Here is a 72089-nt window from a genome sequence, read left to right as displayed (position 1 = left end):
CCATTCTGTTGACTTGGGCCCACTCTCAGGCAGCCCTGACCCTCCCCCCTTAAGAACAAAATGAAAACTATACAATAAAACAGTAGAAACCAGTGATTTCTTTTTTAAAAAAAACGTTTAGGGGGTCCTCTCATTTTCCTACTCATATTGAAATACTGCCCTTCAAAGAGGCCAAACTTAGATTCACAAAATGTTTAGCGGTATGCATGTTAGTTTCTGTTCTTATCACTGTGCAGCTGCTGCAAAGTCACAGGACTGTCCAGGCTGTTGGAAGTCTCACGGGAAAGGGAGACGGGATGTGACGTTACTGGTTTCCTGTTTCCTTTCTTCTTTCGTTTTCTTTGTTCAGTTGCTCTCTGCTTCTCATAGAGAGGAGATGTATATTTCTTTGCTCTCTGCATTGCTTAATAATAAAGCATAGCAATGTAGCCCATACTATCTCATCCTTCCGCTGTGGTGTTGTTTTGATGCTCTGCTGGGTGGGCTTGAAGGAAGATGAGGCTTATCAGCTCGGACGACCGGAGCTGAAATCCCAATAATGCATACCCCTGCGTCCTCCCAGAAAAAAAGCCCTAGTAGAAACTAATTTTTAAAAAGTTACATTTATACCATAATTAAACTAATCCCCAGCCCCAACTAAACATTTACCCCATCCCCAACAGAGCAAAATAAAAACAACAAAACAACAAGCATTTAAAACATCACAGATTAAAAACTATTTAAAAACATTTAAAAGCATTTTCGGCAGCAGCAATTTCCCCGTGGCCTCTCAGGAGCCTTCCAGCAGTTCCGGGTAAGTGTGGGCCCTGCCCCCGAGGCCAGGGGGAGATGGGCCTTGCAGCAGCAGCAGGGAGCAGGTCTTCCCTCCTTGTTATTATTCATTGTTTTTATTTGATTCCCAAACTTCTAGGACTGCTTGGCTGGGCCTTCTGAATTGCTTCCCCAAACTGAGATCAAGTATGAATTACAATTTCTTGTTGCTTAGACTAATTTGTGCAATTTATATTGTGCCAGAATATATATTGATAAAAGGCAATGTTTCTTTTTCCCATTTCTGGTATTCTGCTCCCCAGTCTGTACACAAATGGGTTGTGATCCAGAGGAGATCCTGCACATATTGCCTGCATGTTACAAATTCCATTCTATGGTCCTGCCAGACCCAGCGAGGCGGGGATAGGTAGGGCATCAGAGAGTAACCAAGTGAGAATGAGATTTATTTATTCTAAGATATTTGTTGTTCATGCTTCATTGCCACATACCATGCTTGACGGCTGCTTTATTGCTATAGGCTACCAAACTTAAAATGAAACAATGATAAAACACAGCTGAAAATATATTAGCCATTTAACCCACCAGTACACCTTTTAGAGCAGAAAAAAGAAAAAAAGAAAAAGGGCAAGAGCCAGCCGGTGTAGTATTATTATTACTACTACTACTACTACTACTATTATTATTATTATTATTATTATTATTATTATTATTATTATTATCTACAAAACAAGGACAAATATCTGCATAAAATGTGAAAATCTAAATCTATATGTGTAGATGCAAATTCAGAAATGATTACTATAATTTAAATAGAAATACAATACATCTCACTGTAGCAGGGAAAACTGTGATAAGGTGACCTTTGCGGCTGCTCAGGTTGCTGTTGAGGTGCTAACTCTTCATGCGCAATTTCAGGGCCCCTGTTTGCCTGTCCTACTATTCCTGATCTCTAAATGGGAAGTCTTTTCAGAGTGAGGACATACTTTCCAGCGGGAGCAGCAGTCAGCTCTGTCCCTTTCCTCAGAAAGCAGATGACAGCAACAGTAGTTGAAGATGGACGCTGCCAGATGTAAGAGGAGGGCAAGGTTGCTGCTCTGCCTGATCCTTTCTCTCCTTCGTTCTGCAAGCAGTTGAGTCTAACAGTAAAATTCATAAGGCACAATCAAGAACAGCATAACTGTGACCACCCTGCTTGTGTGGAGAAGAAAGGCCACTATTAATAATACAGGAAGTATGAAACAAATTAATACAGTGATGGCAATGTGCATTTCATTAAATTAATGTGATTCAGCTTTTTTTAAATCTAGCTGTAGTATTTGTTCTATGGAAATAAAGGATCCATCTTTCATTCTCAGAGTCTTTCCAGATTATCTTTGTGTGAGCACAATAAATCCACACAGGATGCCAACATATTCTTAACTTAAAAATGGCTTTTCTTGGAGGCATATTGCATTGTCTCTGACTCACACTACTATTTTAATGTCAGGAAAATGTGATTCTTTCCCTAACTGCCCTCCTGGCTGCTACTGTGAACACTGTCTAAATTTCACAGGTTCATTAGCGAAACTCATTGGATAATCCCTGCGTGTTTTTGACACTAAGCAGTAGTAACAGAACTCCTCCCAACTCATCTCTTCCCCATTCTTTTAGAATTTTTATCCCATTTCCTTTATATTCTTTTATTCCTTTTCTAACATTCTCTTTTCATAGAATCATAGAATCGTAGAGTTTGAACATGTAAAATACTGAGCTGGAAGGTTTTCTCTATTTGAGTTGTGTGTTCCCCCACCCACTGGCAACAGTTCATTGCCCACATAGAGTGGAGTGGTTTTTTTCTTTAACTCATGACATAAATCTCCCCAACCCTACAGTATATAGGATATCCACTATGAAATAACCAGCATGCTTAGGCTAATAATTAATGCATGAAGGGGTTAAGACCATAGTGTAAGTTGTCCTGCCAGTCTTAGCTAGGTCACGCCCCTTCACCTTAGGAGAAAGGGTTATCAAGCCTTTGTTCTTCTACCATGTGAACTTTACCAGTAGGTAGGTCAAAGCTGGATGCTCCATGCTTAGACCTCATGGCTTCAACAAGTCATCTTTAAGTTATACTGCCATACTTTTCATGCTGCTGTATGGAAAAGCACATGGATCTGACATTTGAAGGGTTTGTGAGTAAACCAAACATGTGGTCTCTTTCAATGTAAGGGAAGGGGGAAACTTTGGAAGCAACTTAGAAGCTGATATTTTAACAGTCTAACAGCCAGTATTCCCATGCTTTACTTTGCTGTATGTTTTTGTGATTTTAATTCCACGCTGGGGCTTTCTCACCAACAGTACTTGCCCCAAACCTGGATCTAGGCATCCAGGGAATTCTTTTATTTTACATAGTATTTATATTTAACTAAATTGACCAGCAGAGTTCACATCTAGGACATTAGAGCTCTTTTTCCCTTCCTCTAGTTTCCTTCTCTCTCTTTCAGGTGACACATCCAGCACCCCATGGTAAGTCTGCCCTCAGTCGTATACAACATTTGTGGAGTCACTTAATCTGCCCAACTTTTGCCCCCTTGTTTTCCTCCATGAGGGGGAAATTGAGAGCTTCCCACAACCAAGGGACAGAACCAGGAGTTTAGTGCAGCTATAATGTGGTAGCAGTTTCCCACATGCCGCTAAAATGAGTTTTTGCCTTTGGCATCCCAGTAATTTGTGAATCCAAGAATTCACTCTCCAGACTGTGGAAAAGGCAAAATACTAGAGATCATTAGAAAAGGAATGGAAAATAAAATTGCCAATATCACAATGCTGTTACACAAATCTATGGAATGGCAGTGGAACGGTCTCCCTCAGGAGGTTATGGACTCTCCTTCCTTGGAAGTTTTTAAGCAGAGGGTGGATGACCACCTGTCCTGGATGCTTTAGTTGAGATACCTGCATAGCAGGGGGTTGGACTAGGTGACCCCTGGAGTCCAACTCTACAATTCTATGATTCTGTGTCTGCAGTTGGAATACTGTGTACAGCATGTGTTGCCTCTCCTCAAAAAGGATACTGTAGAGCTGGAAAAGGTTCTGAAGAGGCCAATCAAAATGATCACGGGAATTGAGTGACTCCCTTATGAGCAAAAGCTGCAGTAAGGGGACACAAGAGTCACGAAGCTGAGATTGAACAAACGCATGGAGAATAAGGCTGAGTTTACATTACTCCCTTAAAACACAGCTAGGTCAATCTTCACAATTTGTATTGAAGCTGGTTTGGGGGAAAACACATCAAAATGTAGTATTTCCTAAGAAACAATAGGATAGATAAAGGACAAATATAGATTGTGGCTCACATCCCATGTACATTGCTTCCCAAAACACTGGGAACACACAGAATGCAGAGTACGCAGAAGTGCATAGACAGCTAGAGGCTATCAACGGCTACAAGCCATGATGCGTATAGTCCACCTCCACTGGCAAAAGAAGCATGTCTCTGACTCCCAGTTGCCAAAGACTGAAGTATCAGTCCGTTCTCTTCTCCCAGTTTCTCATTTTCACAGTCTTTAATTCAGTTCTTCCCAGGGCTTTTTCTTAGCCAGAACTCACTGGAATTCAGTTCCGGCCCCTCTCAGGTGGGCACCATTGCCATTCTAAGAGAATGAGGAAGGCGTTCATGGTGAGTTCTGGCACCTCTCTTTCTAGAAAAATAGCTGTTTTTCAGCCAATAGTATTGGCATGGTGCAGAGATGAGGTTGTGCACTACAGGAACTCCAAGAGGAGAGTGGCTGAAGCTGGAGGAAGGAAGCCGTGGCTCTACTGTAACTTTGAAAAGGAAACACAACAGTCTAGCAACAAAACCATGCATTACATTCTGATCTACTTGTGAAAAAATTGCTTGTGAAAGCCAGTCTGCTTTCCTGAGGATTAGAAGTAGGTCAGATGAGAAAGGTTTCTTCTTGCTATGGCACTCCGCTGGAATCTCCTGATCAGTTTGCACCCCCTTGCTTTGAACAGCTTTTTAAAACCAATGCACATTCCAGCCCTATTGTTGTTCTCTCCCCTGTTTTCGATAAAATAAAGGGGAGGGGGGAACTGGTTTGGATAAATCTAAACAATCTTTCTTAATTCACTTTGTAAACTAAATTAATTTGCTTGTATAACTATATCAAAGCAATTAGGCATTGCCCTTACCGTACATATCATATTAGTTCCATATATATGCGCTGGCTTGAGGAAGTGTGCTGAATAAAACAAAAGAGAATGAACAGATTGGTTGCAGATAATCCAAACATTTTTGATTAAAATGTATAAGAATTTGAATAAGAATGCATTGTTTGGAATACATATAACCCAGTTTCCAAAAGACTATCTGGTTGCAAGTATATGTGGCTTTAATTAACTGCCCAAAAACTTTTAAAAGACATTGGCTAGAACTAATTTTTATAGTGGTATTTATATATTTGTAAATGTGTAATTATTATTTGCAGTTGTGAATTTAATTGGAAGATTGCCTATTTGTGGGAGGATTCAACAAATCTAAAAACTTTTAAGTCACATTCATTTCTGTGGGGGAATTAGCAGATGTGGAGACTAATTTTTTAACAAGACTGTGAATTAATGGCACAATTATTTATATTTGGAACCTATTTTAATTCTGGTGTACTACTGCAATAGAAGCAATCATATTAAGATACGGCCATTACCAGTACTTCTAACAATAAGTGATAGATTCCCCTCCTCCAATGATCCACCGGGCTCTGATGTTCACCCACTCACACTATGTTAGAGTTCACACACTGAGTTCAGAGGAGCTTACTCCTATGAAATTGTGTATAGGCTTGTTGTCTTTACTTTTCTCTGGGTTGTAGACCCTACACTAGAAAGAGCAAAAGGCGCAGGAAGTACAAAGGCAGTTGCTTTAGCAACATCTCCAAATATATTGATATTTCTTAATATGAATTAAGAAATGTGCTAGACATTGATCAGTTCATAAATTCTATTTGTTGCTCCAACTAGTCCAGATTATCTATCATGATTTTGCACAGAATGAGGAAAAGGCTGTTCTGTGAATCCTTTAAAGGACTACATGAGCCAATTCTCTTTTCCAGTGATGCCAACAATACATTTGCAGTTGATATCACTTGAAGCAAGAGCAAACCTCTGAAATCTAGCAGTGGAAAATACCTGTATTATTCATTCATTCCCCCTGTGGTGGATGGCCCAGTCAGAACTGGCCCGCAGAGACTGTTCCCATGGCATTGCCTGGGCTAAGTGTGAATCATGCCTCTGACAGCAAGACTGCTACTTCACTGGAAGTGCTGCTCCACATTTTAGCTGACCTTAAAATTAGGAAATTGCTCATAAAATTAGGAAACTTGGAAGTAAGGAAGGAATTCAAGTTGAGAGAAATGGCACATGTGGAAACAGTTACAATAGGAAAACCAACAGAGAGGATTACAAACGAACACCCAGATCTCTTGCTAGAAAAAGGAAGCAGATAAGAAGGTGGGATGATAGGCAAAAACATGTTGGGTTATGGCAGGGAGGGGGAACCACTGGCTCTCTAGATGTTGGACTGTGTCTCATATCAGCCCCCGTTTGCATGGCCAGTGCTCTGGGAAGATGGGAGTTCAGTGAGTTGGGATTCCTCAGCAAAATATTGCGCCTGAAGTAGCCCCTTCAGAAGAAGGAAAATGAACCTTTTGAAACCAGCTCTTCATTTTCCCTCTTACTTTTATTTACTCATCAAAACTAGTGTGGCTTTTGCATGGGACTTCCATTTCCATTTCTGTTCTAAATGTGAAGGAACAGGTTTTTGTGGAAGAGTCACCTGCCTTTGTGCATTTTGACCTGTTCCGCTTGAAAGAGCAATATTGAGATCAATGCTTTCATTTGCTCACTTCAGTGTTATATGTCTCAATTTCTTTCTTTCTTTCTTTTTTGGAGGCAGGGCAGAATGCCTCATGGGATATATAGTATTAGAGATGCATTTAAAGAGCAAATATGTACAGAAGAAGAAGAAAAGGTCAGAATCCAAAGAACCATATTTGTGCTACTGTTTCATGCTGTTATTGTTGCAACCACTTTGAGTTCCTAAAATTGAATCAGGATATCAGTTTTAAAACAAACAAGTAAAGTTTCCCTGCAGGCTTTAGGCTGCTTCTCTTGCACAGCAGTTCCCCTGCAAGATGACAAACAGCTTTTATGTCTGAAGGAAGTTCCAATAGCAGTTTGTGCTATGGTATAGCTGTCAAAGAAAAATAACTGCACTGGACTAGTGAAAACCCTTTATGTGAGCCAGAGCAGTTCTTTGGACCATAGCCAAGAAGTTATTGCAGTGCTGTTGCCATCCGAAATCCCCCAAATCCTGGATACGGGTTAAAATGTCAGTGGGCTGGGCAGATAATGAAGTGGGATGATTGTGAGCAGCATAAATAAAGACCCCTGTCTTTAATTACTAAATTTTGTTCTCTAGAATGATTTTGCTAGTTGTAGATTGTAAGTTCCACAGGGGGCGGGTACAGTTACCTGTCTTGAGAAGGTTATCTTAATATGTATGAACCATTTCAAATGCTTAGAAGCCTCTCTGAATTTCCTAGCTAAATAAAATCATAAACATTAAATAGCTCCAAAAGTAATGCCAAGAATAATAGTCCCTAAGTGTTAAAATAATGTTGTTACAGCTCCTGGTTGAATATCCTTTGTTAAACTGATTTCTTACTAATAGTGGGATGATCTCTTTCTTCACTTGGAGTTAGTTACTAGATTTATAGAAACATTCAAAAATTCCATGCATTTCATTTCAACATCAAATTTGCTTTTGTTAAAATATCAGCGCAAAAAATCATATGGCATTTCAGAAAGAGAAAACCCCAATATTTCAAACACAGGAACGTCTCTTTTTTCTGAGGGAAGGTGTCATCTCATCAGCGGCGTAGCGTGGGTTGTCAGCACCCGGGGCAAGGCAAGTAATTTGCGCCCCCTAACCCCTAACCTGCCGCCGCTGCCAGCTTCTTCTTGCTGCTGCCTGGGCTGGTCTGGTGTGGTTCTCTCCCGCGCTCAGCGCTGCGCTGGGCGGCCGCTGCACTGTCCCTCCCCCAGATAGTCCCTCGCTCTCTCTCTGCACCGCACGCCTGGCACCCACCCCCTCCACAGTGGGCGGCGACCCAGCGGCTCGGATCGGATTCACACAGCCAGCACTGCAGTGAGAGAGAGTGAGTGAGCCAGGTAGGGGCAGAGAGCTGCGAGTGCGAGCGCCCCCCCAGATGTTGCGCCCGGTGCGGCCGGCCCCCCTGCACCCCCCACGCTACGCCACTGCATCTCATTGCCAATTACTTTGCTTAAAAAAACTGAAGAAAACTATCACAAGCAATTAATCTTCTCTGATTCTCTTCCACTAAATGCCAGGGAAGACCACCCACTTGTTTATTTTCATTTATTTCTTATTTTACAACATTTATATGTCACTTTGATTATAGCCAAAGTCTAAGTGATATACATTTTTTTAAAACATTACAGCTATAAAGAAAAACCCCCTCTAGGTATTTAAAAACACTAAAAAACCCCCACTTCTGCTGTTGAGATACTGGACCTCTCTTGTTTCTGGGAGAGTGAAGGGAAATGAAAGGGAAACCAACCCTTTCCCCCTTCCCCAGCCAGAAGGGGCAGTGCATATAATTATTTGAGGGAAATAATATATATGAACATATTTCTATGAATGTAAAGCAAGAGTTGTGTCCAGATTTTCTCTTAAAATTTCTAAACGAAATGATGCCAGAAATAGCTAGATAGCTTAGTCTAGCACTGACTGTTTTTATAATTAAGAAATTATGTATCTTAGCTCTCTGCAGACATGTGCACATGCATCACCAAGAAGTAATCAGTGTGATCAAAGCCAACAGTGCTTGTGTGGCTGTGCAACTGGTGGATCATTCTGGGTGCAACTCCATGTGCCACCCCCTTCCACCTCTCTGTTGTTTAAATGGGTTGAGGGCCAACACATTCTTGTTTTTCCTCACTAGATCATGCCTTGGGATAGAAGGATGAGTGAGATGACCCAAAGTGTTCTAGCCCAGTCTAAGAAGATCTTGTGATTTATATGATTTCATCATTCAACATGATACGTTCAAGTTTGGCAATATAAATATATGGGTCTGGGACCCTCAGGTTCTTCCAGCATTCCATCCTAAAGCCCAAGGAACAGAGGTTGTTAATAAAGGCCATTTATAACTTCTGCTGTTAGGAAATGCAGGAACTTTCATTAAAGTGCCATTTAACTGAAATTATGAATGTAAAGTTCAAACGGTTTCCTGTTATGTCAAATATTTCATTCAGTTAGTCAGATGCCCTCCTTAAGTGAAAAAGTTGATTCACTATTTTCTGCCATAATTCTTAAATAGTAAGAGTGAAAGACTTGTTGCAGGGGATGGGGTGAGATGGACTTGAAAATCAGCACACTTCAGGGACTTGAAAATCAGGAATTATTTTTGAGGATAAAATCCAGAAATATATATCTATATTTATATTTCTATATTTTGCTATATCTATATCTATATCTACATCTATATCTAATCGGTTCAGTTGAATATGGATATACTGTAAGCTGCCTAGATTGCCTGGGGAAACCCAGCCAGATGGGCAGGGCATAAATAATATTGTTGTTGTTGTTGTTGTTAAATATCTGGGTTGCTTGCAAGGTTCCTGAGAGTGAACAGTTGTGGGGAACAGTAACCTGCCAGCTAAAGTCTCATTCGCTCTCTGTGAGGTTCTGTGTATTGTTTCTGTATAGGAATCCTGTAGCTGTAGATGACACTACTCAGTGTCACTGGTGGAGAATGAAGTCTGCTTTCACTGAAGCTCATTCTCATGTGGAGCAGAGTCTTTTTCTCTATAGCCATGAATGGCTACTAATCATTTACAAAGGAAGTGAATAGGGCACTATGAGTGAACATCACTGAGGTGGTGATTAAACCTGAAGCTGGTGAAATAGTCTATTTCCTGACTATATTGACCAAGATATGGACTATACTAGGTCCTCAGTTTTAAAAAAATATCCATTTTTTTAAGATGTTTCATGGGGCTGAAAATATATTTTCTCCCTAGGGCAGGAGTGGTGGCTGCAGCTCGTGGTAGAACATCTGCTTTGCATGCAGAAGATCCCAGGTTCAATCCTCAGCATCTCTAGGTAGGGATGGGACTTCTTGCAGGCCTCAAGAATCACTGCCAGTCAGGGCACAGAATATTGAATTAGACAGACCAATGGTCTGCCTTAGTGTAAGGGAGGTACAATTCCCAGAATCTTTAACAAACTATAGTCCACAGGATTCTAGGGGCAGGGTGTTATATGTATGGTGTGTACACACAGAAAGGAATTCATGGAAGTTTAAGTGGCTGAGTGGAAAGTTGGTGATTTGTATTAGTATTTACTACTGTAATATCTGACATTTTAAAGTGTTTTAAGTAAATGGTCAAAACCTCTTTGATCAAACAGTAAATTATACTGATGCTGAAAGATTCTACCATTTTGCTATTGTTATTATTATTTTGTTTGTACCCTGCCCAACTGACTGGACAGCTTTTGTAGTTCCATTGGAAATTGTTTCCCAAATCTTATTTTACTGTAAGCCCATTCACCTTCTTCAGTGCCTGGTGGGCACTGCAACCCAAACCTCTTTTGTGCTGGGCAGGGGGTTGTATTGGGTGAAGGTGTTGCTCTGCTAGTGCAGATCTTCCTGTTCTGTCTCCCTATTGCGGGAAACCTGCAGAAAGCTCTGCTAGCCTGGGATTTGCTGGATCCTGATCGGCCCCACTGTCATCACATGGCAGCTTTGGGCACAATGCCAGCTCCAGGTCAGCAGAGTGATTTGCCTGCCCCTGCCTTCTGCCCCAGCCAGCGGGAGCAACAGGGCTGTGCATGTGTTAAGAAGGGCTCTTCTCTGTTAAGAAGGGCATTGATGCACCCTAAGGCTTCTTTCGTCATCCTGTATTACTCACATGGGTACATCAGTGCCAGTCCGGGATCATGTAAGGAAAAAGATGTCATCATTATGTAACTACATAGCCAATCAGATTTGGCTCTGTGCCCATGTCACCAAGGACAAATCAATTTTGTGTGTGGGTAATGCTTCGTGAATGGGTTATTGGTTTTGAGGTAATTATCAAAAATTAACTAAAAGGGAAGCTGCTTTTCAGTGTTGCCAAAAATAAGCATTTCTGAGAATATTTGGCTTGCTTTAGTCTAGGCTAAACTTATTCCCTGCACTTGGAGACTGTAAGACTCAGTCATGCTCCTATCTGCATGCTCTAATTTTGGCTCTCATACTTGGTCACACTATTTATAAAGCCTAATGAAATTTTGGCAGAGTATTGCAGAATGTTGGAAATTGGATTCACAAATCTATGCATATTCCTGATGAAAGCAGCACTATTCAAGAATAGATGTTACTCAACGTACCAAACTTTTTACTGGGAAAACGTGTTCACATTTTAAATGATTGACTTTATGCACAGTTCATGAAATAGCTGAGCATCCATTTAATCAAGGGTGATTTATTTTTGTGCACAACAGTTATTAATTGATTGGAATGTAAATTTCACAAATTTAGAAACTGCCCCCAGACCAAAAAATGAAAAATGTGGCATGCATATTATATTATTATTATAATATATAAAAAACCAGAAACACACACGGGATCTGATTGTTTAATACAAAGCATCAGTTATTGGCTGTGGTTCAACACAGAGAGATAGGCGTGATTAAGCCCCTTGAAATCAGTGGACTAAACGTGCCCAGCTCTGTGTTGGATTTTGGCCATTCAGTGTGTAATGTAAAGTTTATATACTAGATTCACTGGGGGGAAAACATGTGGCTGCCTTTGCCATCTACGTAAGTTGAATTTGCAGAAACATGTTTTTAAAGGGAGCCCCAAGCAGTCACTGAAATGGTGCAAGACATGATTTTATTAGAGTTTAGATAAAAAGATTTAATGTTTTTAGTTTTGGAGAGCACTAGAGGTTAAAGTCACCATCTGAAGTTAGTTTGTGTTTTCATAAACCATTTTTTAAAAAACAGATCTGCTCATTTAAAATTTTTCAGAGGTCATCAAAGCCCACTCAATAAAGTATTTGATTTGCCTTCATTTGGTTTCGAAGGAAAGGTCTCTTAAGAAACGGGAGCTGTACAATTTAAAAAAAACAACATTTCCTGGACTTTTAACTGTTGCTATTCCCAAATACGAAGTTCATCTCAAAGACTGACTGGACAAGCTTTCGAAGGCCATCTTTCAGAAGTGGGTTCATTTGCCTGTGTTCCAATAGTATTTTATAAAGTTGTCAGCCCCTGGCTGCTTTATTACAGCAAAGATGAAATGACGGTTACTGGAATTCCCTTTTCCCATAAATTACACAACCCATAGACATTTCTGTGTTCATTAGAACAGGACGAGTAGGCAGCAGTCAAAGCATTTTCCTGCAGGATTCTTGATGAACTGAGTCTGAAGAGGTAACATGCTAGCAAAGAGACCAGGGCACTATGTCAAAGTTTTAAACTCACTTATCCTACCTCTTTAGCCAAGACAGTCAGGGGAGTATCAAAGGGTGCATAATAACTTGCAGGCTATGCATCTAAGTCAGTACAGACTTTATTAAGGGCCTCAAGAAGGCCAATCAATATTTTATCTCTAAGGCCAGCTTACTAGAAATGCAAACTTAATTGAAAAGAGGAGCAAATGGAAGTTGCCCCCCGTGTGGCTTTGTTGAAGACAACAAACGTTCAACGCTGTCTTCTTCTCCCATCCTTTCCCAAAAGCAAAGTTGGATTTCCCCCTCTTTGTTGATAAATAATAGTGGCCAAGCACATGCAGATGAGTAAGTGACCTCATTTCCTTAACAACAAAATGCCTATATAGTGGCACTTGACTTTCCAAATAGACTGAAAGGATGGACAATTTTGTTTGTTTCTGTATTCTGTTAAATTTGTATCCTGCACTTCCTCTCAAAGGAGCGCAGGGGGGCAGTGCGTCTTTCCTATAACGCACGTCTAACTTCTCTGGACTGAGTGTCAGCTTGTTGGTCCACACCCAGTTTCTGACTAGTCCCTCATTGCTAGTTTGGGACTTCCACTGACTCCTGGAAGTGTGTGCATTCAGCAATGTCCTCAGCTGTTCCAGTACCATTTTGCTTTATGTATGGTAATTCTATCGACTATTCTCCCCACCTGCACCTCTGGTAGGTTATTTTAGAATCTTTGGTCTATCAATGAGCAACAGGCTAGAAGTAAAGCTTAAACAGAATATTGGCTGGCCCCAATACTAGCCCAGGAATGTTAATAATACTAATACTAATAATACCTGCTGCACTTTCAAGGGATGGAGGAAGAAGGTACACCATCCAGATGTTCCACCACCACTGAGGCAGGATTTTGGCTGTGTACACTTTACCATTTCCAAAAAACTCTGGTGTGCTCCCGCCACTGATGTTTGAGCTGCAACCTATATGCTTCCGTAGCTTTTTGAGAAATCCTGCTGTTTGGGGTGTTTTCCATCAAACCAGCTTCCAGCTTCTGATTTGAAAACCTAAGCCATGGTTAAGCTGAGGTGTGTGCATTTGAGGCAGCTGCTGCACGTACACAGAGGACAGCTTCAGTGAATGACAAGACCCCCTCTTGACCTTGCTGATGTGGTCCAAAGGAAAGCAGAGCAATACGTTTGGCACCAGCTTGGCTGCGGGAGCTGCTGCAAAGAGGCGTACAACGCTCCATCCAGCCATCTCAGAGACTCCACTCTGGATTTGTGTCGGGTTTACCCTTTAGCCTTTTCTTCTTCCAAAGATATCCTGCAAGGCAGCAGAGGTTTAGGACCTGAGTTTTCAGAGTCCAGAGAGTGGCTAGTTGGAAGAGTCTAGTGAGGGGTAGGGGTAGGGAGAAGATGGCCCTGAAGATTTTTTTCGGGGGGGGGGGGCGGACACTGAACTTAATGGTCTTGCTGCACACATAAACCATATAGTGCTATGAGTTTGTGAGCGCCAGACTCCCTTGTGTTATTAGATTTAGACTCCTCTTGTTATGGGCTTCTGGGTGACAGTCAAAAAACCCCAGGCCAGTTTCTGATGAGGTAATTTGTGATAGGCCATCAGGAGAAGAAAAGAAAGGTGACAAGCCCTTAGGAAGGAGGCAAATGGGAGGGTCCCCTCCTCCAGCTCTTAGGAGACAAAAGCAGAGTTGAAGTGGAATTTGAGATGGCTGTGATGTGACTTATTGGGGGGAAGGTTGCAGGCTGGAAAAGGCAGAGGCAGAGCACCATGGTTGCTTTCTGCTGGGATCCAAGGCTGCAGCTATGGAAGAAACAAGACCCTTTTGGGGTATTAATCCTGTAAACCCCTCCATTGCAGGCACAGGTTGTATATATGTGTAAAGAAACCATCTATCATATAGACAGTACAGTCTCTACTGTGTCTCATTTCCAAAAGGAAACACGGACCCTGGCTGAGTGACTGGAACCTCGCACTGCTTAGAGATTGGGGCTGTGTGCTACACTACTGTGATGCACATCCCTGTCACCCAGGGGCGAGGGGCATCTAGGGTCCCCACATATGATGTCCTTCGAATGAAGGTAACCGTAGACATATGCGGTATAGTTCTACACTTCCTGACAGTAAGAGCTGTTTGACAGTGGAATTTGCTGCCAAGGAGTGTGGTGGAGTCTCCTCCTTTGGAGGTCTTTAAGCAGAGGCTTGACAACCATATGTCAGGAGTGCTCTGATGGTGTTTCCTGCTTGGCAGGGGGTTGGACTCGATGGCCCTTGTGGTCTCTTCCAACTCTATGACTCTATGATTCTACACATATATATGCTGAACATAGGCTGGAAGGCTCACAGCACTGCAAAAGATCCTGCTCCCCATGAGGCAATAATAATTAATTAATAATTAATTAATTAATTAATCAACAGAAAATGATAACGACCTCTCGCCTTTCACTTTGAATGAGGTTTCAGGGCAGGTTGCACAATTAGGAAATACAATTTTAAAACAGATAAAATACATAAGGCCATTCCAAAATGGACCAGAGCAATATAAATTCAGCAAATGAGGCACACCACAAAAACAAAATACCTTAATGGTCAAAGGCCAAGGTGAAGAGGTATGTCAACAGCATTCAGTGAGACCTGTACCATGAAGATGCTAGACCAGGTGTGGGGAACCTCTGCCCTCCAAATGTTTCCAAAGTACAACTCCCACTTGCCTCATCAACCGTGGCCAATGGTCAGGGATGATGGGAGATGTTGTTCAACAACATCTGTGGAGTGAAAGGTTCTCCTCATCTGTGCTAGATGCACTTCTGTGGGGAAGGAGTTCCAGGCACCACACCCTGCACTTCCAAGGGTGGCAGAACTGCCAACACAGCCCCCTCTGCAGATCTCAACACCACAACAATTGGTAGGGATGGAGATGGTTTTTCAGATATTAGGGTCTAAATTGTTTATGTTGTAACTTTTAATAACCAGCTTGTTTCCTCAGAAGTATACTCTAAAAAGCTACAAAGTCATGGAATAAAAGAAAAATAGATTAAAGAAAAATAGATTAAAGTTACAAATTCGGCTGTGCCGAAAATTTTCTAGCATTGATTTGCAAGTTTAAAACAATTATTTCAGTCAGGTAGAAATATATCCAGAAAAAGACAAGTGTTGTTTTTTTAAAAAAAAATGTTTAGTGCCCTTGTTTCCTTTGGAGACAGTTACCACTTCACTTTGGAAACCTGTGAAACCCTGAAAAACATTTGTGTCAGAATTGAGAGCAGGGTTAGTAGATGCACCCTGAGCTGAAATCGCTCTTTTGTCCCATCTCCATTATTCTGGAATGATCAATTGACCCATCTCTAGCTGTAAAGTAGCTCCATGTACCAATTTCTGATAACTGTATGTAAATGAAGATACATGCTCTTCTGATAAACTCTCCTAACCTTGCGATCCACATGTCACAACATAATATTTGTTGTGATGAGCTAATCTATTGCCCCTTCCACTTCCCCACGAACCTCTTGGTTAAAAAAAGGAAGAAATCTGTTAACTTTTGAGACCACACAAGTGAACCTGGTGCTAGCAAATAACTCGACTGCCCTCTGACTTCATTTTAACAGCCCTCTGAGGAAATAAGGTCACAAGTTCACTGATGGCAGGAAAGACCTACTGGTGGCCTGGGCTACCCCAAACATTTACTGTACAGTTCCCAATTTATAAAGGAGGGACAGCAGGGTTTTGATTTTCTTTAGAGCTGGATGAGTTTTCCATATGTTTTATATTTTTGGTTCCTACCATCTTCTTTAGAGCGCACCAAACATGTGTTACAAACTTGCCCAGCGGCCCCATATTATGATAATTATTTTAACTGCTGTTTTGAAACATCACAGTGGTACAACCCAGAAACTTCCTCGCCAGTATCCTGCACAGTTGGTTAAACAAAAAAATGGATCCCTAGTCAATCAAACACATCTAATAAGGTGTAGATAAATAGATGATTTCATCACCTATAGTATGCACATCCAGAGGGCAGCAAGTCATCTCAGGCTAGGTGTTGATATCAACCTGTAACAAATGGGGTAGCCGTACCTTCATGCTAGGCAATAAATGAGCTCACAAGACGTGCTGCTATTATAAACTGAAACAATACAAATGTGCAGGAAGGAAAATACTGCCCGTGGTGAGCAAGGCTGCCCAGAAACATGCCTTAACTGCTGGAGACATAAATTAGCCCTTATAAATCTCCTGGGCTCTCTTTGTCCTGACATCCACCTCCTGCCAAAATGTTACATTCTTTGAAAGAACTGTATGACTCGATTAAATGGTTTCTCTCCTTGGGAATGTGGAAGACTTTATTTGTTTTTGTGGAGCAACTTTTAAAATAGCCTCCTATTATACGTCAAACAGATGTCCAAGCAAAAATTCTCCTGGCCCGTTTCAATATTATAATTGTTATTTAAATATAGAGTTAAGCTTTTGCAGGATCAGTAGGGTGAGATGCTCTGTCCAACACCTGACATAGTTAGCATGGCAATGATTTTAGGATGGCAAGATATGTGACTTTTAACATGAATGCTCCAAAGGTAAATGCAAACCTTTTTTTTGGATGAGTTAACAGCTCTGACAGGCTTTCATGTGTGGACTTGGAACAACGGTTCAGGACTATGGATGGACAACAATTTCTAGGACAGTTAACAGTGGTAAGATAGAGCCGCCATTCTCCATGTTTCTGGTGTCCTTTTGTCATTTCTGCTCAAAATGGGTTTGCGGGTTTGGAAACACCATCACAACTCCTGATACCCCAAGACAATGCTGGGATGAGTGTGTACACCAGGGATGGTTCACCTGTGGGGCAGGTGCAGGCCTTGGCCTAACTTTATGTGGCCCTTGGTCTGATTTCATACAAATGGTAAGGAGAGAAAAACGGAGGAGTGGCAGAGAGATAAAGGGGTTGGATCCACCCATTTTGGCTCTGCCCCTGCCCATTTCAGCTCCCAGCAGTGACCCCTTAGAGGACATGAAAATAGATTGCCTGCCAACCACACCATGGACAAGAACAGCCCTCTGAAGCAACTCCCACCCGTTTGCAGTCTGAGGTTTGCACTTTCTCTTTTAAATAAATGAAAGGGATTTTTTTTTTGTATCCTCCATCTTCTTGATTCAATCCATGTGCATAGTTGTGACTGAAAAGTGCTTGCTAGCATAATGAAAGAGGCAGCGTAGAGGCCATTTAACACATTGTGTAGAGGTAATTCCAGGTTTGTGACTGGATATACATTCAACAGGAAGCTGTTTGGCCATTGTTGTTCCCTGACAACTAGATGATAATTCCCCCCCTTTCCCCCTGACTGGGACTCAAGGCAGCTTACAGCTAAAAACAGGGATGGGGGAATAATTAAAAATCAAACTTTAATGGAATTAAAACTGTGTGTGTTCTGTTTAAAACATAGACAATCATAACATTGTTCTATTCATATTTTACTTCTATAGGTGTAAGGATTAAAACAGTAATGTATCAACTCGTCCAAGATGTAAGAAACAGATCACTTTGTCCTGTACTACTGATTATTATAAGGATTAATTTATTGCCTCATACAACAGGTTCTGGGCGACTCACTGAAAGAGCAAGAAAAAGAAGATTTAAAATCAATGCAACAACAAAATTAGTAAAGCAACAATACCCACTAATTTAAAACAACAACGAAAAAAAAAGAAGATGTACATGAGCCAAGGTAACCAATTTATCACATCTCAGCATCTGCCTAGGATAAGGGGTAGGTCTTAATGTCATGCCAGAAAGATGTTACTGTTAGCTCTGGTAAGGCCTAAATGGGATGAGCATTTGCGTGCGGCAGGGGGCACAACTGAAAAGGACTGCTATGAAAAGTTTCTCATTATAGAAACCTGCTACTCAGTATTAGGTATGTATGATTGTTTCTAATTTAGTTGACTATGTGGAAGCTCAAGATGTTCTACTGAGCACCAGAAAGGAAAATTGTTTCCAGTTCCATCACACTTCTGGCCAGTTTGATCCTGGCATCTACCAACCAGGTCATTGCTGGCATAGCAGTAGACCAGTTCATACAGCTGGCATCCCTCATGTGGTCTCTTCTGGGAATGCACGAGACCTGGCCAGGATACCTGGATTTTCCTTTTGAATAAATCACAGAATCACAGAATTGTAAAGTTGGAAGGGACACCTAATGCAAACCCCTGCAATGCAGGAATCTCCACATGCAGGCTATGGATGTGGCTGAATAAGACCAGCAAAGCATTAAATGGTTTGGTCAAATACAGTGGTACCTCGGGTTACATACGCTTCAGGTTACATATGCTTCAGGTTACAGACTCCGCTAACCCATAAATATTGCCTCGGGTTAAGAACTTTGCTTCAGGATGAGAACAGAAATCGCGCGGCAGCAGCAGGAGGCCCCATTAGCTAAAGTGGTGCTTCAGGTTAAGAACAGTTTCAGGTTAAGAACGGACCTCCAGAACGAATTAAGTTCTTAACCTGAGGTACCACTGTATATCACTCTGCTGTTCCTCAAAGAATTTCCTGCAAGGAAATCAAATCTACAGTAAACAACAACTCCAGAAATTAATTGCTTCAAACAAGTCGGCTCTTCAGCCTCCCCTTTACCAATTAAAATATTCCACTAAATTAATAAACTAAATGTTTGTTGATTAATCAACTGATTTAATTGATTTGCAGTGCTATCTCATCCATTTCTACTCAAACGTAATCCCCATCAACATCAGTGAGACTTACTCCCAAGTGCGTGGGCTCAGGAGTTGAGTCTACATGTCCTCCTACATGGAATCAAATCAAGATAATGTAACTTAGCTGTCATATGATGTCCTGCTAGCAAGCTGGACAACTAATGCTATGGTCTCAAGCCCTACGCTACTGATACCAGACTAAACCTAAGTGAGGGCGAGTCAGAGGAGCGCCTGCATGGATGACTGCCAGAATGCCCTGAAGCTCCCTCAAGGAGCAAATGTACAATATAAGTTTATCAATCCATTCATTATATTTAAATTATTTATGACACCACCTTCCTAGACATGATTGATCCAAGCGGGTTATAATTAAAATCAAACAAAAAGGCACAATATGTTAGAAAACAGGAGTGTGTATCTGGCAGTCTTGGATCATGACACAGAAAAGAGGAAACAAAATAAAAAAATTCCTCCCAGTAGCACCTTAGAGACCAATTAAGTTTGTTATTGGTATGAGCTTTCGTGTGCATAACAAGTGTGCATGCACACAAAAGCTCATACCAATAACAAACTTAGTTGGTCTCTAAGGTGCTATTGGAAGGAATTTTTTTATTTTGTTTCGACTACGGCAGACCAACACGGCTACCTACCTGTAACTAGAAAAGAGGAGACTGAGAGAAGATATTATAGCCAGCTTCATGTATCTAAAGGGCTGTCCCATGGAGGATGAAGCGTGCTTGTTTTCTCCTGTTCTGTAGGGTAGAGCCTAAACAAATTGCTTCAAGTTACGAGGAAAGAGATTGAGACATCAGGAAGAGCTGTTTGGCAGCGGAATGAACCTCCTTGGAAAGTGGTGGACTCTCCTTCCTTGGTGGTTTTTTAAGCAGAGGTTGGGTGGTCATATGTCATGCATGATCTAGTTGAGATTTCTGCAATACAGCAGGTTGGATTAGGTGACCATTTGGGTCCTTCCAGTGTTACAATTCTATGATTTGATGCTATCACAGTACAGGGTTCCTCTTAGGATTGTATCTGGTTGGCAATTTTGACAAGAGGATTCTGGACTTTACATCTTGTACTGGACCAAACTGCAGGAGAGCATAGAAAGACAAGAAGAACCCTTCTGGATCAGAAGAAAGGCTCATGTAGTCCAGCATCTTGCTCTCATGGTGGCCACCCAGAAGCCTACAAGCAGGACCTGAGCAAAAGAGGACTCTCACCGCTTGCGATTCCCATGTGCAGTCAGGTATTAAGAGGCTAGGATGAATCGGTCCATTTTGGTTTCTCAGTTTTCCAAACCTTAACTTCAGTTCTCATATTTCCACATTTGCATTTTAAAAATAAAATAAAATAAGTCCTTGTGGAGATTCATCTTCTCAACAAATGCCCCTAGTATAATGTATTTTGTATGTTACTTTTACCAGTCCATGCATCTTTTAATACACATTTAACCAAATATATCCATTCCCACCCCACCCCCCACATTACTCAGCTGGAGAACTGTGTTACCAGATTTGGAGAAGTGCAAATGTCAAAGGTCGCTGTGTTTCAGTGTGCATATTGTTTCAGTAAGTCTGAATGAGGCAGGTTCACCTTTAAACTATCAGAGTCCTACTGTCTCCAGCAGTGGAGGGAGAACACAGCCATTATAGCTAGTAGCTGTTGAAAGCCTTATCCTACATAAACTTGTCAAATCTCCATGTTGGCGTCCATCACAACATATGTGGTAGAAAATTCCACAGTTTAACTATGCACAGTGTGTGAAGGCTAGCTCAGTTGGTTTGTTGGAGAGCAATGGCATGTGCTGCCCATCATTTCTGCATTCAACTAAGCGACCACGGCTTCAACAGGACTCGCCCGCCTTACCAGCCAGTATTTTGATGTTGGTGTCACTCAGCTTCCATCAGCACAATAGAGAAAGGGAGATCATTTCCATTAATCCACCTCCCCACTGCAGCCCTGCACACACCCAAAATCTGCTGTAGAGCACTGGAAGGCTTTCCACGGCAGATTAAGAGGAATACAGCTGAACAGAGGAAGAGGTGCCCTGCTCCACTGAGAGAAGCCTTACCATCAGTTGAGCGTAACTGTTGCATACAACCCTGTGCATCTCAGGTGTGGAAAAGGAGCATACCAATGATAGTCAATAATAATAGTTAACAGTAACACGACAATGAGCCCTTACTTGGAAAAAAGCTGCATTAAAATCAAGGGGGCTTATTTTGACATGCATAATACTGAGAATCGGGCGCAGAAGAGCCAAGGCAGTGAAAATGTTTTTTTCCTTTCCTGCATTGTTCCGCCCAGTAATCTACTTGCATATAGATTCTTCTACAAAAACGGATGCACATGCAATTTGCAGCATGAGGTATACAGTTTTTTAAAAAATGTTGAACATTTTTTTAAAATAATACTTAAATATTATCAATGGGTACACATAATCACATTTGCCGATACTTGCCTTCTCTCTTTCCTCCGTTGACTCTTGTCTATTGAAATTTAGGCTGTATGTTACTTTGTCTTGGTCTCACAGGAAACTGTTGTAAGATTTTAATATGTTGGCATCTTACTCCATGGAGATGAGGAAAAACTTACCCAGATGTGTATCCTAACTCTTGGCACTGTGTGTAAGCTAAAGACAGTGCAATTCTCATTTAGTGATTATTGGGAAAGTACTAAAAACTAAAATGGAGGAGAACTATAAATTTCTGCCACCTGAAGATGGGGCTTTACGTTTCCTGAGTTTTACATTCCCTTCAACCACAAAGTAATGCTATGCAATTTGCCTTCTATATATTTTATAAAACTAGAGCACCACCCAAAATTAATCTCCAATGTTGCGAATATAAAAACCTCCATGTTTCTGTTTCATTTTGTTTTTTAACTGAGATCTGTGTGTTTTGTTCAAGGCTTGTGACAAAACCAGGTGACTGTGGATTTTATATTTTCAAAATGGGTTTCTGTGTCCCAGCAACCCTGGATGCAATCTGAAACCTATGTAACACCTGGTAGAACCTAATCAAATCTGTTGCCTAATATCCTGCATTTTATTTTAAGACTTTCAGTTCTGTCTGTGCTGCTTTAACACCAAGCCAGTCCCACCCCCCTAAACAAACACTTAATATCCAGCCTGATGAAATGTTCTGGGAAACTCAAAAGCTTGTTCAGGGTTATGAGCATTTTAGTTAGTCTTAATAAAGGTCTTGTAACATCAATTAAAACAGTGATTTAATTCCTCTGGACAACTTGTGCCAATTTTGGGTATTTTAGAGAGGTACATTCAAGTTATAATGCTGATTTATTATCACAAGTAGAATTTTAATAACAATGGAAAACAAGGTAGCTTCCAGGAAAATTAAAGTATTGGAACAGTAGCTTTTTCCAATACTGGAAGAAAATCTACAAATTTTGGTTAAACAATTGGTTTGATTTAATGATTTTAAGAAGTGAATGTAAGATGCTCTTTTACTAATTATAATACTACTTTTTTAGTGATGTCAGATGTGGTTATTCAAAATTTTATATGTATGTGTCAATATGAATATGATTGTTTATATGCAGTGCTTTCTTTCTGGGGGTACACATTCCCCTAAACATTTTTTGAATCTCTGTATGTTTGTCCATTTACTGTATTTATTTTCCCGATTTGAACTATAAAATGGTGATTTGCTTGAGTCAAAATGAGAGTACCCCTAAACATTTTTTAAGAAAAAAAGCACTGTTATATGTAAAGGTAAAGGACCCCTGGACGGTTAAGTTCAGTCAAATTTGACTGTGGTGTGTGGCGCTCATCTCCACCTTCAGGCAGAAATATATTATATTGAGACAACATATTTTGAACATTTGGATCCCTCCATGAATTAAAGCACATTTTCAATATTGCATTTTAAACATGTATCTTCTAGGCATTGCAAAAAAGTCACTAATTTTGCTAACTTGATAATTTCGGCTCACTTCTTTTCATGAAATACACTTGCACATATTTCAACCCTCTAAAATAAAATAGGAAAAGCCTTAAACATGCATATCATCATATCATTATATCAGCAGAGAGATGGATCACAGTGAATGTAGATTTATATACAAAATAAATGGAAACAGCTCAACTTTTTTAAAGTGGCCTCAGCTTGGCCTTAAATTTTGCATCTGCAATCAATTGAGGGTGCAAAGAGACAGGTATAAATTATAGAATAGAGAAAAGTATCTGCACTGTTTGAGGGTGAAATCAAATACAAAGCTATTTCAATTCACTGAAGGTGTCTTGCAAAATGATAGGTGCAAATTTCAAAGTGTACTTTAAAACATTGATCATAGTGTTAAGAAGTGTTTGACCTGTATCAATAGAAAATGTAACATTGTATGGTTTCAGGTGAATGTGAGGTGTACAAGTTGTTTTTACATATATTTAAAATAAATGGCACAATTGTTTTCTCAAGAATTAAACTAATCCTAAGTAAAAGAGGGGCACAATATGCTCCACAAAAAGGCAGCCAATGGTTGTGCAGCCATACAGCTCTTGCAGCGCTGAGGGCAGCTTCTTGCGGGGCCTGACGCTGCAGTTCTAGGCAAAACTTCTTGTAAGAGCGAACTCTGCTGAATAAAGGTGGGACTTACTTCTGAGTAAGCATGAACAGAAGGGGCTAGAAGCCCTGAAACAATTTAAGAGGGTTCATTCTTGTTTCATGAGGTATCCTTTTATTGTTTTAGTATACAGTATTGTAAAATGTATCAAGGGCTTTAATTAGGAAATAAAATAAATAAATGCTGGCTTCTCTGCCATGCCAATCATCAAATATCAGCTGCTGCACGTCAGATCGTGCTAAATGCTGCCCAGCACAGCTAATTGCTGACTGCAATTGCATGTTGGTTCTCAGATGCTTGTAAAGTATTGCTTGATGCGTGTCAGATGCTACCAGATGTTGAATGGTCAGATCATGCTGGATATCAAATCTTCACTGAATATTTACAAATCCAAGAACATTCGCTGTTAAACTTTGCAGAGGATATACTTTTGATTAAGAAGGTGTGTGTGTGGATGGAGTGCACATTCATTTCAATCTTACTGGTCACCAAAGCTGCTTTTCCATAAAATAGGAATCATTATGCCATGACACTTTCATGGAGATGGCAATGATTTGGTTTCTCAGTCAATGTCAGCCACAAAATCCTGCTTCTGATCAATGTTGTAATACCAAAACAGTCATGGTTAAGAAGCTGTAGATATTTTTAGTAACTGATTTATTTGTTTATTTATTTGATTAAAATGAATATCAAAAATACAGGAGGGATCCCTTAACAATTTATTCTGAAGAAGGAAAAGTTGACTTAAAAGGAATTGACTCACAAGTGATTCTATCATGCAACAACTTCCAAAATTTTAAATGTACCTCTGTTTTCCAGAGTGGAATATAGAAGCAAGATTGTATATCACATATGATCTGCAGGCACACAGCCATAATTATTATCAATGCAATGGTTCTAGCCAGTGTGGTGTAATGGTCAATGCTGGATTAGGACCTGGGAGACCAGGGTTCAAATCCCTACTGAGCCATGAGTACCTGGGGTGAGTACCGTATTTTTCGCCCTATAGGACGCACTTTTTCCCCTCCAAAAATGAAGGGGAAATCTGGGTGCGTCCTATGGGGCGAATGCAGGCTTTCGCTGAAGCTTGGAGAGCGAGAGGGGTCGGTGCGCACCGACCCCCCTCGCTCTCCAGGCTTCAGGAAGACATCCGCAGCCTAGGCAGCCCTGCGGGAGTTACCGCAGGGCTGTCTAGGCTGCGGATAGTAGCCTGCTTCCCGGAGCGCCGGGCGTGCTGAAAGCAGAGCGCCCCTCGCCCCGGGTAGACATCCGCAGTGTGGGGAGCCCTGCAGGAGTTCCCTGTAGGGCTCCCCATGCTGCGGATAGCAGCCTGCCGCCCGGCGGGTGAGGCGCCCTGAAGCAGAGCGCCCTGCGTGCCGGGCAGACATCGGCCAGCCCCACAAGCTCGGGGGAGAGCAGGGAGGCGTAGCGCTGCCATCCCGCTGTTCCTCGACCTGGTTCGGTTTCCCCGACCTGGTTTTTGGGGGGGAAAGGAAAAATATTTTCCTGTATTTCCCCCCCAAAAAACTAGGTGCATCCTATGGGACGGAGCGTCCTATGGGACGAAAAATACGGTAACTGCATCTCAGCCTAGCCTACCTGACTGGGTGATTGTGAGGATAAAAGAGGGAGGAAGAGAGCCATGTGGGTCACCTTGAGCTCCTTGCAGCAAAGGGGGGGGGGGGAGACAACTGTAATAAATGAAAAATAAATTGGTTTCATGCTGCAAAATCTACTTCACCATGTTGGATGGACAGCAGAATGACCAAACCTAGCGTTTCTCAAAATGGCCCTGCCGCACACTATGCACAGAGCAAGGGGAAGCCAGTAACCATTCATGGGACTATAATCATGAATCCTCAGGGGGGCCACTAGGTGGCGCATCGGAAGATGGCTGACAATAACATCTCTTCGACCCACACGAGGTAATTTGGAGGCTATGATGGGGGTAATTAGCCTCCCTACCCCCCCCCGGATTGTGGGGGGGGCGGCCCTTGCCTGCTGTGCCCTATACCACCCCAAAATTTGTGGGGGTGGGGGCACTAGGCACAAAGCCCTCCTGTGGGATTTCCGGCTCTCCTGGATGCCGTCCCTGATTCGCGCCGCTAGTTGCAATGATCTTTAAAAGAAACAATTTGGTCGAGATTAATTGCACATGCTTCAAGGAAAAAAGGGGAGTAAAGACTGCTGACAGAAGAGATCTCTGATAACAAGACAAGAATAAAATATGAGAAGATACGTCAAGATACGGTATGACAAATGGGGGAGGGGGGAGAAAACCTGCCTTCCTTTTTTTAATGTGATTTAACAAGAATCCCCTCCCCTAATGAGTCAGAAACTAAGGACTTAAGCTGTGGATTTAAGGCTGTGTGGAGATAAACTTTCGATCCAAAGCAATTTTTCAAGATGAAGCTGGAAAGCTAAGAGTTTTGGAATGACGCAGTTAAAAATGCCGTCGCCATTTTGGGAGGCATTGTTGGAGCTCTTGGGTCTGGGAGGAGAAAGAGAGAAATAGAGTTGTTTACATATCGTGGATCAACTCCTCGGTGGGACTTAAGAGCGACAAATGCCAAAATTTACGATAGAAAGAGCGATGTTATCTACGAAGGAGATATATGGAAACCATCTGGACTTAGTGGAGGAACGGGAAATCCACACAGGATTATTATACTTGCTATCGGCTTAAGGAGGCCAACAGAAGAGATCGTAAAGGAAAAAGAGAAATTATATGACTAAGATATGATGTGGAAACACCAAGATAAGACTGGATAGAATTATGAACTTTGTTTGGACTGATTGGGACTGATTTGGACATTAACGCAGTAATAAGAAGATGATCTGAATCCCCCTTTGGATCTTGAAGTATGGGTTCCCCCAACAAAATTTAAAAATTTGGCTTTGTAATTCGGAATTTATATGATGTGATTTAATTTGATGTGATTGGCCAGTTAATAAAAATTATTTAAAAAAAATATATAATCATGAATCCTCAGGCATCTCGTCTACTAGTTAGAATCTCAAACATTTCTTCCCAGGCCTATTATCCTTAATAGATGACCACATGGCAGTTGTTTTAATGCCACTAGGAAGAGCCCTTCTGTGATTGTTCAACTATTTACCAAACTAACAGTACATGTCACCTTTTGCTTTGCAATAAATTCACCTGAATAATCCACTATTAGAGTGCACACATATTTCGAAGCCTAAAGTGTGGCTGATCTGACTCATTATTTTATCTGGTTAAATTATCCAAGACTCAGCCTGGAGTAAACCAATGATTTGTAGATTCTGGGCACAAATCTAACGAAGGTTAGTTGCACTGGCTTCAAAGAACTCAAATTTGCAGTTGCAGTCTGAAGAATACAGTCCTCTGCTCAGTCAATGAGTTCCTTTTGAGCAGGCATGCACAGAATTTCACTCCAAGTATCCCTGGTTTCAAACTGTAGATAGGTAGCCGTGTTGGTCTGCCATAGTCAAAATAAAAAAAATCCTTCCAGTAGCACCTTAAAGACCAACTAAGTTAGTTCTTGGTATGAGCTTTCGTGTGCATGCACACTTCTTCAGATACCTTCAGATAACTTAGTTGGTCTTTAAGGTGCTACTGGAAGGATTTTTTTTATTTTGGTTTCAAACTGAGATTTGAGCCAAACTAACTTTTGTTGGGTCGTGGCTCCTGCATTAATTGCAACCTGACCTTCAACAGGCCCTAACCACCATAGGTGACTTTGGACTTCACCCAAAGTTCACAGGGCAGTTTACAACTTAAAACACAAAATACATAACATAATAATAAAAAGCAATAACCCTCTCCAACACAGTGGAGCGTATGAAACATTTGGGTCTGATGCGAATAAAAACTTGTGCAACTTATCACATGCCCCAAATTAACAAGTGTCTTTTGAGCCCCACTTTGAGCTGGAGATCCAGGTCAAACAGCTGTGCTGCCTTTCCCCACCCTGGTCACTGAACCCGCCTACAGCCTATCACGTCAGGATGCCACGACCTCATTATGCGTAGATCAGGCCCAGGATTGTTTATTTAGCATCCTACTCCAGTAACTTTGCTTGGCAAAGATCCCACTCCAGTCACACACACCAGAACTGGCTGAACCAACTAGATACGTACAACATTTGACTTGAAACTGTATTTGTAGCTGTGGGAAGCAGCCCAATCTATTTTGAAACCACCCTGTGCCTTTCCAATTACTCATTATTCAGGACTGAATTATGCATGTTAAAAAACAAAGCTCTGTTTCTGGGACAGAACAAACAAGAGGAGAGGGACCCTCCATATGTGCACTGGTGATTTGCACTCATGATACTACTGGACAGTCATATGCAATCCTGCTTTCAGTACGATTTGTGCCTGAAAAAGTTTAGGGGTGGTTAAATTGCTTCATTTCAATACAGTGGTAGCTCGGGTTACAAACACCTCGGGTTACAAACACTTCGGGTTACAGACTCCGCTAACCTGGAAGTAGTACCTCGGGTTAAGAACTTCACCGTGCTCCGGCGGTGTGGCAGCAGCGGGAGGCCTCATTAGCGGTACCTCAGGTTAAGAACTGTTTCAGGTTAAGAACGGACCTCCGGAACGAAGTAAGTACGTAACCAGAGGTACCACTGTAGATACATATCCTGTAACTTCCTGCTAAGATCTCATAACTTCTCATACGTATGTTCTGAGTTTTGTGTGTGTGTCTGGGCAGCAATAATGTGGTAGCATTGGGGAAGCACTGCAGAACAAGAAACAGAGCAAGAAAAAACAACACACCACAAATAGACATGAACATGTTGCAGATTATGCATGCAATACAATCCCAGTCAGGAGAGGCCCAATGTCTCCTAATTGAATAGATCAGTACCTGACATGGAAACTGTTATAAGGACCAGGGTGGATCAGCTGACCTACTCTAGCCCGTTGGTGTTAAGATATGTCATTGCTGGTGTGACTGGTCTTTGTGTCGTTCCTTCCTTTGGCCCACAACTTGGTGGTGCTGCTGAAAACCAATTCCTGTCTAACATTTCTCCCTACGCAGGACCCACTCAAAGTTGGAGTTCTACTCTTATTGCCATCTAAGCTGAGATGATAAGGAGGGGCAAACAGAATACCTGTATATAGCACACTGTCTCAGATCACTAAGATCTTGTGATAAGAAATGGGATGTGTCTGCATCCTGCCCAACAGATGAGAAGATTCAGTGCAGTTGCTGCGTTTGGCACAAATCAGCTGTAGCAGTTAACAAATCCTGGAAGTCTTCTTGGTTGTAACAAACATTTTGGCTTGGGCATTTCCAAAACTGCTTTCATCTTTTGTGGAGATTTATGTCTGCCCTTTGCATCAGTAACGTGCCCGCAATAACCTATCGAGTTCTTGAAAAATTAGCATTTTATGCTATTGGCTCTTAACCCATATTCCGCTAGACATTTTAAGGCCTTTTGTAGGGTTTCCAGATGTTTTTCATCACTTCCACCTGTCACAACAAAGTAATCCAAATAGTGCTGTATTTCCTAAAATAAGTTGCAAAACGTGGTCCTGCACTCACTGCCAGAGAGCAAAAGTTGAAACGTTATCAAATCCCATAGTCTTACACTTGCAAAAAGCATTGGTTAAGGGACACAACAACTGAGGGAGCCACAGTTCAGCCTTGTTTTGTTTGGGGCCTCATCAATAAGACAGTCTCCCACCCCCAACTTGGTTGCTGCTTTAGTTTCAGTTGTGCAAACCACTGTCTATACAGTACAGCAGCCACTAACATGGCCCTTGAGGATTTGGCAAGTAAACTATTTTTCATCCTTGGAGGCCTTTAAGCTATGTGTATTGTGCCTCTGTGAACTCAGGACTTTGGAATAGCCAATGTGGCTTCCCAACCCAGACTTGTGGGAATATTGAGCAAAAGCTCACTTTGACTTGGGGCATGTTTTGTCTCATGATGCTGCAATTACTGGGATGGTGTTCCAGATGAATAACATGGCTGGCTCCCCCCACCCCACCCCCCTGGCCGAATAGAAGGTTTGAGACAGTCTGCCATGTTATTTCCCCTTCTGTGTTTTAGGGGGACAAAGTGGACCATTCAAGCAACAGACAGGTTCACTGCGGGGGTGGGGGGTGGGTTTAAGACGTAATCAAGTAAGATATTAGTATGCTCTTGTGGTGATGAATCTGCACTTGCATTCACATGGAATTGAGGACTCGTGTAACAAAACACCCTTTTATATGAAAATACACAACAAAAAACCCCACTCTTTTGGCAGATAAAACTATTAGATAAAACTATTAGAAGGAAAGCTTTGCCAGAACTCCTCTTCCTGGCATCTTTCTATGTCAAGGAAACGTGTTTGTGTTTGGAAGAAGTCATGGCACGGTGAACTCATTGAAGCCATTGGCCACTGTGCAGGGATCTGCAATGGCTGCCATGGCCAAAGGGAAAGGAATAGACTCTTGTGAGATCTTGGGTGGCCTTGCATCTTGCATGGCCTGCCAGGATCTCATAGAAGGGTGAGAGTCGGGAACCTTTAAAAGGACTGGCTGCCATTCTGCCCAGCCTCCTTCCTCCTTCTCATGTAGAGGAAAATTACTGGGGTTTCATGGCGGCTTCCAGCAAGATTTCATGCAAGCTCTATGAGATCTCGCCAGAAGCCACCACTGCTTCTCCTCAAGTCTCTGCTTCAGTCTGCCTCATGGGCCCTGCATACATGTCACTCGGTCACTCAGTCACTGGCCTGCATCCACATTTGAGCCATGATAAGGACCACAAGAGTGACTGCACCACAACAGTTATATGGACCGCATTTGTAAGAACTTGATTGTTTCGTGTGGCAGCTTTGGAACTCCCTGCCTATTGAGTTCAGGCAGGTGCATTCACTGTACTCTTTTAGGTGACTGCTAAAAACATTGCTGCTTAGACAGGCCTGCCAGGATGCGTAGAAAGTGGAGGTTTTGTATTTTAACCTTTGTATGTTTTAATGTAGCATTGTAATTTTTTCTTGGTTTTACTGTTTTATCTTTTTGTAAACTGCTTTGGGGTTGTTTTTTTACAATCAAGTAGTGTATAAATCTTATGAAACAAGCAAGCAAGCAAGCAAACGAATGAATTTACCCACTGAAGAAGCACAGCCCAAACACAGATCCTCACCTATCAATAGCTAGACTTGCATTGTTTCCAGAGTAAGGACAGTGACATACCCTCCAGCATCAAGGGAGGGCAAATTGGGACGTGACTTTTCCCCATTGGCACCATCCTGCTGCCAGCTGCCCTTATGCATCACCACTGCACACCCCCCACCCCCCGCCTTTACCTGCCACCATTGCCTGCTGCCACCTACCCACACCACTGCACTTCTGGCAGCAGCACCAGAGGAATAGGAGAGTGCGGAACCCAAAAGCGCACGTTCCCAGGCAAGTTTAGTGCTGGATTTTGGAACAGCCACGGCAGAGGTGGAGGCGGCAGAGTGGGGCCAAAGGGGACAGCCAGGATTGGCATCAGAAGCTGGGGTGGCTTCTGTAAATCCGGGATGTCCTGCTCTAAACAGGGTGGCTGCACTGTATGCAGTAATGGCATGAAAGAAACTCTGTGTGTCGGTGAGCAAAAAGTAGAAGCACATTAAAAAGTGGAAGAACACAGAACCACCTACAAATAAGGGGAGGCTAGTCATGAAAGGTTGGGAAATGGCACAAATGCGCAATAAACTCACAGTTAGCTTGGCTGCATGACTGAAGACAAAAAGGCCCTCTCAGACAGGGTCTTCTCCGTAGTGGCCCTCCATTTGTGGAATGCCCTCCATGGTGAGGTTAATCCAGTTTCCTCAGTATTAACTTTCAGGAAGAATTTTAAAACATTCCTGTTCACCAAGGCTTGGACGAAAACTGTTCCTGGCAACCTTGAAATCATTGGCTGTGTGGGCACGTGACTGTTTTGAAGGTTTTTAGATGTTCTTAAATTTTAAAAACATTTAAAGTATGCTTTTACTTCATTTTTAATTGTATTATTTTGCTACTTTGATGCTTCCCACCTTGGGCTCCTTTGGGAGGAAAGGTCAGAAATGTAATAATTGAAAAGGGGAAAATATGGAACTAAGTTGGTCCCATTGATTAACAATATGAGAAATAGATACTGATGAATATAATAGCATTGCCATATAGCAAGAGCACACTGTCAGAATTGTATTATTGATTACTGGTTGCGGGAGCAATCCTATACACAACAAGCTGGCATAAAGCAATCCCATGTAAATTAAGTCAGTGTGAAGTTAAACCAGATCCTAGCTGGCTGATCTGGCCTCTGCTGGCAGAGGGAAAACAAGCCTTTACAACAGTTCTTGCATTGCACCAGCCTTTTTACTGGATCCAGCCTAAGTCCTCTCCTCTGCTCCTGCCCCCGCCATGCCCCCCTTTTAGGGCTTATGCCAACTTGAGACCCACCAGGCACAATGGAGTATCTCTGGCTAAGGATGAGGAATTAGGAACCTCCCAGCTCAGCCAGAGATCTGCTGGATCCTAACCCTGTTCATCCCGGCTGATCATGCTATGAGGGGACAGACACACAAACACACACTTGAGATTTAAGAGGGAAGGAGGGGAGCTAGCAGCACCTGCCTTCTGCAATTCAAGCATTAACTTGTAGCTGCTGCTTACTTAGGTTCCTTTTGTCTTGGTTTTCCCTGGGGGACTCTGCACCCCACCTGTTCTAATTTGCATGTTCTCAGTCATTTGACTTTCATAATCCCTTAAGACAGCTTTGCCATTCACCTCCAACCTCCCTCCCAGTAACAGGCCATGAACTGAAAAGGAGATCAAGTTCATTCCAAACCATTCAGAACGTTTAACAGAAGGACTACAGCAGAATTGAGGGAATGCTTTATTTGGCATAGTGAAGTTTAAAACTAGGCAAACTGGGAACTGCTTAGCTGGCTAGATAGTTCCTCTAATTTGAATGGGAAAATTCTTACAGATGTCATCAGAAATGACATGACTAAACAATGAAAACATGAAAGACTTCATAAAACAGCTGACAATAGAGCAAAAATAAATTTAAGATGGGACATCCCTTTGAGCTGCTCTCTGTTTATGTTATCTGCTATCAAATATTTGTTATTTGGCAATTGTTGGTTCTGGTCTCTATTAACATCACGTTACTGTGTTTTCACTTAGAATATATTTGCTGACAAAGAAAATGGAGAAATTGCTTGATCTTGTAGCATTAAAGTTACTGGGAATTGTGGGCATTTACCACCACAGAAGATGCTGAGCAGACCTATTTAAATTTTTTGAAATGAAAACCATTTTTCTTCCCCAAAACAATTGACTTATCAGGAACAGATTAGGTTTCTACATGGGCTGCACAAAATATGAGATACAGAATATATGAGAATATAGCTGATGGAATCTGCTAATTGTCAACCCACCTGCACAAATTCTTCATTTCCGCAAAAATCCCACACAGGATGTAATGGCAGAAGAAGGCATAATGTTCCATGACTGCCTAGAGGGAAACAGCTATGAAGCACACCAGGAGAGAATGGAAACCTCGGACCCCGATACTCTTGGAGGAATTTGAAACCCCATTTCAACTGGGGTTCAGGCCTTGGTCACCCTGTACAAGGACCTGCGTCAGGAGGGAGATAGGGGAGTGTCACTTTGTGGATCCTCCTTGAATGACCTCTGATATTTTGAAACCATCAGTCATGGTATCCTTCTGGTACAACTGCCTGAATTAGGGACTTGGGGCCACCACATTGCGGAGGTTCCACTCCTATTTGAATGGATAGCTTTAGAAGGTATTTTTTTTAGGAAGCATCACTTGGCTCTGTGAGTATGTCAGGTATGAAGTCCTACAGGAAATGGGTCTGCCCCTCATGTTCTTCAACATCTTCATGAAACTACCAGATAGGGTTATTCGGACTTTTGAAGTGCATTGTTGTCAGTATGTCAAAGACACAGAATTCTTCTTTTCATCTTCTGCAGGTGAGGCAGTGGATGTGCTGAATCAGTGCTTAGTTGCAACAATGAACTGGATGAGGCTCAATAAACTGAAAACTAATCCAAACCAGACTGAGATGCTACTAGTGGGTGGTTCTTCTCTCCAGCTGAGTGCTGTGCAGCCTACTGTAGATGGGATCACATTCCTTCTGAAGGAGTGAATTCTTAACCCAGGGTTCTCTTGGATCCATTGCTGCCGCTTGAGGCACAGGTGGCCTCAGTGGCATGGAGTGCCTTCTACCAGTTTAGGCTGGTGGCTCATTTATGACTGTATCTGGAAAGGGATAACTTGGCTACTATGCTTTGGGAGACTTAAGACACTGCAATGTGCTTTACACCCGGTGCCTTTAAAAATGGTTCAGAAACTTCAGTTAGTGCAGAATGTGGCTGCCTTCCTACTGACAGGTTTGAGGTGAACAGATTTTATAACTGTTGGTGGCATGGTAAATATAGGTATATAAAGCAGAATTCCCTGGATGCCAAGTACTTCCCTGGGGCAAGTACTCTTTGGTGAGAGAACGCCAGCAGAGATTTAAAATCACAAAACATGCAGCAAAGTAATGCATGGAAATATATATAGGCTATTAGACCTTTAAAATATGCCCTTCTGAGTTCCCAAAACTTCTTTTTTTCCTCTAGCCTAGAAAAAGACCACACATTTGTTACGTTAAAAATCATAGAATCATACAGTTGGAAGAGACCACAAGGGCCATCGAGTCCAACCCCCTGCCAAGCAGGAAACACCATCAGAGCACTCCTGACATATGGTTGTCAAGCCTCTGCTTAAAGACCTCCAAAGTAGAAGACTCCACCACACTCCTTGGCAGCAAATTCCACTGTCGAACAGCTCTTACTGTCAGGAAGTTCTTCCTAATGTTTAGGTGGAATCTTCTTTCTTGTAGTTTGGATCCATTGCTCCGTGTCCGCTTCTCTGGAGCAGCAGAAAACAACCTTTCTCCCTCCTCTATGTGACATCCTTTTATATATTTGAACATGGCTATCATATCACCCCTTAACCTCCTCTTCTCCAGGCTAAACATGCCCAGCTCCCTTAGCCGTTCCTCATAAGGCATCGTTTCCAGGCCTTTGACCATTTTGGTTGCCCTCCTCTGGACACGTTCCAGTTTGTCAGTGTCCTTCTTGAATTGTGGTGCCCAGAACTGGACACAGTACTCTAGGTGAGGTCTGACCAGAGCAGAATACAGTGGCACTATTACTTCCCTTGATCTAGATGCTATACTCCTATTGATGAGGCCCAGAATTGCATTGGCTTTTTTAGCTGCCGCGTCACACTGTTGGCTCATGTCAAGTTTGTGGTCAACCAAGACTCCTAGATCCTTTTCACATGTACTGCTCTCAAGCCAGGTGTCCCCCATCTTGTATTTGTGCCTCTCATTTTTTTTGCCCAAGTGCAATACTTTACATTTCTCCCTGTTAAAATTCATCTTGTTTGTTTTTGCCCAGTTCTCTAATCTGTCAAGGTCGTTTTGAAGTGTGATCCTGTCCTCTGGGGTGTTAGCCACCCCTCCCAGTTTGGTGTCATCTGCAAATTTGATCAGGATGCCCTTGAGTCCATCATCCAAGTCGTTGATAAAGATGTTGAATAAGACCGGGCCCAAGACAGAACCCTGTGGCACCCCACTAGTCACTCTTCTCCAGGATGAAGAGGAACCATTGATGAGCACCCTTTGGGTTCGGTCAGTCAGCCAGTTACAAATCCACTGAGTGGTAGCATAGTCAAGACCGCATTTTACCAGCTTCTTTACAAGAATATCATGGGGCACCTTGTCAAATGCCTTGCTGAAATCAAGGTAGGCTACATCCACTGCGTTCCCTTCATCATCTACCAGGCTTGTAATTCTGTCAAAAAACGAGATCAGGTTAGTGTACTTAAAAATGGTGTACTTACAAATTCTCCAAAGCTCAGATTCATGTGCTTTTCCATACAGCATTCAGAAAAAATTGCACAACCAATAAAACTTGGCTTAGGTACAGTGCTGAAAGTTTCTAGATTACTGGTGTAGGAATTAAAAAGAGGTTTGTTAGAGTGAGCTCCCCACACACTGAGCGTTCAGACCTCCCCACACACTGAGCGTCTCTGTTAGACAGGAAGTACAATACAGGAGCATAGCATGGGGAGGGCCGGTGTTTGGGGGGCGTGGCACAGATTTTTGTAAGGGTGCGAGGGGTTGCAACCAGGCATCCCCACGACAGGCTCCCTCCCTCACCAAGCGGCACCTGGGCCGAGCCTTCAGGGCTGGGGCAGCAGCAGTGCCTCCTTCCCCTCATGGCCAAGGAAGGGGCACTCTCATGCCTAGAGGGAGGGAGGGAGGGAGGGAGGGAGGGAGGGAGGGAGGACACTGCCACCCACCAGTTTCCTTCTCCTCGGTCTCAGAGTTGCCCCGTGTAAAGCTCAGTAGGAAGGAGGATGGGGTCAAAGCTAGAATTTGTTGACTCCACTTGCTGCCTCTAGCTCTGCTTGCCATGGACTCTGGTTCCACCTACAATTGCCCTCTCTCCCTTCTGCCCCAACAATTCCAATGGGCACCAGTCACTGCCAGTACATCATCTAGAACACTGCAATGCTTTCTATACCATTTCATTTTTGCCTTAGCATTATTCTCTCTTCTGTTTAGTATAAGCTGTTAAGCTAGGTTAGCTTATTTGTAGAGTTTTATACACTGGTGTATGGCTTGAATTTATTTTTTTGGGGGGTACTTAATTCGATATTATTGATTGTTTCTAACATGCTTTTTGAATTGCTATACTTACTGCTCATTTGACATGTTGTGAGCCACTTTGGGCACAATTCTTGGGGAAAGAAGCATACAGATGATGGGGGTGGTGTGGCTTTAGTTCTGAGTGATTGTACACAGTCACTTTGGGTGCCTTTCATGCAGAACGGCAATGGGCGCAAAAGGAGGAAAGGTTATCCAGTGGTGTTGTTAAGTGCCAGAGTCAGATAGATCCTCCACCAGTCAATTAAATCAAGAGGTGCGTCGTATTTGAAGCCTGGACTTCGGGTGAGATCCCATGGACAGTAATACTAAATGGAAAGGGCGTTCATGATGGCTGGGAGTTTGTTAAGAGGGAGATAGTAAAAGCACAACTTCAGGCAATACCAATGAGACAGAAACATGGAAGGTGCCTAAAGAAGCCAGGGTGGCTATCTAAAGAACTTTTAACTGAGTTAAGATTAAAAAAGGATGTGTACAAAAAATGGAAAAGGGGGGAAACCACCAAAGAGGAATTCAAACAAATAGCCAGCACATGTAGACACAAAGTCAGAAAAGTTAAAGCACAGAATGAACTCAGGCTTGCTAGAGAGGTTAAAAGCAACAAAAAAGGCTTTTATGGGTATGTCCGTAGCAAAAGGAAGTACAAAGAAACAGTGGGGTCACTCAGAGGAGAAGATGGTGAAATGCAAACAGGGGACACAGAAAGGGCTGAACTCCTCAATGCCTTCTTTGCCTCAGTCTTCTCCGAAAAAAGAAAACAATGCCCGACCTGAAGAATTTGGAGCAAATGATTCAGCAGAGGAAACACAAAATGAGAGGCACAAATACAAGATGGGGGACACCTGGCCTGAGAGCAGTACATGTGAAAAGGATCTAGGAGTCTTGGTTGACCACAAACTTGACATGAGCCAACAATGTGACGCGGCAGCTAAAAAAGCCAATGCAATTCTGGGCTGCATCAATAGGAGTATAGCATCTAGATCAAGGGAAGTAATAGTGCCACTGTATTCTGCTCTGGTCAGACCTCACCTGGAGTACTGTGTCCAGTTTTGGGCACCACAGTTCAAGAAGGACACTGACAAACTGGAACGTGTCCAGAGGAGGGCAACCAAAATGGTCAAAGGCCTGGAAACGATGCCTTATGAGGAACGGCTAAGGGAGCTGGGCATGTTTAGCCTGGAGAAGAGGAGGTTAAGGGGTGATATGATAGCCATGTTCAAATATAGAAAAGGATGTCACATAGAGGAGGGAGAAAGGTTGTTTTCTGCTGCTCCCGAGAAGCGGACATGGAGCAATGGATCCAAACTACAAGAAAGAAGATTCCACCTAAACATTAGGAAGAACTTCCTGACAGTAAGAGCTGTTTGACAGTGGAATTTGCTGCCAAGGAGTGTGGTGGAGTCTCCTTCCCTGGAGGTCTTTAAGCAGAGGCTTGACAACCATATGTCAGGAGTGCTCTGATGGTGCTTCCTGCTTGGCAGGGGGTTGGACTCGATGGCCCTTGTGGTCTCTTCCAACTCTATGATTCTATGATTCTATGGACTTCCTAGAGTGATGGTTCCCCCACTGTGAGAAATGAAGTTACAGGGGACCAGGCAAAGAGCCTTCTCAGTAGTTGCACCCACCCTATGAAACCTGCCCCCTCATCAAATGTCAAACAGATAAATATCTATATGACTTTTAAAGACATCTGAAGGCAAGCTTTAAATGGTTGATGTTTTATTGTGTTTTATATATTTTGTTGGGAGCCCCCAGAAAGGCTGGGGAAACCCAGTCAGACGGGTGGCGTCGTCTTCTTCTTCTTCTTCTTCTTCTTCTTCTTCTTCTTCTTCTTCTTCTTCTTCTTCTTCTTCTTTACACTTAAGAATTAAACAACAACAACAACAATGCTTCCAGATAGAACTTTGCTGCAGCTGAAGTACGTGGGGGAAAGACCTCTTTTTCTTATGCGAAGGAGCCAGCAAAGCTCCATTGCAATGCTGCCACCTGCTGTATATAGAGAAAGAAAGAGGGGCAGGAAGTGCTTTCCTAATGGGGGAAAATGTAATTTTAGTATGGATATCAACTAACTGAAGCTTGTTTATTGACCAATCAGTTAATGAAAATAAGACTTTTAACTAATTGATCTGTTTTCTCTTTAATTATATTAATGGTATTTGCAAAGCTTAGGGCAGGATTCCTCTGGTGAGCCCTGTCCGTGGAAGCCTGGCACATTGGCACAAGGGCTTCTGCTCACGCGTCAGGGCTTCCTCCCTCCTCTTCCTCCCCCCAAAGTGGCTTGGGCAGGTGCCAGGAGAAGCCCAGAGCAGCATGTGGGGGAAGAAGAGGGGGAATTGTTCCATCTGGCAAGCCGAAATACTTGTACAGATGGAACTTTAATCACAGTGTGACAATGAATCCCAATATTAAACCAAAAATTGAGGAGTCTGAAAGTTTGGGACAATTTCTAAAATGCAAGTGTAACAAAACCCAGCACTCTCTCACTGAGCCTGTGAGACAGGACAGGCTGCAAGATGCTGGCTGTGCTAGCCAGGCCCTTGCTTACTTCTAGGCAGCACGGAGGGCTGGTGACCCTTCTGAGTGCCACATGCCAGGCTGGGCACACCTGCACCACAAACAGGCAGGCACACACTTTCCGCAGAGGGGGTATTTATCAACAACAAGAACAACATTTATAACCCACTCTCCCTCTCAAAGGGCTCCAGGCTGGCAAACACACAAATAGTAAAACAATAAAAACATGCAAAAATTTCGAAAGAACAATTCCAATGCAGACTAGGAAAGATCTCTACTTAATAGGCTTGTTGGAAGAGGAAAGTCTTCAGCAGGCACTACAAAGGTAACCGAGACGGTGGTGCCTGTCTCATATTTAATGGGAAAGGATTCCAAAGGATAGGTGCCACAACACGGAAGGCCCGATTCCTATATTGTGTGGAATGGACCTCCTAATAAGATGACCACTGCAGAAGGGCCTGAGCTGCAAAATGCAGTGGTGGACTGGGTATATAGAGAGTGAGACGATCTTTCAGGAATCCGGCTGCCAAACAGTGGCGTAGCGTGGGTTCTCAGCACCCGGGGCAAGGCAAGTAATTTGCGCCCCCTAACCCGTGGATTTTAGCACTCAAGTCTCTTCCGCGCCCCCCCCCGATGTTGCGCCAGGTGCAGCAGGCCCCCCTGCACCCCCCACGCTACGCCACTGCTCCCACCACAAGTCTTCAGGACAGCCATCCGAAGGCTGGCGCGGGGAGAAGGTCTCTCCGCCCCACCGCCAGCCTTCGGAGAGGTCCGAGGACAGTGGGGTTCCTGCTTCCTCGAGGAGGGCCGGCCAAACGCGCCCCCCCAAATGTTGCGCCCGGTGCGGCCGGCACCCCTGGCACCCCCCACACTACGCCACTGCTGCCAAGCTGTATTGGACTTAATACATCAAAAGCAGCTCCTTGAACTTAGCCGGATAACTAACTGGCAACCAGTGTGATTCTTTCAGCAGGGGCATAAAGTGGTGGCCGTATCCTGCTCCTTGCTTCTTTCCTCTCCCTTCTAAGACCTTGTAGCAAAGGAGCCCTTCGCAACCCTAAAAAAGGGGTAGATCACCATAAATGGCTTTGTAGGCTGAACCCCAGCCTCACCACACCTGACCTAAGAGTCAATATGTGTAAGAGCAGGTCCTGTGGCTAAGTAAATAACTTAACCAGCTTCTAACTTCAAATTTTAAAAACCCCAAAGATTTATAAGTGAATGAAATCATCCCAGGTGATTCCTCAGAGGCATTCAAAGGACGGACCAAGAAAACTGGAACCCTCACCTTTTTATCTGGAGAGATTTGATATAGGGGGGTGATCAGGGGGGAAATCCACCTCCCCTAGGAAGTCAGGTATCAACAGCATCTCTCAGCTCTCACATGCCCAGTCCCAGAGGGTGTCAAAGAGGCCACCCCCTTCATTTTTCAGAGCAAAGGCTGTGAAGGGGGTGGGGGTGGCATGCTTCTGATTCAACTTGTTCTCTCTTCATTAACGACATGAGAGTTTCTGGGGACCACAGATTCTCTCAAAAGGATACAGAGAAAGGAGACACTGATTACACCAACATGATCTGCAATGTAGAAGTTCCCCATTGTACCGGTGTCATGATTCTCCTGCAATGCAGATGATCCCTAGCGTGACTCAGGAATGCCCCTTAGCCCACCTGGTTGTTCTGCATTGTGGGAGGAAACTGCTCATGCCTCAAAAGTCACTTCCAGCCGTGAAGCCAAGCCTAAGCCCATTGCCATGGACTGGCTGGGTGCAGAGGAGAGGTGAGAGGCACCACTTGGGGAACCCCTAAGGGAACCCCCAGGGAAGAAGGCTCAGAGTCAGGGGAGTGGTGGTGAGAAGAAATGTGTGGTCCAAGGGAGAAGGAGCAGGCTGGGGGAGGAGAAGAGGTAACAGGGTTTGGTGAGCAGGAAGAGGCTGTGGCAGAGGGCAGTTCAGACTCCGAGCCTGAAGCAGAGGATGGAGAGAAGGTTGGTCAGCAGGCAGAGTGGAGACAGGCTGCTGAAGAATCCAGGGAGTCTCCCCCTTCTGCTGCAACCAGCTCCCCTCCCCACTGGTCTCCCAGAACATGCAGAGAAATGCAAAGAGCCAAGCAGAGCAGAGATTGGCTGTGCACTGATGCAGCTGATGACTGTTTGGGAAAGAACCTGGAGAGGAGGAACCTTAGGGAGTGGTGGGAAGGCAGGGACCTTCAGTCCTCACAACCGGCTCATTGGGACAAGACCTACTGGGAAGAGTTGCTAGAGTTGCTGGGGTCACCAGGCCTGAGCTGCTTTGGTTTCTTTGAACAAATCGTTAACTGCACTGACACCATGCTTTTTTATTGCTGACCTATGCTTGACTCCAGGTCCTGACATGCATGATCTGAACTTCTCCATGCCCACTTCCCTGAAACTTTGTAAACTTCTATTCCTTTGTACTCTCTCCCACTATCATCTTTTAGAGCCCCTTTCCCCCCTTTTGATGCTTTGTAAAACAACACATACATTGATGGGATGACACGGATGTACTTGCCCTCCCAAGCCTTTATCATTCTTGTAGTGCTTCCTGACTCCTCCCTAATCTGTTTACCTATGGACACAACCCTCACTTATATGGTTGAGGCTTGACTCTGGTCCCTGCCTTCTTCCTCAGGGTGGCTTCTCTTACTCCATCTCCCCTCCCAGTCACATCATCTCCCTCTCCAGCTACACCATCTCTCCCGTTCTCTTCTTCATTCCTGGCCAAGAAAGCTCCTCAAGGCATGCACAAGGGCTTGCATGTTCTTAGTCTATAGCACATTAGAGGAGCTGCATGCTTTCTCCCAAGGAAAACGAGCTACCAATGGAGTTTTGGCTGCGGCAGTTTTGGAAACCATGACCACCACACATATGCCACCCACCTAGAAGACGTGGTTCACGACTCATGCTTCCTTGTGAGTGGCTCTGTGCCATTCCAAGGTGACTGCCTCTGTGGATGTTTTCTGCATGCCTGGATGGATGTCTAAATATTTGGCTTCTCTGACATTACGCTATATCACATCACACTTTTTCAGTTTAGGGCATTCCGGTTTAGCCCCCGGTAGAACTAGGATTATGCTTGGTCACCGAAAGCTCCCCCACTAGCATGCAAACTGGGGGCTATTACTTGGACATACTTGAACCATCATCTCACACCAACATCCCTGGCAGGACAATGACATGTTAATATTTAATGGTTTGGGGATATGGAGACGCACTTAATTAACAGTGAAATAAATATTTCAATTCTAAGTTAATCCAAGTCCCCCTCCTGTGTTTTGCATTCAACTGGAAATGAAACCTCTGCCAGACCTAGATCTTTGGGGTTCTAGCCTTCAGGGCTTTCAGTGTCCCTCCTCCTCTTCCAGATTCAAGCACAAAGGCAGTTATAATGTGGAGAATTCAGGAAATGCAGAACACATCATTAAATCATCTACTCAGGAAACCTTTTGCAATCTTTACTTCAGCTCACATAAGGTCTACTATAAATGAAATCTGTATTTTAATTATTTCCAGTTTGGAGACTCCCGACGTGTGCTACGGAGCCGAAACTCTTCACCAAAGGACGAAAAAAAAGAAAATTGGGTGGTAGAAAAGAAGAATGTTGCGGCTAATGCGGAACAGTTGCTAGTTATATTCCACATTGCCCCAAGCAAACCTCTTCCTTTTATCTTTGAGAAAAAGCCCCCCTCACTGCAGCTTCTGGACTCACATTCTGTTTACTCATGAGTTCTGACAGGTTTAACCAGAGCAGCTTAGTGAAGGAGCCACTCTCCAAATAACCACGGAGGTTGTAATTCTTTTAAGTTCCAGGACTAGCACAGAACGCTACGCTGGCCTTTCATGATGCTGGGTAGGCAATGAAAGCTGTTGACACACCTTATGTTTTGCATAGCATTCCTGACTACAGAGAGTGGAAGAACCACAGACATTTTTCGTTGCTCCTCCACCTCTTTTGTTTTCTGCACAAATTGGATGTAAGGCTGGCTGCAACCTGTGAAGGTACCTACCTTCAGCTTCTCCAAAACCCCACATGCTTGCTGAGCAGTTTCCCATTGACATTTCTGAACTTTTGAAAGGACCAGGCTCTAGTTTCCAGAGAATAATGGGAAAGGGCTGGATATACTTTTTGAGTGAGACTTCCATGATGCATGTTCATGTGAAGAACAGAAGTCCACCACATAGAAGGCTGTGCAGCATCTTTGTCTCGTGGAGCCACAATGACATGCTTGGTGACAGGCCTGGTTTGGGGAACCCAGGTCAGCTGCAGATCATCAGGGGAAAGGGAAATTTGCAGTGGAGAAAAAGCAGACCGCAGGAGCATACTTAACCCTTCCCTCACCCACCACTTTCCTCTGTCCCAGCCATTTTTACTTACAAATCCCAATATGGCAAACCCACATCTGAACCACAGCTGGGGTGGAAGTGGATTGGGGAGGGAGTTGAAAGGAAAAAAATAAGCAGGCAGCAGATGGGCTAAGCATCCCCCTCCCACCTGCTTCTTTTTTGCAGCTAATCTCCCCCTTAGAAACATCACTTTGCAGCTGTGTGATAGTGACTCGGGATCTCACACTCATATGATCTTGTTCTGGCAGAGACAAGTAGATCTGTTTGGAGTTGAGATGGTTTAGGGCTAGAAACAGCCAGAGAATTTACCTTGATCAGTTATCTCACACAAATCCTTCAGGTATCAGTGAACTATCATCCATACTTTTTGTCAAGAAAAAGCCTAGTCTCTAGCCCTTCCATTTGCGAGCCCAGTACTTAAGCCTACCAGCTCCTGAATCTACATCAGCAGGATATATTCTCTGGCAGAAAAAACTGAGAAATCCCATTTACGATTTACACCAGCAAAAACCATCCATGCCTACCTCTGAGGCTGTCTATCACCTTCCCATCTCCCAGCCAGGTATCACGCTATTTAGCCACCAGACGTGGCAAAAAAAAAATGCCGGTAAATCACTAGTATAGGTGCAAATTTAGGAATGATTGCTAAAATTTAAGTAGAAATGCAACACATCTCCTTTGGGAAAGAACTATATGCCTTCTCAGTCTGCTGTTGTTGATGGTCAAGGCCCTTGCTCTCCTTTCTTTAAATGAGATCTAGAGTGCACAACCCTGCAAATAAAGGATTCATTGAAATAAGAGGACTGTCCTCAGTATAGAAAAGCATATTCCCATCCTGCTCACTTCTATACTGTTTAATACCCCTATTATCTCTTATACCACGACTGCTAAGTTTACTCAAAAGCCTTTGGTGAGAAAGTTTGGAGACTTCCGGGTTGGCGCGATCTGGAAATGGCGGATTCCCTCCGAGCTGCGAAGGGAATCGGCTCAACTGAGGACGGGTCTTGCCGCGCCGGCGACGCGGGGACCCTCAAAAACCGCAGGCGCTGAAGCCTGCGGACTGAAGACTCGGTGGGCACCTTAAGCGCCCCCCCGATTCACGAAGAGCCTTTTTAAAGGCTGCGGAGAGGATACGGAGGGTGGCGTGGTGCTGAGAGTCGATCGCTACCTCGGTTGAGCGAAGCCGCGAGCCATGACTGGAGAGCGCTGATTCCCTTCCTTGAAATTCGGACTAAAAAGAATAACCCGTGAGTAAAACGGAATTGGACTTTTTGAATATTATCCCGTGAATTTGAGACGACCGGGGGGTGTGCTAAAAGGAAGTCCGCACCCCCCCTTCTTGCAGACGATCTAAAGCAACGATATAAGAACTAAGCTGGAGTGCCTACCCTTTGTGGGGTGAGTTGAAAAAGACATTAACTTCCAAGATTTGGCAAAAAGAAATTTTGAGCTGGAGAGTGGAGTGTTGGAAGTTTTCTTTCAGTTGTAAACAACCCCCCCCCCCCGGGCCCAGGAGCGTCCTGCTTTTGAGCTTGTGGAAGAGGTGCGGAGTTTGACAGCTGTCAAAGCTGTCAAACGGACAGTTTAAGTGGAAAAATCGTTATTTAAGATCCCTCTGGATTAAAATGAGTTGCAATTGAGTTAAATTTGTTGGAAACAAAGTAATAACAATAAGTTGGAGGATTGTTGGAGAAAGATTACTAAGTAACCAGATTCCCTCTAGGGGGAATTCTGTGAAATTACAATGGCTGTGGATGGAAAGTTACTAGTGGAAATTGAAAGAATGTTTCATCTGGTGGGAGTCTTACAAGAGCAGAGTCTGGCTATGAATAAACAACTTATGACCTTGACTTCTGGAACAAGCAGCTCTGCTGAATGTATTGAGGACCTGGATGAGAAAGAATCCACAGCTGAATCGGAAATGATATCTAAAGAAGTGGAAGAGACTAAACAAGAAAAAGAGAAAGTAAAGTTGGAAAGTACCAACCAGAAGCTGACATCTGTGGAATATAAACAAGGAGACTTTTGGATTACATCTAACACAAATCTGCGAAAGATGCAAAAGATGAAGGAGGAGGCCCCGGGAGTTTATGGAACACAGGAACTTAAAATAAAGAAATATGATGGGGGCCTCCACTTTCACTTTGACTTTGACTCTGAAGATGCAGACTTTGTGGAAATTTTCCAGCAGCTGTTTCCAAATGTTCTTGTGGGAAGAGAATATGGTTGGATGGTGACAGAAATTTTTCGAGATTCGACGACCGACATAAAGGATTACCAACAAGACCGGCGGAGAGGGACTGAAAGAGACTTGAAAGCCTCGGACGTGAGGAACCCAGGCTAAGAACTGATATTTTGGATATGTACTGGGAAGGGACGAAAACCGGGGATGGGAGGGAGGGAAGAATAGAATTGTAAAAACACTCAAGACCTTTGGGTTTAGTTAATATGACTTTTATTTAAGACAAATTGGGAAATCAATGGAAGAGAACTTGAGTCCAACTTAGAAAAAAAATACTTTTCTTTATAAAAGATGTAATTTTAAGATGATTAAGAAGAGAAATACCAATTTGCTGACACAATTCTGGGAATGGGGATGCATGAAGGGGGGTGGGGGGAAGTCAGGGAATAAGGTTAGGAAAGTAGGATTTTCTGAAATTATACATGTTTTTGTCTTTTGTCTTTTTTGTGTGTATTTGTCTTTATAAAAGGTGAAAAACCAATAAAAATTTCTATAAAAAAAAAGAAAGTTTGGCAAAAGTGTTTTGGATGTCCATGTATATACTGCATGGCTGCTTGTTGATACTCTTAAGAGCTTCAAAATGATGGTGAAGCTGGATTTCCCTTTGCAACAGCCATGCTGATTCTTCCTCAGCCAGCTTATTCTTCTATATATTTAATAATTCTGAAATTAATACAGTGGTACCTCAGTTTAAGAACAGCCCTGTTTACGAACTATTCGGTATACGAACTCCGCAAAACCGGAAGTAGTCTTCCGGTTAGCAAACTTTACCTCGGTCTACGAACGGAACCCAAACGGTGGAAGGGCACCGGTGGCGGGAGGCCTCATTAGGGAAAGTGCACCTGGGTTTAAGAACAGTTTTGGTTTCAGAAAGGACTTTCAGAACGGATTAAGTTCGTAAACTGAGGTACCACTGTAGTGCTTTCCTTCAATTTATCTTGAACTGAGATGTAATTTGTAAGCACCCTCCTAGATCCCCTCATTTTAAATTGAAAAAACAGTGTTCATTAACTGTCAAAACATTAACTGTTGGCAACACTGATTACTATTTTGGTCAAAGGTAAGACGGCAGGTGAAAGCAAACCAAACCTGGCACACACAAAAATTACTATTTATAAGTGCATATGTGACAAACCAAAAAATGGCAGGGCTTTAAGCTATTCATCAAAATTTGGTGCCTGTGGTCCTAGGTCAATGAGAAAATGTGTAGTGTAGCATTCTCTGATAGGTTTCAGGGGTGGAAGAAACTGATGCTACTTGGCCAGGTAAGAAGGGCAGTGAGAAGTAACTTCTTTTCTTTTTGGAAGAGGGCCATAGTCATCAGTTCAGATTTTCCCTAGCTTCCTTGATTTCCTCCAGGCATAAGAAGCCTTCCAAAAGGGCAGTTTAACAACAATGAGGTGCTGAACACCACGACCTGACCTCTCCTTCCAGGAAAGGGACTACACTGAAGGACTGGCTTAATCCATCCAGTCTTCCCCCTGCACTATGGGCTCTGACAATGATGGGCTTTCTGCATTGACATTTAGAGAGACTGTTAGCAACCCATAAGAAAATGACAGCTTTTTGGTATGAAATCAGATTATGGGTTAGAAATACCACAATCTTCTGTCTTTGCTCCTGCATTTTGTTTTGTAGCCACAGCTACTGGGGAACGTTGCTGTGTTCACTAGGCCTGGCCTCCTGAGCTGCTTGTTTCTTTGAATAAAGAGTTACATTCACTGACCCCTTGTGAGTTATTACTGACCTGCTCCTGGCACCTGCGCATGACAACTGGCAGGAGGGGCACCATTTTGTGGTTCTCTTCAGGTGCCAAAATATCTTGGGCTGGCCCCGGTCACACTCTAGTCTTCTCTTTAACTAATTTGCTAAATCTGCTTTCCATAATGTTAGACATCGTTATGACTTCATTCATTGGCTGAAAAGTGGGAGCAGATTAGTTTTCCCCCAAACAAATGAGAATCATAGTGCCTGCACATATCGCCTCATGTCTCAGATTTGACTCTCTTTTTTAAAAAAAAGATGGGAGCCTGGGGAATATGGATTATCTGGGGTGGGGTCTGCTCTGCTTGCTTCATCTGCATATGCCCAGGCTCCCTGCACTACCAGGGTTGCTGGGCAGAAGAAGGAACCCCAGACTGTTGAAACTAGGACACACAACTGAACAGAATCTTCCTGGATCTGGGAAACAGGTGATCCCAGAGGACCAATGATTGCAAACCTTCCAGCCTATGTGCTATTTGCTAGTCTAGCCTTTCCCAAGCTGGTGCTGTACAGATGTGGTGGACAGATGTTTCCCACCAGATTCAGCCAGCATAGCCCAACTGGGATTGATGGGAGTTGTAGTCGAATATATCTAGAGGGCACGAGGTCGGGAAACGCTATCCTAGTTTATCCCAGGTACTTCACAGCGCTTAGACCTGATAGGATCTCACTGGTATAAAGGCCAACTTTACTATTTAAAAAATTTCTTATTACAGCAACACATCAGAATAAATGGCCCACACAGTGAAAGTGTGCCATTAGCTGCCTAACCCCACCTCTCTCTCACACGGTATTTACTTTTAACAAATATTATTAGACTCTAAAGATGAATCAACTAAAGTTTTAGTTGATTAATCTTTTGATCTAAAGGTTGCAGGTCAAGTGTGCTAGGGATCGCCCATCATGGTGTGCGAACTGATGTCACTGCACTTGTCGCATGGCCTTGTCTATGCTGAGGTTCTTTTGAAGCTGAAGAATGTGGTACAGCCTGCCAGACCCTTTTACAAAGAAGAAAACGAGTCCTCCTGCCTTAGTCTGGCATCCGTGCACTTCTACCTCCCCCCCCCCCCACTTTTTCCTTGCTTCAGTTCTGAGTTCATGCAGTGAAGTAGGATTAACAGCTTGTTAACAATTCGGGAAGAGAAGGAGGAGGCCCAGCAATGAAAAATTCAAGCTGTGAAAGCTGGAGACAGGCAACAGTTTCAGATTTGGAAGTTTTTAGAGAGGCTTTGTTTCCCATTGGATACATACACACATTTCTTTTAAAAACTGTTGACTCTGGTCAAACAGGTTTGGCGGGGTTTAAAACCTGCCATACCTATTTGTCATATGCAAATATAGGATGGAACTACCCACAAATAGTGACAGTTATATTTCTGTGATGTTATTTTAGCACCGTGTTCATTGAGCAGGTTACAGGGTCTCTCAAAGTTCTCACCACCTCTCTTTTTAATCACTGTTGGGGCATGTAGCGGGGCAGCATATTTGCTAATTTGAAAAAGCTTAGCAGCATCTTGTTTAGAATTCTGTAGCACTCTGGGCTGCATCATTTGCCTTTTCCTCCAGTCTAATATGACAGACAAAATAATTAGGTGCAGTAATTGGTAGGACTGAAAAGGAAATGAAACAATTCTCATCTTTATCACAGTGATCCCAGGGAGTGGCACAATAAAACAATATAAAACCATTACAAAACAATATGCCATAAATCATTATTCAGTGAAACCATAAAAGTACAGATAGCAAATACTCAGGAACCAGGACAGCAAAAACGACAAGAGACACCCTACAAATGCCTGGGCAAATAAATAGGTCTTCAGTTGGCGGCAAAACTTATCAGAGTTGGCATCAGCTGTCTCTTAGAAAGGACATTCCATAAACTGGGTGCCACCATGGTTATACAGTGGTGCCTCGCAAGACGAAATTAATCCGTTCCGCGAGTCTCTTCGTCTAGCGGTTTTTCCGTCTTGCGAAGCAATCCTATTAGCGGCTTAGCGGATTAGCACTATTAGCGGCTTAGCAGCTATTAAAGGCTTAGCGGCTAAAAGGCTATTAGCGGCTTAGCGGCTTAGAAAAAGGGAGGGGGGAAAGCGGGAAAAAACCGGAACACTCGCAAGAGGTTTTCGTCTTGCGAAGCAAGCCCATAGGGAAATTTGTCTTGCAAAGCAGCTCAAAAACGGAAAACCCTTTCGTCTAGCGGGTTTTCCATCTTGCGAGGCATTCGTCTTGCGGGGCACCATTGTAGCAGTTTAGGGGACTTGCAATGTTTTGCATACATGATCTTGCTATATTCACACCCACCCTGTAAGGTGGGTTGGCATTATGCTATCTTGGAGTGACTGAAAGGATGGTAGATTGCTTGAGGCTGCCTTGGGGGTTCAGGCAGGGGCAAGATCTGAACTAGGGACTTCCTGATTCACAGCTCTGTCTCTTCCACTACAGCACACCAGCTCCTTGCATTTGTTGGATTTCTCCATTATAATTAATAGCACAATAAAGCTAAATATCTCACCAGATTGATACATAGTTAAATGGAAATCGAACCAGCCCCTTCTTCAGTCTGCTCTCTAACCAGATGGGATGCTGTTAGGATTTAATACAAGGCCCAACACAGACTATTCTATAGCCTCCTGTGTGCAGCACTACCTTTGAGGGGATTTCTTGTACCAATGCCTGAGCAGAGTGTGGCTGGGCAAAGCTGTAGATATGCACTGCTATATGGAAGGTATAGATTGGATCACACCCATCATATTAATTACGTACTCAAGAGTTCAGCATATGAGATCATGACCCCGTTTGCTGGAGAACAGAATTTCATAGGAATGTTCTCACATCCTTAGTAAAGTCAGAGAGCATGTATGCAACAATATTGCATCAAGCCAAATTGAAAGATTGTTTAAAACATGATGAAAATGTTGTTTTTAAAGAAAAGCAATGATGATTAAGAAAAAAAAAATCCAGGAGCAAGTCATATACAATGCACATGTCTGTTCTGTATATCTAACTTTTATATCAATGGCAGACTGAAATCATCGCTTAAAGTAAAGTCAAATGTCCATTTTTCAGATTTAATTAAGACATCATTTTGATGAAGGCTAAGCTAACATAAACAAGTTAGAGAAGCGGAATATGAAAAATGAACTGAACACAAAACCTGGAATGAGTTTGTATGCCTGAATTGCATGACTGGAGCAGAAAATGATATGAGCCCCGACATTCACTTACAAGGGAGGTTTGTTGTGCAAAAAACATAAAGAAGGAAAATATCAAAAGTATTTGGCAAACACCCACGAGAAATGAACTTGTAGAAGTTAAACTAAGATTCTCTAAAACCGTGGTTTTCAAATTTTCTGCCTTAATGGATCCCTTTCCACACTAGCATACTGTACTTGCTGGGGAACTTTTGCATGATCCAAAGGATTCTGGGAAATGTTCTAGGCTAGGGCACCCATCAAGTTTGCAAGGAGTTTCAGCAGTCAGCCTTGTTGTGCTCAACCTACGCACGAGAACCAAACCAGAACTCCCCTGCAGCTGCATACAATATATTGGGCTCTTCCAAGGGGGAGGCTGCAGTACTACACACACCTGGAAGTAAGTCCATCAGAGAGGAGATAAGCATAAGATTGCACTGCAAGCTACTATTCCATAGACACTGAAAATCCTGAATCCTGCTCCACCCAACCCTAGAAGATGCAGCAGCACACATGCTTGGTTGTTAGTCAATGAACAAGCCAGCATTTGTCTGAATCTGTGAGCAGGGGCGGACATAGGGGCTGGCCAGAAGGTGTGACTCAGCGTGGCTAGGAACCTGCCCCCCCCCCATCTGCACTCCCTCCTTGCCAAGGGCGCAAAGGAGCCTCGGTGTCCCTTTCTATGTGAGGAGGTATTCCAGAAACTTCTTCCCAGCCAGGAGAGAAATAATCAGGACACACAGACATCATAAAGACCAAGTGACATGTGATGCAAGAGATATTCCTTTTTTAAAAAAACACATTTATTGGTTTTTCAATTGATTTACAGCCATCCTTTTCACACACGTCAACGTTGACAATAAATATTTGAGATCTCTCAACATTACACCATTGAACATGTATGTGTAAACAAAAAGGGAAAATAAAAATTATGTTACTTATCTACTTGTTGTGTTTTTACTTCCTTCCACCTCTTACTTGGGTCCATAGAATTCTATGTTGTATGCCTTTCCAATTATAGCTAATCTTCTGTTTACCAGCTTTTCCACAATTTCTACTAGTCGTCTTTACAAGAGACATTCTAGCCCCGTCAAGATTTTTAAATCACCGCAGTAATCTTTCAGATATTTTTTACAATTACTCCAATTGTTGTTACATTTTTGGTACTCTTGGTCTCTTAACCGCCCTGTCAGCTTGTCAATCTCCATGTATTCCATCAGCTTCCCTTGCCAGTCCCTCTTCATGGGAATTTGGTCTCCTTTCCAGTTTTGTGCTACCAATACCTTTGCTGCCGTGGAGGCATACATGAATAATTTCTTCAAATCTTTGAGGATCTCATCCCCAATGATTCCTAAAAGGAAAGTGTCAGGGGTTCAGGAGCAGAGGCGAGGGCAAGGGAGGAAACAGAGAGCGAGGGGGAGGAGTCCGAAGGAAAGATGAGCGATGACGACGACCCGAGATCTCCGAGTCTTTCCAGTGAATCGGAAGATTCACAGAAAGGAGCGCCAGTGGCCAGAGCGAGGGGGGGAGATCAAGGGGCACCCCAGGAAAAAGGGACAAAAGGGGGTTCAGAGAGCAGCAGTTGGAAATCGGGGCCAACGTCCCCAACAGAGCGCCGTGGGGAGGAAGGGCGCCAGGTATCGGGATCCGGCGGCTCGCCGCAGGGGGGAGGGCATGAGTCAGGAGTGGCCACACCCCCATCGGGGAGCGAAGGAACGGTCAAGCGGAAAGTGGGAGGTTGGGCGCGCGCGCCAAGTTCAAATGCACAGGAAGGCGGCAGAGTAAGCAGCCCGGAAAGGGAGCCAGGTCCTAAAGCCCGCCGCAAGGAGACAGAAGGGTCCGGGGGGTCAGCGTCAGAAGAGTCCAGGAAGGAAGAGACCACGGGGGGCAGAGGGACCCAGAGAAGGAGGGGAAGGCGGAAAAGGTGGAGTAAGGCGAGGTTATTAAGTTGGTGTACAGGAGGCGGGGACTCAGACGGAGCTTCGCCGGTCTAGCTGATAAGACGTAGGGCTGCCTGCGGCAGTTTGAAATTGGAAACTGTAACTCAATAAAGACTTTTATAAAGTGAACGCTGGCTAGCGTGATCCTCTGTGAGCTAGGATCTGGAAGCAGCCCTGACAGCAAGCTCCGTCTCACAGTTTTGGCACCTAAAGCCTCGCAGAAAGGGGTGCAGACTGGTGCCTACTCGCGAGCTCACGAACGGCAGACAAGATGACTGCCGAACAGCAGATAGCGGATCTGCGGGAAGCAGTGACACAGCTGAATGCCGAGATACTCGCATCCAGGAAGAGAGAGGGGGAAGCGGCCGCCGCCTACAAGGATCTCCAGGTCAGGTTGGAAATGCTTACGAAGCAAGGGCAACTGACACCCAAACCAGAGGGAATTGGGTTGGGGAGAAGAGCAGGCGGTCTAGTATCTCACTTCGATGGGAATTTACAACAGTACCCCAACTTCCGAGCAGATGTACAGTGTGCGCTGCAACTGCTGGACAAGGACTTTAGAGATGAGCAAGAGAAAGTGGGGTTTATCCTGTCCCATTTGCATGGAGATGCTAAAGCATGGCTGCGCAATTTGTGGAGAGATAAGGATCCGGCGCTCAGAAGTGCGGATGCCTTCATTAAAGCAATGGATGTGTGCTTCTTATCAAGCATAGACGTGGATCTTGCCCGGAAAGAGATACACGGACTGAAGCAGGGGAGGGCCAGTGTAAGGCAGTATCATGTCCGATTTTTTGCACTGGTCAGTGCCCTGGAATGGGACAGAGACTCGGCTCCAGTCAGAGACCTTTTTTGGGAAGGCTTGAGCGGCGCGGTTAAAGACGAAATTGCGAGGGGGGAGAGACCCCGGAGCACGCAGGAGGTCGTTCAGAGGGCGCTGACGGTTGGGGAGCAGGGACGAAGGGCGCGGAGGGCGCGAACCAGCGAGAGGGTTTTCCTTCGTTCCCAGGGAAGCAGCGCGTGCGCAATCTACGCCTCCGCCAGGAGGGGGAGCGGAACCTATGGAGGTGGGAGGTGCCAGGGCTCAGTCAGCTACCAGAGCCCTAGCGCCGGGAGCAGTCAAAGCGAAGCCTCCTTGAGGGAACCGGAAGTGCTACATCTGCGACAGTCCTCAGCACATGGCGAAAGAGTGTCCCCAGAGGATCCACAAACACACTGCAGCCTCTGCAACGGTAACTGCAGCTACTCAGCACAGAGAACCACAGCAGGGAAACGACGGAGTCTGGCTGGAGACGGAGGCACTGGGGCCCAGCCAGACGAGTCACTGAAGCAGTCCCCAGAGATTTTGCAGCCCACAGACCCCCTCCCGCCCAAAGCAGTGGTGCAGCTCACCGCATCGCTCCAGCTACCCAATGGACTCACAATGGACGTGCCAATCACCATGGACTCTGGCAGCAACGCGGACTTTATAGGGCAAGACTTCGTCGATCAGCACGCTATTCAGTTGCTGCCTGCCACGCTGCCCCTGCAGGTTGTCACGGTGGATGGCAGGGAGCTGCTCGGGGGGCAGGTGGTGAAGCAAACGCCGCCAATGGTGATGCGACTGGGAAATCACAGGGAAATCATCAGTTTTAATGTCACCCAACTGTCGGACACGCCTATTGTATTGGGCATGAGTTGGCTGGACAGGCATAGCCCGACGCTGGCTTGGTACCAGCGGCAGCTGGTCTTCGGCTCTTCCTATTGTGCTGAACACTGCATCCTGCCCCGGCAGGAGGGAGAGGAAGAGGAGTCACAGCTGCAGCTGGGGACGCTACAGGCAGTCCCCCACAAATACGCGGGGTTTTTGGAGGTTTTCTGTGAGAAGGAGGCGGACAAGCTACCCCCCCACAGACCATATGACTGCAAGATTGAACTCCTGCCAGGGGCGGCGCTGCCAAAAGGGAAACTGTATTCTATGTCTGAGGACGAACTACAGGAACTCAAGGAGTTCATAGATCATAATTTGAAGCGCGGCTTCATCCAGGAGTCCAGGGCAGTGGGGGGCAGTCCTGTATTCTTTGTCAAGAAGAAAGACACGCCCCAAAAAAGGCTCGTAGTGGACTATCGGACCTTAAACAGTATGACCAGACCATCGGATTTCCCCATGCCCAGAATCGACGACCTCCTCGCGACGGTGCGCAAAGGACGCGTGTTCACCAAGTTGGACCTGCGCGGGGCGTACAACCTCATTCGCGTGCGGGAAGGCGATGAGTGGAAAACGGCCATGTTCACGCCCCTGGGCACCTACGAATACAGAGTTATGCCGTTTGGACTGCAAAATGGCTCCCACTGTTTTCAAGCTTTCATGCATCACGTGTTAGCGGGGCTCCTATACAAGAAGTGCGTCTGTTTCCTGGATGACATCCTGATATTTTCTGAATCGCAGCAGACCCACGACAGAGACGTCAAGGAAGTGCTGAGCAGACTGCAGCAGCATAGGCTGTACGCCAAGCTGGAAAAGTGCCAGTTCGACGTGTCGGAGGTGGATTTCCTGGGCTACAAGTTGTCGGACAAGGGGCTCGCCATGGACAGCGCCAAGGTTCGCGCCGTGTTGGATTGGAAGAGCCCGCGCAACCGAAAGGAGGTCCAGTGGTTTATCGGCTTTGCGAACTTCTATCGCAAGTTTATCAAGGGATTTGCAATGCAGACGGCGGCCATCACAGACACGCTCAGCTCCAAGAAAAAGAAGTTCATCTGGACGGAGCAGGCGGAGCAGTCCTTTCAGGCACTCAAGCGTCTCTTCGCGTCGGAAGAGCAGCTGCTACATGTCGACCCCAGCAGACCGATGAGGGTGGAGACAGACGCCTCAGACAGAGCCGTGGGAGCAGTCCTGTTGCAGCAAGACCCGCAGGGGGCTTGGAGGCCTGGAGCGTTCTACTCCAGGAAGCTCAGCAAGTCGGAACAGAACTACACCATCTGGGACAGGGAATTGCTTGCCATTCATGCAGCATTCAAGGCATGGAGGCACTTCCTGATCGGAGCCAAGCACACAGTGCAGGTCTGCACGGACCACAAGAATCTAGAGCACTGGCGCACAGCGCAGTTCCTGAACCAGCGGCAGATACGTTGGGCAGAGTTTTTTGCGGACTTCGACTTCCGGATAGAGTATGTCCCCGGAGACACCAACGTCATGGCGGATGCCCTATCCCGTAAACCTCAATACCTGGAGGAGGCGAAGCCAGCGACGGCCATGCACATCTTCGCACCGACAGCATGGGCGTGCGCTTCGGCAACGGTTGACCTGGATGCGGTACGGCGAGCGTTGCAGGACGACTCCTTCGCGCAAGCTAAATTGGCAGAGGTGCACAGGGGCACGGCGACAACCAACGAGTTCCAGGAGCGCGATGGATTGCTCATCCGTAAGGGGGCCATCTACGTGCCGGGAGACGAACTTCGCGCCAAGGTACTGCAGCAGTTGCACGACGCGCCCACTGCCGGGCACTTTGGCACGGAGACGATGGAATTGGTCGCTAGGGATTTCTGGTGGCCCAGGATGAGAGGGGAAGTTGCAGACTACGTGGCGAGGTGCGACACCTGCCAGAGGGCCAAGCCAGTGCACAGACCACCGGCGGGACTGCTGGAACCGCAGCAAACCCCGTTCGAACCATGGGAGAGAGTGGCTCTGGACTTTGTCACGGATCTACCCAGCTCGAGGGGCAAGACAGCAGTGCTAGTGGTGGTGGACTTGTTCTCCAAGATGGCGCATTTCATTCCGTGTGCGAAGGTGGCCACGGCGGAACAAACCGCCAAACTGTTCATAGATCACGTGTTCAAGGTTCACGGGCTGCCGCGGTCTATACTGTCCGACAGGGGGCGACAGTTCATCTCGAACTTCTGGCAGAAGCTGATGGGCTTTCTGAACGTCAAGATCAACCTAGCGTCGGCGAGACACCCGCAGACCAACGGGCAGGCGGAGCGAGTCAATGCCATCATGCAGCAGTACCTAAGATGTTATGCAAATCAACAGCCCGCAACGTGGGTGGATTACCTGCCACTCGCCGAGTTCGCCTACAACAGGAAGCACGTGTCCACGGGGGTGACGCCGTTTTTCACCAACAATGGGAGGCACCCCAGAACCTTCCCGGGACTGGAAAGAATGGGGGAGGGGGAGCCGCAAGCAGCGGACGCGTTCGCGTCGGAGTTGCAGGAGGTCCACGATCAGCTCCGGCGGAAGCTGGAGCTAGCTAAACACGCATACAAGGTGCAGGCGGACAAACACAGGAGGGTCGGCGAAGAGATCCACGTGGGCGACTGGGTCTGGTTGGCAGCCCACGCAGTGCCGGCCAGATCGTTAGCAAAGAAGAAGCTGGGGCATAAGCAACTGGGACCCTACCAAGTCGAGGCACAGGTCAACCCGGTGGCCTTCCGGCTGACACTTCCGGAGGGATCCAGGATGCATCCGGTGTTCCACCGATCGGTGCTCACTCCCTACAAGGCACCTCACAGATTTCAGGAGCCAGGAACGGCACCGAGTCCGCTACAGGAGGGGACCGAGCCAGGGGGAGTGCCACAGGAGGGGCCCATCAACGAGGTCACAGAGATTTTGGACTCTAGATGGGGGGAAGATGGAGTGGAATACCTTCTCGCCAGAGAGGGCACCCCAGCCAGTGCCAACAGCTGGGTGCCGGGCTACGCTTTGGACGAACCGCTACTTAAAGACGAGTTTCATGCCCTCTTTCCACACAGGCCCATGCCAGCCGAGTTTTTCGACGACTGGCTTTTCACACCCATGCTTTCCGACAGCACGTTCCGGGGGTTCGACTCGGACGAGGAACCCGCACTGAACACACGTTCCCAGGAGGGGTCACCCTCGGGATCTGCCTCAGAACCCTCGTATTGGTGGGATGATCGACCAGAGGAGCAGTGGCGCAGGAAGTGGCTGGAGGGTCCCAGGCGAGCGACGCCCCCAGGAGGGACAGACGAAGAGACGGACATGGACGTGTTCGGGGAGGACCTTGGGTTCGAGCACGGCGGCACAGAGATGGAGGAGGAGGCGACCGTCGACGATGAGCGCAGGGAGGAAGAATCGGAAGTCTTCAGTTGGATGCCAGCCACGAGAAGCGAACTGTATCCGACATTCGTCCCCATGACAATGGAGCACCCAGCACCCACACCTGAAGGAGGGGAGGGGGGAAGGGGGGGCTTCGAGGGGGGATGGATGTCAGGGGTTCAGGAGCAGAGGCGAGGGCAAGGGAGGAAACAGAGAGCGAGGGGGAGGAGTCCGAAGGAAAGATGAGCGATGACGACGACCCGAGATCTCCGAGTCTTTCCAGTGAATCGGAAGAATCACAGAAAGGAGCGCCAGTGGCCAGAGCGAGGGGGGAGATCAAGGGGACACCCCAGGAAAAAGGGACAAAAGGGGGTTCAGAGAGCAGCAGTTGGAAATCGGGGCCAACGTCCCCAACAGAGCGCCGTGGGGAGGAAGGGCGCCAGGTATCGGGATCCGGCGGCTCGCCGCAGGGGGGAGGGCATGAGTCAGGAGTGGCCACACCCCCATCGGGGAGCGAAGGAACGGTCAAGCGGAAAGTGGGAGGTTGGGTGCGCGCGCCAAGTTCAAATGCACAGGAAGGCGGCAGAGTAAGCAGCCCGGAAAGGGAGCCAGGTCCTAAAGCCCGCCGCAAGGAGACAGAAGGGTCCGGGGGGTCAGCGTCAGAAGAGTCCAGGAAGGAAGAGACCACGGGGGGCAGAGGGACCCAGAGAAGGAGGGGAAGGCGGAAAAGGTGGAGTAAGGCGAGGTTATTAAGTTGGTGTACAGGAGGCGGGGACTCAGACGGAGCTTCGCCGGTCTAGCTGATAAGACGTAGGGCTGCCTGCGGCAGTTTGAAATTGGAAACTGTAACTCAATAAAGACTTTTATAAAGTGAACGCTGGCTAGCGTGATCCTCTGTGAGCTAGGATCTGGAAGCAGCCCTGACAGAAAGCTTCTGGCTTTTTGGAAAATGATAATTTAAACATCTTTTTTAACTCGTTATAGATTGTATCCCAGAATTCTATCTTTTTTTTTTACATCTCCACTATGCATGAAACATTGTTCCTACTGCTTCTACATTTCCAGCACAAATCTGAATTTTATTAGGTGTTAAATACCAGTTTATTAGGTGTTAAATACTAGCAGAAAAGACCTTCATATAATTTTCTTTAAGGGTATAGCATGCTGTGAATTTGAGATCTTCCTTCCACAGTTTTTTCCATGCTGAAAGTTGAATGTTATGGCCTATATCCATAGCCCATTTTACCATAACTGACTTAACCTCCTCTTCTTTTACTGACCAGTCTAACAGAATTTTGTACATTCTGGAAAGCGTTTTCACCTCGTTATAGATCACCTCCTTTTCAAATCTTGAAAACTCTGTTGCAAAGCCTTTCTTTTTATCTTGCCTAAAAACCTCATGTAGTTGGTCGTATTGTATCCAGCCTGTCAATCTGCCTCTGATTTCCTTAAAATTATTAAGTTTTAATTGATTACCTTCTTCAATTCGTAAATATTTACAGGTTCCCCAGTCATGCCCTACATTTATTTTTTTAATTGTCATGGCCTCCGATGGCGACAACGACTAGGGTAATTTTTGTTCCAGAATATCCTTATATTTTACCCATACCGAATATAACGATTGTCTTACCACATGATTCATGAACTCTCTGTGTACTCTTGCCTTTCCATAACATAGGTAGGCATGCCACCCAAATCGGTTGTTGAAACCCTCTAAATCTAGCAGATCTGTATTTTTCAAGATTATCCACTCTTTGATCCAATAAAGGCATGCAGCTTCATAATACAATTCTAAATTTGGAAGAGCAAAACCACCTCTTTTTAAATATCAGTTAATAACTTATGATTAATTCTATGCCTTTTCCCCAATGCAAGAGATTTTCCAAAGTGCACGTGTGAGGCAGATTCCACCCCCACTTGCTTGGCAGCTCTAATATCTGCAAATATAACTCCCAGGCAGTAATGTAAGATGTGAGAACTGAGGAATATTATCCCAATTGGGAACAACTAATCATTCAATGTTACAGGAATCTTGTTCTAGCTGGGATAATATTAGCTTCTAATGGAAAAGGTTTGAAATTTTGGACTCAATAAGCACATTTCAGTTATTTTCTTTCTGACTTAATGAAGGGAAAGTAACACACTGCAGCAGCATCCATAATTAGCAGCTTCTCTGATGCTATAGTAAGCAAGAACATTCAATGTTTCAGTGATCAAGAATACCACAGTTTATGTGTGTGTGCGTGCACATGTGTGATACATACATCTCTATAGGCTTTTATTACTTTTCTTTGTTCTTGTTAGGATGGAAATATTTAGTTCCTGTTCACATGGATACACAAACCCATCAGCAAAGGATGCTTTATCTTATGAATCAGGATTGGTTTAAGAAAAGAAGACCATTAATTCTTGTTGATTTGTGACATATCTTGGTAATAATATATACGGTTGTAACCTGTAGGGTTGCCACCCATCCCTAGAAAAAGTGTGATCATCCATTTTTGGAGAAAAGTATCCCCTATCGTGTTTAGACTTCAAACAGGTTGGCTTTTTTCATGTACTCAAGCTCATCTTCATCCTCAAAAGTATGCAGGCTGAGCCCGGTGGGAGGAAGAGAGTGAGAACTTGAGCGGGAGCTTGTGCAGGCAGAGGAGGGCCAAGAGCGAGAGTTATGGCAGGAGGCAGGAGGAGGGGTTTGAAAGAGAGAGTTTTTGCGAGGTCAGAGAGTGGGTCACAGAGATTGAGAGAGTGGGGTGGCAGCGCACAGGACTGCCACTGTGGAGTCTCAGGTTTTGCGTAGGCAGAGGGGGCTAGGTGGGACTTGGAGAGCGAGAGGTTTGCATGGACCTGGTGGAGAATGGGGGGGGTGTGGAGTGGGAAAGAGTTTTTACTTGGGCAGAGATGGGTGGATCAGAGATGGAGACTTGGAGTCAGAGCATGCAAGAGAGTAACAGATTACTTTGAGGTAATTTTAGCCCCCCATTCCCCCCTGACCTGTCTCATATTTTGCCCTACCTGTCCATTATTTTGCCCGACCAAAGGTGGCAGCCCTAACTCAGAGCAGAACTATTGAAATTAATGAGCAGAATTAACTTAGGTCTATTTTTTATTGGATCTACTTTGAGTAATTGTGTGCAACTCCCTCCCCCACTCCCCTCTACTACAGGATCAGGTGTGTCCCCAGAGCAGCACACAGGAGATGGGGGTCCATGCCATCTAGCAAGCTAAAATGCTTGCACTGATTTAACAATCAGAAGAGGGCAACATTGAATTCTACACTTATATAGTATTGATGCATTTTTGAATAGTATAACATTTAGGTCAAAGCACTTGTTCTTTCCAGAGCCCTGTAAATATTAAAGAAGAAGAAGAAGAAGAAGAAGAAGAAGAAGAAGAAGAAGAAGAAGAAGAAGAAGAAGAAGAAGAAGAAGTAGTTTTATTATTTATACCCCGTCCATCTGGCTGGGTTTCCCAGCCACTCTGGGCGGCTCCATATGCAGACGGGACGAGGGTGGAGGCCTGATGCTGCTTCAGGTCTCGGTGCATTCAGGCCTGAAGTGAAAATGGGACCAGGCCCAGTTCCAAAGCTGGGATCAGACTCAACCACTTCAGACTGAAATTCAAAGCTGATGTCAGATAAATAAACTGGTAAAGATTAACAAATATCCCTGCACGTAGAAAAGTAGCATGCCAGAGAGGCTAGGCTAGAACTCCTTGATTTGCTGGCTTGCAATGGGTGGTGATTCCCTCCCCCCAGAGCAACATCCAATCATGTGAGTGTATATTAGCAATTACAGCCCCCCCCCCCCATTTACTACCTCAATGAGAATCAGGCTTTTGCAATTACCGGTATGCTTAGATAATATTCATTTATCTTGAGGAGATGCATCTCCAGCAACTAACATAGAGAAAGCTGTGACACACTTCTCATGCTTTAGCCATTTGTATTGGCAAATTTTTTTGAGCCAGCCCAGTTGCTCTAAGAAGTGTTCTTCCCTAACAAACCCAATACAAATGAAGGGGTGGATTATACAAGGAACAGAATTAGGTGGTTGTTTCCCTGGAGGATACCACACCAGCCTGCAGTTGATGGGGTTGAATATTTGAATGATTCCGAGAGGAGGTGGGTAATAAACCCTTATGCACATGGAAATTAGCATGCAAAGGAAATACTAGCCAAAACTTAGCACTGACAAGATAGTTTTCTATATGCAGAGAATGATTTGGTGAAACATTCAGACGTGCAGCCTTCATCCCTTGCAAGGTGAAGTCCAGGAGAAGCCTCTGGTGGTACAAACTGATCCTAAGATACCAAAATCAAGGGTTTAAGGTAATTTGTAATAATATGTAATTTATAATGATGCATAGACCACTGTGGACCCCTCAAGTCAGGCTGGATGTCTCAGAGCAATCCGTGGCTGGTGAGGAGCATTCCTGGGTGGCAGGGGGAGAGTGGGGCACTCCAGCTAAGCAGGCCCAGCCCCACTGACACTAGGGATAGACGAAGGCTGGAGTGACCCCCTCTCCCCCTCCCCACTGGTCACCATGATGCACAAGGGATGTTCATTTGCCTACCCCTAGTTTCAAACACCCATAAAAAGCTTGACAGGCTAATAAAATATCTCTAGTTCATTGCACTACATCTACTTATTTTATCTTTATTTTCACTTGCCCCATCTAAAGGCCAAATCAATTCAATAAAATTAAATGTTTGACAAAATTCTTCCTAGTTACAGTTCAGGCTCAAACAATTTGGGCTGGATCTAAATGAAGTTAAAAACCCTTAACTCCACTGAAACCACCATTAAGTCTCAGCACCATTTACTAACTTCCTCTAGATCCAGCCTATACTGTAATGCTTATTTCCTAAAGCTGAGCTAGAATTTCCCAGAACCATTTTTTTTTTTTTTGCTGAAAGAAATTATAATTTTTTCTTCTTCTTTGACTTTCTCCCCAAGGGGAGCATTTTGTCAAATATTCTCAGATATGTTTGTGTGTTTTTTAAAAACACAACTAGATAAAATTCTGAAATGCCTGGTCCCAGGCAAGCTTTTCTGGAGAAGGAATTCAAGATGGAGGACCCGGCCAGAGAGAAGTGCCTGTCCCCTGTCACTGCCTGCCTAACTTCAGAAGGCTGTGATAAATTGGATATTGGAGGTTGGCAAAGAGTGCGTCTGAAGTGGCCACATGGCCTTAAAACCAAGGAGTTCCGTAGAAGACAGGGCTTTCTTGGTAGAAAAAAGTTTTAAAACCTACTACATAGTCAGAATTTAGCACTGTGGAACTTTCAAATGCAAACTTTTATTTTTGGTATGAACCAATGTTAGCATGTTTTTCTATTTAATGTTAAAAGAAGAAGCAGCATTTTGATTTGTTCCAAGCCATGCACCCCATTTTAAAGGGTGCTATACATTCTCTTCATTTGTGAAGTCTGTTCACCATGTTTGCCCTACAATATATTTTGGGTTTTGAGCCCTTTCTAACATTTCATTTTTCAGCCGGTATATTTTTCCAGTACTGGAGCTCTGCTTTTTTAAAGTCCTACCTAGAAAATTTTCAGTTACATCATTTGCACAAATATGTTGTTGTTAACATTGAAAAACCTCTTTGCTTGCAGTTGTATATTTTATTTGGCTAAAAAAGGTGCCCATGTCTAATACATCACATGGCCCTTTGGTGATACTATTTAAGCTAGGAATTCCAAAACTCACAAATACCGAATAGCCAAATGTTCCAAAGCTCTCCTCGTACCCTAAACATGCAATATATCTCCTCCTTCTCCAAACAGAAATAGATTTCTCTCTGATTGGTTTGATAAATTTGACCCAAGATTTCCATTTGGAGTTATTGGAGTTCCTACTGTTTTTCTGTGTGTTGGTGGGCCAACCCTAATCGCCCACATCTCCCAGGGAGACCATAAATTATGGCAATGAGATGGAGCTTTGTATTCCTTCTGCTCAGAAGAAGGCAAATCTGCAGCGGCATTATTTTGACAGCCCTGAATTTAATTCATTGTTTTATGACAGATGGGGAAAGTGTACATGCTCATAGTACTGATTTATGATCATTTGGGTCTGGAGGATTCTATAATTTGCAAGTAATGTGAAAACAGATGGATAGACAGACACTAAAGTGCAGGCTGACCTGTACATTCTCACTGTTCATTCCAAATGGCATCCATATGGCCCAAACCTCATTCAAGGAGATCTTCATTAGCAGACTTGGAGGTGGTTTCCCCCCTTCCCTACATAAAACCGGGTTCATATATTGTTGAGAGGACATTAATGATGTCTGATTTGTGGGAGTTTAATTAATGAAGCCCAGTGTGTCCTAAACTTGTCAGAGTGGAAGCACACAGTTTTAAAATGGTGTGCTGTATGCAAATTCATGTCTTTAATCCCCAATGGCTGGTTATTAAAAAGCAGCTTTGGGAGGGAACAATTTTTGTTGGAAAAGCAGTAGGGAAGGGTTTATTCAACTCTTTTCCCTGCTTTTTCCCAGGAACTCTCCACCCTGCTCCCTTCCTCCTATGTGGTTGTACAGGGTTGTAATGAAAAATACTTGTGGGATGAAAGCAACTGTGTGTGTTTTGGGATAGATGAGATTACAGCAGAAAAGTGGCAGGGGAGGGAAAGGCTGTGGACCACCTCCCACTCTCATTTCTCACTGAAAACCATCTCCCCCGGAAGTTGCTTTTTGTTGCAGGAAGCCTCTGCTTTTGTTTAAACTTTAAATAAATGTGCTTGCATGCAACACACACTCTGAATAGCCCACTGGGCTATTCACTGCCCACATCTCTGTGGGAATTACTGTTCTGACTGTGTCTCCTCAGCACAGTGACTCATGCAGAGATTCACTCAATAGCCTCCTCTGAAGCTAGGCAATTCTGCCGTGTGACTTTGGATTGAGAAACAGAATGATCCCCAAACAGAGAAAAATGGTCAAATTACCCCACTTCAGTGGAGGCAGATGAGAAAGAGGCAAAGCCAGAGCACTGAAACAAGCAGTGATGGAGAGCAGAGCTTCCATGCTGAGGAAGGGACCTGGTTAGCAGCAGAGCTTCTTCCTTGCATGCACAAGGTGCCAGGCTCAGTCCCAGGTAGGGCTGTGAGAGCATCCCTGCCTGAAACTCTGGACAGCTACTGCCAGGCTGTGTAGAGTCTGCAGACGATACTGAGCGAGATGGACCAATGCTCTCGATTCGAGATAAGGCAGTTTCCTACTTCTATGTTTAATTGAATAAATTGTTAGATTCACAGACTTTTAAACTTTTCATTAACTAAAATGGTTTCCTTGGGTTAGCCTGGCAGCATGTGTATACGTGAGTTTGTTTATAAGACGATCTCTGAACTACCAAGTCATTAAAAATATATTGTGGTGGTGTACAATAAAATCATTAAAGCATAATGAAATATAGAACAAATGACCAACAAAGAATCAAATTGTGTGCACGCACACAAAGAGATCTACTAGTGCTTATAAAAAATTCACATGGCCAGCATCACCTTAAAATAGGCTTCTCTTCTTTTCTCTCCCACAGGGAAATAATGTGTTATCTTTAGAAAAAGGAAACTTTGGAACTGTTACCCAGTGTGCAAATGAATGCAAATTTAACCACCAGATTAATTCACTAAACTCATACAATTGATTAGCTGCATGGCAGAACCAATTCAGAGGCCAGCAGGTGTGTGTTTTGGATCCCCTCGGGGCCTCAGATTTCAATGGCACCCTGTGCGATGCCAAAATTCATTGATCCTCCACCTCTAGCACTCCAGGGCAACCAAACCAGTTGTGCTCCCCATAATCTGCCTCTGGCCGCCTGCGCCTGGGGAAAGCATGGGTCATTCTCACCAGCAGTAGTTAGCAGCCATGAATCCACCAGAATTTACACCAGTCCAGAAGAGGGATCCAATTCAGGCCCTTCTGCTGTATTAACTTGGAGATGTTACGGCAAAAAGAAAAAAGGGGGGGGGATACCCAGAGGCATCCATAGGCTCCCTTGTGCCCTTGGCAAGAGGCTATGTCCGCGCCTCCCCCCCCCCCCATCCCTTGCACCCTTGGCAAGGAGATGTCGGCTGTCTGGAGCAATGGAGAAGTGCCCCAGGGAGTGTACAGACAGGTGAGTGGGCAGGCAGCTTCCTAACCAGAGTGGAGGGGCATGGTTTTTGCACCTCCCCTGGGCTTGCACCCAGGGTTGGCCAACCCTGCCAACCCCGAGGTTCACCTCTGGAACACCCCACTTTCTGTTCCAACTGCCACAAGCTGTCAGGGCTTCCGATGCAGAAGTGGCTCCCAGTCTTCCTCCTTTGGATTGCTCTACCCCTTACTTCTGTGTAGAAATGTACTGGATTCAGCTGTTCTTGAATAATTTCTTAAAACACACCCACCCACCCGTTTGTGATCTTATTCTTCACATCTTGCAACTCATGGTCACTTTGAATGAGACTGTTTTTTTAGGGATTGTTGACATAGAGGGGTAGTATTTCTCCTAAAGATGTTCCAGGCCTAAATTTTAAGCATTTCCAAAACAGTAATTTTCTAGCCTTTTTGCATATGGAGATGCAAGGCAAAACCTGGAGGCTGCCTTCTTTCCAGTTGTTGAGTAAGAAGGAACCTTCCTCTGCCACCCACTGTTTTGGCACTGAGTGCAAATATACTGAGATGATTGACAACCATATGGGCACCTGGCATGTATTAATTTTATTTTATTACAGTATTTGCTAAATGAAATCAAATATTTTGCTACTTGTGTTTCATTTTTTTCCTGTTTTGCATTAACTTGCAACATTGTTGTCTCCACCACTACTTCCCCAGAGCTTCTATCTTCATCTGATGCCCTAAGATTATTATTTTTTCCTTTTGGAAATGACGCCAAGTCTAAAGGTTGTGATCTTCTAAATTAAAATGCCTTTCAACAATTTGTTCAAGCTTGTTTGTTGTGATTGCTGACTTGTGCTGATTTATGAACAGGGTATCTGTAGTCCCGTTCCTCCCACCCCACTCCAACATACTGCATTTAAGATCTCTAGTCCTTTCAGAATTCTTCAAGTTTTAGCGCCCTTGTTTTTCTGGCTCTCTAGGGCACATGTGGGGAACTTTTGGCCCTCCTGATCTTGCTGAAGGACAACTCTCATCATCCCTGCCCACTGGCCAGGCTTGCTAGGGCTGATGTGAGTTGCAGTTCAGCAACATCTGGAGGGTCATGGGGAAGGAGCAAGGTCTCAGGGCAGGCTCAAGGTGCAGTCTATTTTCTTTCTAGCTTGAAAGCATTTCCTGTTCACTCCTAATATTTGCTTAACACAATGTCATCTAACTTCCCCACAAATAAATCAGGAAGAAAGCTCAACAAATAGGTCACCTGGTAGTGACTGAGGACTCTGCCTACAACCCACTACAAACCATTCTCTGCCCCCACCAGGGGACCATTAAACTCTGCCTGCCCCCCCCCCCGGTGAGTCTCTATCCCACTGATTTACCAGGCATCACTTGCTACCTCAAAAGAACCTCCTTTCTCCCTCACCCCCAGATATGAGCCTGTTGCTACTAGGGAGAGGACCTTTTCTGTGATGGCACCCAAGTTCTTGACAGCTCTCCCAAGAGACACCCACCTGACACCTGCTTTGAAGTAACTGCAGCAACAGGCAAATATCTTTTTGTTTCTCTCCAGCCTTTAAAATATCCTAAGCTCTTTAAGGGGACAATTTTATGCTCCCTGGAAGGGTGGCTAAGGGGCCATAGCGGGCTGTGGATTTCCCACTCAATGGCAGAGCAGGACATCCAAGGGAGCAGAGAGTTTCATTGCCAGAGGGAGAAACAGCAGCATCTCCTCTGTAGGGGAAACAGCATCTGGGTGGGGCTTCTTAATCAGGAAAATGATACAGAGAGAAAGGGTTAACTTCACCTCCTCAGCACTGCATGTCACAGTCCACAACAACAAGAACAAGAGAAGTGATAAAGGATCTTTCAAGAAGAATATCAGAAGCATCTCAGTTGCACTAGATCAGCCCCTTGGGTCTGTGACATATTCCAGAATACACATCCCTTCTGGTAAGGGTGAGGTCACACAACAGACCTCCGACCAAGTCTCACTCCCACTTACTTCAATGGGTGTTTTGCCAGCTGAAAGATGGTTGAGTCAAATGTTCCATCATTAACAGTCAGAGTGCAAATAAATTATTTTTTCCTTGACAAGTGGACTTGGAGTTTATAAAATGGGTTCACTGAATCAGAAAGATAGTTAGGGAGAACTGGAAGTAAACCAGGAGGGCAAGTCAGCTGTCATCAATCTGGCTGTTGTTAAGAGACATGAAGTACTCATCAGAAGATCTTTGGAAAATTGCACCTGAAATATGATGACTGCTTTGCTTTGCTGAGGCACATTGTGGTATTTTTTATGGGAGATTAAGGGTAGGAAAAAAATACTTTTTTTTTTTGCAAGTTACAATTTCAGCAGGAAAAAAACCCTATGTCATCACCTCTGATGTATCACTCTACTAGAATGATTTGCAAGTGTGTATCTCTTGTTCGTTTTCTTTTGTCTCGTTTGCTTCACCTGCTAGTGAATTTCCCATCAGGTAGGGCCAGGACCATTAGTCAGGAGGGAAGAACCGTTAGTCTGGGGCAGGGCTTAGGGCAGAAGAAAAATTTCACTCCACCAACCCTATGCCAATATACCAACAAAATTCAGTGCAAGCCAGTGAGTTTGCTCCGATTTATTTATTTATCTATTTATTGGGGACGCGGGTGGCGCTGTGGGTTAAACCACAGAGCCTAGTACTTGCTGATCAGAAGGTTTGCGGTTTGAATCCCCGCAATGGGGTGAGCTCCCGTTGCTCAGTCCCTGCTCCTGCCAACCTAGCAGTTCAAAAGCACTTCAAAGTGCAAGTAGATCAATAGGTACCGCTCCGGCGGGAAGGTAAACAGCGTTTCTGTGCGCTGCTCTGGTTCGCCAGAAGCGGCTTAGTCATGTTGGCCACATGACCTGGAAGCTGTGTGCAGACAAACGCCGCCTCCCTTGGCCTATAGAGCGAGATCGAGTGCAACCCCAGAGTCGGTCATGACTGGACCTAATGGTCAGGGGTCCCTTTACCTTTACTATTTATTGCTGTTATTTATACCCGGCCTTTCAGCACACAAGTCCTTCCGACACAGCTTACAAATAACACTGGAAGTTATTAATAAAATCACACTTAATAATATAAAAATAAGGAACTCTCTCTGTGGCGAGAAACAGGCCAGGTCCTTTGCCTGTTGTTCCTCCCGCCTGCCTTCCTCTCTCTATTGGAATCCTTTCCACAAGGCCAGCAGGTGGCAGGAGGCCCAGCGAAAACAGAGCCTGGGGAATTCTTCACCTCCACCTCTCTGCCTCTGTCCAGCTGGAACAGGAGCGGGTGCCTGGGCTTATCCCTTCTTGCTCCCCTCTCTTTCCAAAATGTACATTCTGCTTTCCAATCTGTGGATGCTCCAAGGCAGCTTGCAGAGTAAATGCTAAAAACCATCAAAAATGTATTAAAGCCGCTTTAAAAAAACCCACCACAAAACTTTTTGCAGGCAGGGTTACAGAATAAAACAAATCCAAAACTAGTTAGCCAAACAAATTAAAACACTTGCTGGAATATATACACTTTTTAGCAGTCAAGAAACAAAAGTCAACAGGGCGAATGCCAGATGGATTGACCCAAGCAGGGAATTCCGTCACGACCTTTATGGAGCCACAGAGAGCAGGCGCATGGTGGTCAGGGACGGAGCAGGACATGGCTCCTGCCACTTTCATAGTTGTCACTTAGGTGATGAGCCCCTCTGCTAGAGAAGCATTAAAGGAGCAGCAGCCCTGCTCCCTTTTGCACCACCCTACTCTCACATACAGTGACTGCAAGGCTTGTAGTATTTTTAATGCTGCTGGGATTATTGTGAGCCACTTTGTGAGCTCATCATTTGTTGTTAGAAAAGTGGAATACATCTTGTGGGGATGGATTTAAATACTAGGAGAGGATATACAGTGCTACCTCGGGTTAAGTACTTAATTCGTTCCAGAGGTCCGTTCTTAACTTGAAGCACCACTTTAGCTAATGGGGCCTCCCACTGCCACCGCGCCGCTGCTGTGCGATTCTGTTCTCACCCTGAAGCAAAGTTCTTAACCTGAGGTACTATTTCTGGGTTAGCGGAGTCTGTAACCTGAAGCGTATATAACCCGAGGTACCACTGTATATGGTTTAGATATTATCCTTCCATGCCCACATGAGTGAGATCATCAGAATACCATCATTTGCAGCTTAAACCTGGAAGCAAAGACAAGGTTTATTTAACCTTCTACAATAATAGTCCACGATGCTTGATTTTCCTGGTATTATCCCTTTTCTCTCCTTAAAAACAATCATCACACAAACATTGTTTTATGAAGAAATAAAAAGTATTTACTTACATAATCTACATCTTGATATAGCAGTTTACTGTAGCAAAAAGAAGGCAGGTTTAAAACTACTAAGTTACAAAAGCACAAAATGTAAGTTAAAAAATGGTGTCAGGCAGGCAGGTGTGGTCAGCTTGGCTGAAGAACGACAAGGCTGCCCAGGCAGGCAGGAAGTTTGTAGCTCTACAGCTTCCTGCTAAAGACAGACAAAGGAAGTGACCTCACACAAGTTCTCTCTAGCAAGTGTACAGGAAAACTCTGTGAGCCTCAGGCCCTTCATGCCCCCATCTGGGAAAACATGAATTGTTGGTTTGACTGCAGTAATCTTCCACAAATCAAATCAGATCAAACCACAAGTTCCCACCAAGAGCGCCTCAGATGGAGGCATAACTTGCCAAAGACATTAGAGCAGGGCTCTAGAGCAGGTTGTGGGCCGCTCCACCGTCCCTCAGACCATGTGGTGGGCCGGAATATATTTCGGGGCGGGGGGGGGGGGGTGAACGAATTCCTATCCCCCACAAATAACCCAGAGGTGCATTTTAAATAAAAGGACACATTCTACTCATGTAAAAACACACTGATTCCTGAACCATCCACAGGCCGGATTGAGAAGGCGATTGGGCCGGCTCCAGCCCCCGGGCCTTAGGTTGCCGACCCCTGTGTTAGAGGGCAGCAGCTTCATAGTGAAGGAGCTGGTCCTTTGGGTATTTAGGGCTTTAAAGGCAGGAACCATTAATCGCTACCTTGTACGGGGCCCAGAAGTGGAATATGTAATCAATGCAACAGGAACAGTAAATAAGTCATATGTTCCAGGGACATAATGTTATCAAAACTTTAGCAGTAGCATTTTGCACCAGCAAAAGTTTCCAAACACTTTTAAAAAGCAGCCCGGCACTGAGAATGATATGCTAGTCCAAACAAGACGTAACTAAGAGTTGCTAGTCCTACTCAAGAGTATAGCAGTTTAAATTTATGAAAATGGCTAGCATTAAGTCCATTCATTTTAAAGTGTCTACTCTGAGTAAAATTTAGTTGGCGTCATCGTCACAAGATCTTCCCTCTCTAAAAATGGTGTGCAAGTCTTTAAAGCAGCACCAGTTCCTGCAAAGCGACAGCCCACGACGCTTGCAGGTCTCACGTGCTGCTTCTTGCAAGCCAGCTGCAAAAACACACATTTCTGACCTCTGCCCAAGTATGTGGTCATGTTCCACTCATAGTTACCAGCCATCAGAAACCATTGAAGAAGATATGTCTTTTAACTATTTCTACCCATTGAGGAAATATATTACAAATGTCTACGTAGAAGGCCACATTTTAACTTATGTACATGAAAAATGTATGGTGGTGGTTGGCTTTTATGTGGTGAAAACAGAAAGAGATACACTTTATGACTTTTTGTTTTATTCATAAGGTAGTTTATTATTATTTGTTAAATAAAGGGCATGTGAAAAAACAGAGCTTGGTTTCTTTCTTCTGGGTAGGACACAAGGTTTCTATAAACTTCCAGGCTCAGTTCCTCATTGAAAGGGCTTAAGTTTTCCCTTTTCTCTCTCCCTCCTTCACTCTCTCTTAATTCATGGGGTCATTAGGGTATTCCCATATAGCTCTAATTGAAGGAACTCATGTTTATTGAGTCATGAGGATTTGTAGTTGCATGCTTCTCCCAGGTAGCCTTTCGATTCTATATGCCCAAGATATGAATTGAGTTAATTCTATTTTACTGTCTGAAATATAGTATTTTGATTAAGAGAAAAGACAGAGCAGATCTTTAAAAAAGCCTTAAATTATGAAGACACTTTTCTGTATGCTGAATTTTTTTATTACTCTTTACAGATGATATTTATAACCCAGCCAGCCATATGTGGTTATAAAGATTTATTATGAGACTGTGGAATAAGTCCTGTTAATGTGTACAGTAAACGTCCGAGGTTTGACTTTGTAAGCCTTGGAGAGTTTTAATAATATGAAGCTATTTTGATAGAATGCCAAGCAGGGTAGAGTTGGAACAGTGCCTTGTATTGACAAGGGGGGTAGGCTATGTGCATAAGTCTGCAGATACGGTGTGTGTGGTTTAGTTGAAAGTGCTGGAAGCGAAACCTGCTTCTCTCTCTCTCTCTCTCTCTCTCTCTCTCTCTCTCTCTCTCTCTCCTTGACTGAAGTGATCCTAAATAGCTAGAAAATGGACAGGCTGAAAAGTAAAGTGCAAATATTTTTACAGTTCTGAATGTCTGCAATAGACGTCCTATTCCTCAGCCCAACATGCTTGTGCTCTGAGATGGAATAGGGGCTGAAGAGTTGTTCACACGCTGGAAGCTCAAAGACACACTGACATGTCAGAAAGGCTACACAACATGGTGTTGCTCCT

At 44.4% G+C, this 72089-nt stretch overlaps 1 long non-coding RNA gene across 1 annotated transcript; it reads right to left on the bottom strand.

Moving 5' to 3' along the window:
* Nucleotides 1–32403: 32403 nt before the first annotated feature.
* LOC308592640 lies at nt 32404–69989 on the bottom strand. Its single transcript, XR_014010593.1, has 3 exons — nt 69737–69989; nt 40072–40300; nt 32404–34170 (listed from the first exon to the last, which is right to left on the bottom strand). It is a non-coding gene; the product is annotated as an uncharacterized lncRNA (long non-coding RNA).
* Nucleotides 69990–72089: the final 2100 nt, after the last annotated feature.

Source organism: Podarcis bocagei (assembly GCF_964188305.1).
Source record: "Podarcis bocagei genome assembly, chromosome: 8".
NCBI lineage: Eukaryota > Metazoa > Chordata > Lepidosauria > Squamata > Lacertidae > Podarcis > Podarcis bocagei.
This window is presented reverse-complemented; position numbering and strand designations above follow the sequence as displayed.